The sequence below is a fragment of the Pinus tabuliformis genome, chromosome 4_2 (genome assembly GCF_031772625.1).
Source record: "Pinus tabuliformis cultivar Carrire ecotype Pingquan chromosome 4_2, CPIR1, whole genome shotgun sequence".
NCBI classification, from domain to species: domain Eukaryota; kingdom Viridiplantae; phylum Streptophyta; class Pinopsida; order Pinales; family Pinaceae; genus Pinus; species Pinus tabuliformis.
This window is the reverse complement of record NC_142304.1, coordinates 1,105,161,968-1,105,234,056: the sequence shown is the minus strand read 5'-3', so window position 1 is coordinate 1,105,234,056 and position 72,089 is coordinate 1,105,161,968.

Below are 72,089 nucleotides of genomic sequence, written 5' to 3'. Positions count from 1 at the left end.
ATCTTCTAAACATAAGTAGCTAATAATATGATTACATTCGTAAAATTTATTTTTCACACAAAAGCATCTTAGTCTAGATATCTATAGATCTTAAGATCTTACCTCGTGGTGCTTTGAAAAATCTTCATTCTGCTTCGTTGTAGGACATAATCGAATCTACTGCAAATTCGATAACGAACCTCCCAAAATGCTATCGATCGAAAAATCAACAGCTCTTGAGATCCTGTTGTTGGTGTTTTCGAGTCATAGTATTAATTGATGATTCCACTTTTTAGGTTCGTCTCCCTTAAAACATTCTTTCTTTTCTGTCAAGCTTGATACCCACTCGTATAGCTCGACATGAAACGAACCATAGAATATTTCGTACTGATCTTCAAAGATATAATTCTCCAACCACCTTTCTGTTGATAGACAAGGGTTTCTATTTTCTTTCTTTGCAAATTCTTGCTCCTTTTGTTCCACCCACTCTTGGATTTCTTTCTTCGATGAATGCCAAAACATATCCCTCAAACATATCCTCATCCCGACAACCGAACCATTTGTTGGCTTAGGTGGGTTGGACCCAAGTTCAAAGTGTACTGAGCACCAACAAAACCCTCAACCATTGACCCTCTCGGCAACGACCTGCAACTAAATCGCAGTCTCACCCGAAGTGATTATGGGAGGTTGCAGAACCAGGTTTCTGCAGTTGGAGGGATACTGTGTTATGACACCCTTGTATTTTCTTATGTTTTAACACTTGCTTATTACTTCGCATCTACAAAATACTTCGCACTTATACTTTACTTTACATAATTACATTCATCACTTAATGTATCATAAACGTTCATAAATTTCACAGTACTGAATTAAAGTGCAGATAATAAGCAAATAAACACATGTAGATGCAAATTTTACCATGGTTCATACCAATGTGGGACTATGTCCACAAGAACTGTTGCTTATAATATAGAATTTATACAACAAACAGTTCTTGACCTACACACTCAGCTGCAGACTTAGGCCTCTGCGCACCTAGTTGTAGACTTAACCCTCTGTGCACCCAGCTGCAGAGCCTTTTCCTTCGCCACAAAACCCCATCACAAAGAATCAAACCATAAACACATATTAGTTCTAATCATCACTGCCTTCCTTCTTTATTATTCATCCCTATATACTATTACATTGAGGGATTACATCACAACATTACCATGGACCACATAGCATGGTTTCCAAAATACAAGGGAATATGGTCCAAAAACCATTCATTTCTACAATATTTTATGCTTTTTATAAAAAGGAATGGGCTTCTTCGCGAAGCCCCCATACCACGCAGTCATTGTGTGTTTCGTTGCTCTGTTGTGTGGTCCACTTCACACTTTGTACTGCACGCTTTGTCCCCAAAATTCGGCTTCCTTGTCCACAATCTGGCCAAGTTGGGTTGCGCCCAACAAAGACTCTTGACACTCCTATGGTGATCTAGGAAACACTCCCTACCCTATCCTCCTAATTGAAGCAAATCTTTCCCCGTTGAAAGCATGATTATGACTAGGTATCTTATGTATAAGAAGAAGTTATACAATATGGATGCCAAGAGGTTTCCTAAAATTGCTTCTAACTCTAGTCAAAACCCCCACCCTCAACTCAAGCGAGGGTGGCATAAGGATGCCCAGACTTGGTTGGAACATTGGGGAACAAATGAGGAGATCATCTTGTAGAATCCAAATAATATTAAAAATATTATTAGTTCCAAATTTAAGGGGAAATTTTGGGGCAATAAAGAGTTAGAGGGGAAAAGGAAATTGTGATATTAAAGGAGGTGATCAATCTCAACCTTGAAAACCAAAATTATCTTTATGTCTTGACTAGTGTTAAGATGAAAATGAACATTGCTAAGATAATAACTAATTCTTATGAGCTTTGTAGTTAAATTGGGCATTTGTCAATTCCCAAAACGCCATGGAATGAAAGAGTTTGCCACCTTGCGATCCTAAAAGGGTTGAAGATGAAAAGCATTTTCTCTTGGATTCTCCATCTTATACTCACTTTCAATTTAGTTTTTAAAATATTTGTTACATTACCCACCTTCTTGACCTTTTAAGTCAACAAAACTATGGTAATCTAGGAACACTTCTCCCACTAATTTTTTAACATAGAAATAAAATATTAAAAAAAAAAAATCTGATTGATCTCTCATCTTCTTAAAGTCAAATAAACCATATAAATTTTAATAAACACTATCCATTATTAGTATTATCATTTAATATTAAATATATAATAAACTTATATTTTTATATTTTTATTTAATAAAATTAAAATTAAAATTAATTATATTGCAATAAATATAATTTTGAATTATAAAATTAAAACGTTTATAATTTTATCTACATCAAAACTCAATTGACCATCATCGAGTAATGTATAAGCCTTATTGACTCCTTGATAGGACCTTTCAATGGACTCTCAATTTTGTCCACTCACATATCCAACCATCATACATATCTAGTGGCATTTGATAATTTATCATATAAGGAGGATTAGTCATCATATATATCCAGTGGCATTTGATAACTCATCATATGTTAAACAATATCTTGAGTAGTTAGTAAACACCAAGTAGATCCCATCCACACATTCTTCTAATTAACAACTAACAAGAAGTTGTTTGGTTTTTTAAATTAATTTGTATAATTAAAGCATATGCAGATAGGATACCCTAAAAAGTGTTAAAGTGTAAAATAGGATACCATAATTAAAGTATTATTTAGGAAATATTTATGTAAGCATGCATAAAAATGAGGTTCAACTATCTTCACTCTAGGTTCATTTCTCCATTATTATAAAGGAGTCTATCAACTCAGTACACCGATATGGGTGGTTTTGCTTATAGGCTTTATAGGGTTTAAATTTTAAAATAAAATATATTGAATTTTGTTGGATGAATTTTTCCATTACTAATTTTTATGTATTTTTGTATGGCTGGCTATTGTTTAATATTGTAATTTTTTTCATTTAATGATTGGTTTTTTAAATGATATAATTTTTATAAATTTTTGTTATAATAAAAATTGACTTATTTAATTAATTATATTATTTTGTTTATGAGTTTTGGATAAATAATGATCAGATATTTTGTTGAGGTATTTTTTGATGTAAAGTTGCTGATTCAATTTTTCATTCTAATCAAAATAATATATTAGACATATTGAAGATAAAGTCCTATCAAATTTACCAAAAAATGTAATATATTAAACATATTAAAGATATACTCCTACCACCAAACTTGCAAAATAAACTATATTATTTTTCCTATATTTATATTTATATATATATATATATATATATATATATATATATATATATATATTATTTTAAATTATATAATTAAAAATATTTTATAAATGTCAAAATAAACTCTATAAATTTATAATTTCAAAAAGTTTTGTAACTCTAACTCACTTTACAATCCATTACATAAAATTACAATTCAATTCATTACATAAAAGTACTTCAACAAATCCAAAATCAATGTCCTTAGCATCTAACAAATCTTCACCATAAACAGACTTTAAAGCTATCCGAAAATCTTTCGGATCTAAGAATTTTTTTCATTAACTCTCAACCTATATAAAAACACTATGTCTTTATCATCTAACAAATCTTCACCATAAACTATCCGAAAATCTTTCAAATCTAAGAATTTTTTTCATTAACTCTCAACCTATATAAAAACACTATATGGTTAAACAATGTGAAAACTATTCACTTTTATCTTTTCACACATCTTTTCCAATTAATTTTATTCAAAATACAGTAAAGAAATACTTACATAATAAAAATCTGAATGGTATTCTTAAATATATTTATAATTATGTATTTTAAAATTAAAATTGTATTTACAATTTAATAAATAGAAAATTCTAATAATTAAATTAAATTAACTATATATAATTTAATTTTAAAATTTAATTTATCAAAATTATAATCTCATTATTTATTTTCCTTTTCCTCCTAAATATTAATTATTTAAAATCGCAAAAAACAAAAATAATAACATGAGACTCAAATATTTTCTAAATGGTTTATTTAAAATCGCAAAAAACAAAAATAATAACATGAGACTCAAATATTTTCTAAATGGTTTAGAATATATATATTTGGGCTAGTCAACCGTTATCAATATTTGAAATTTTTTTTATAAAATAAAGAAATCTAAATAATATTTTTATTTTAAATTGTGAAAAAAAAAATATGTTTAACCTGTTTGTGAAGTTAATTATTTTTAAGTTTAATGAAATTAAATAATAAAATTATTATTTTTAATTATTTAAAATATAATATTTGTGCATTTTTTTCTTGTTTAAAATTACAATTGTATTTCTTGCATTGGGTGTATAGAAATGTACATATAATATACCAAGCAATGATAAATAAGAACTAATGTAATTATATAAATTAAATAGTTGGTAAATGTTCATGAGCATTAATTCATAAAAAAATATCAAAACACTTATTTCATGATATATTTCATATTGTTAAAACTAAAAAATTCATTAAAACTAACTAAATTATAATTTTATTTTCACTTATTATTAATTATAAAAGTAATTAATATATGAGTTCAACATATATACATTTAAAAAACATGGAACAAGATTCTTAACCATGAAGATTTACCTCCATTTTATTATAAAGATTTTGAATGAGTGAATAAGATTTTACCTCCACTTTATCATAGAGATTTTGAACATGCAGATAAAATTTGTTATGACACGATAACCCAATATCATGACTTTTCAGTAAAAAATCCCAAAAAATCTAAAACCATAACTCACTTCATATTACACCAAAAAACATAACTCACTTTATATTACACTTGTTCAAATGACATCTTTTTAATTAATTAGTTTAATTAAAAGAGTAAGAAAAACATAATTATTTTTAAAGATAAATCACGGCCATTGATTTGTCTATACTATTATGAATATTTTATAGCAGTTAAATCTCTATCATCCACCTCATAATAATTGATAATTAAACTAAAATTTTAAAATCTTATTTGAAAATAAACATAGGTCAAAAAAAAAAAATTGTCAAATAAAGCACTATTATGAATATTTTATAGCAGTTATCATCCACCTCATAATAATTGATAATTAAATTAAAATTTTAAAAATCTTATTTGAAAATAAACATAGGCCGTGAGAAAATAATAGCTAAATAAAACACTATGGACTTATCTCACCGACCAAATTTAAATAATAAAAATATTACATAAGATTTCCTACCGAACATTACAAATAAACAAAGAATGGCTTATCTTGCACAGAGCGTATAGTAGTATACATAAATACAGCATAAAATGCAATAACAAATAAGAAATATTATCGGACCAGCCACGCTCAATTCCCCACTTTGCATTCTTCTCTTCCAGCAGCCATAAACCCTAGATGCTTTTATAAATCATAGCAGGGAGAAAATTGCAGACCCATGATGAATCCTGGAAACTGTGGCGATGAAAAAAATCTCATAAAACCTATGAAGCCTGAAACAACACGATCCCAAGGCAACAGAAAAGCAAAAAATAATCCTCTGGTGCTGCTAATCACAGGTACAACCATTACCAAACAAGCTGCACAGATTACTCTGATGAAACCTATGATCTCCATCTTTTTTTCTGTGCAGAAAATAATGCAGAAAGGCTTTCTGTGCTTCTGGGTTTATGAGAAAACAATGAAGTGTTATATATAAAAGATTTATCTCATGAAAACTACAAGGGATTTATTTGCATGAGAGGATGGTTTTACTCAGATGTCTTTAGTGGACAAAACAAAACGCGTTTGATAATGAAAAAGCCAATGACAGTGGGTACCTTGGGTAGGAAGCCAGAGGGGTCTCTTTCCCTTGATGGTATATTCTAGGCGTGCATTGGACTTCAGTGAGAGTTTTTGCCATCTGTACAAATTCCATGGTGTAAGTTATCTTTTTTGAAACTTCTTCACAAAGTGAAAAGGAATATGAGAGTACAATAGCGTTGCCTTTCTTGTCAACAGTCTCTCCCAGACAAAAGTCCACATACTTCAAAGATGATAGTCCCCTTTGATAGTCCCCACTCACCTTTAGTTTTGCATCTGTTTGGTCTCTAGTCCAAAAGGCTAAAAAGTAATGGAGCCCACTCAACTTTAGTTTTGAGTGTGTTTGTTAGGTTTAGTTTCTCTTGTTTAGATGAAGGCAAGAGGAGGAAGGGGGACCCTTTTCAGGTGTCATTAGGTGCCATTTGGGGAAATGGATTTGTGTCTCTTGCCCAGAGGTTGACAGTAACACTCAATCTTTGAAAACTTTAGGATTTCATTTGTAAGATGTAATAAGCATCTTATCTGATTTTATTTTTCTAAGAATGTGGATTGCTTCATGAATGAATATTGAGAATATGAGTATTATTTTGGAATGGAATCTTAATGATAATTTAAAATTAAAAATGGCCTACAAAATATGATATCTAAATTTATAATGATTTACACTCTAAAGTGAGTTTTTCAAAATACAAAGTTTTTAATATATAAATCATAAAGTTTTAAATCTAATTCAAAATATTGTATAGTATTTATTTCTTGTATAACATAATGTTACTTGTGTTATCTTGTTTAGAAGAAAATAATGCATAATGTCTCTAATTTAGAGTGTTAGTAAAATATAATATAATTGCCAATAACTTGCGTTCTAAAGTTAAAGTTAGTTTCTAGATTAACAAAGATTTTGATGCACGTTGACCATAATTTTTTTAATCTGATTCAAAAAGTTGTGTAACATTTCCATTCTCATTGCACACTATAATGCTATTTATATTATGTTATTTGGAAGGAAAGAATGCATAGTCTTTTATTTGGAGTGCTAGTAAAATATATCTATCCATGATACCAAAATTGTCAAGGACTTGCACTCTAATGTTAGTTTCTAAATTAACAAAGATTTTGATGCATGTTGACCATAATATCTTTAATCTAATTGAAAATATTGTATAATATCTCCAGTCTCATTTACCGTAATATTATTTATATTATGTTATTTAGAAGGAAATAATGTATGATGTCTCTTATTTGGAGTGTTAGTATAATATGTTTGTGCATGGTGTCTTTAATTTTGATTGTATTATGTCGCTTAGAATATATTTTGGCTAAATCCATGTGACCAAGTCAATGATAAAATAATGATCTATTTTAAGGTTTCAATTAAAAATAAATAGAGAACTTGGAGTATTTTCCATAGAGTATGGATATAGTGGCTCTCGCAATCTTCTTTCCAAGTTATTAGAGAGGAATTTTGAATTCATTACATTCTCATTTTTTCAGTCAATACTTCATAATAGGCTTCTACTTCGATTTGTAACATGTATGCTAATGGCTAGGGGATTAAAGAGGAGGCCAACTTTGTGTATCTTAAAGGTTCTTTCTCTCTAGAAATACCTTAATCTTGACCCCAAGGTCCACATCTTCTTAAGATCCTTATTAAGAGGTTACATATACAAATGTACTATGATGAGATAAACTCTATAGCAAGTTCAAAATAATAGTTTGAGTCGCATGAATCTAATATAATAGGAGGAAACCTCACATATAGATTGGGCTCATGCCTAGAAGAAAATTTTGTCTTTAGGTCTAGATGTTTGGCTCCATGTTAATTATGTTTTGACCATCAATCTATTAATGGGCGTAAAATTTTCTCATGGATGCTAAAACACTTGACATCATGCCCTAAAATAAACACAATGTATATTTTGCATAGAAAATATAATGGAAACTTTATGTTATTATTGACAAAGTTTGTTATAAACCTAATTTTTTTCTCCATCTAATTGTCATGAAAGGATTGAAATTTACACCAATCCATGCAAATATTTTTCTTATGAATAGAGGATGCTCATGAATTTATAGCTTATGAAAAATCACTAAGATTTTTTCTTTTAATTAATTTGTGTCTTTGTGTCTTTTGCCTAGAGTTTGAAAACTTTATGATTTCATTTGTACGATGTAATAAGTGTCGTATCATGTTTTATTTTCTTCTAATATTATGGATTTCTTCACAAATGATATTGAAAATTTGAGTACTAATGTGGAATGGGATCATAGCATCTCATAAATAATAATTCTAAGTTAAAGATGGCCCACAAGGTATCATACCAAAATTTCAAATGATTTACACTCTAAAGTGAGTTTTCAAATCAACAAATCTTTGATGTATATGAACCATAATTTCTTCATTCTAATTCAAAACACTGTGCAATATATCCAATCCCATGGATCATAATGCTACTTGTATTATGGAGTATGCATGATTCTCTAATTTGGAGTGTTAGTAAAATATGTCTATGCATGATATCAAAATTGTCAATGACTTGCATTCTAAAGTAGTTTCTAGATTAGCAAAACTTATGATGCACATTGCCCATAATGTCATTAATCTAATTCAAAATCTTGTGTAACATCCTCATTTCCATTGACCATAATTATATTTATATTATGTCATTTGGAAGGAAATAATGCATAATGTCTCTTATTTGGAGTGTTAGTAAAATATATGCGTTGATGATGTCTTTAGTGTTGATTGTATTATGTAACTTAGAATATATACTGGCTAAACACATCTCCATTTATCAATTATTAGAATGCCATGTGTGGTTTAGAAGGCAAAACAAGATTATAGTTAATGCACTATGAATTTTGATGTATGTATCATGGAACACATGTAGAAAACATAAGGTATTATTTGAATGAGTGCACCCGTTTCTTTTAGAGCAATGAATATGATCCATGTAATTAAGTTAATGATAAAATAATGACTTATCTCAAGGCTTCAATTAAAAATAAATAAAGAGCTTGGAGTCATTGACATAGAGTATGGATATAGTGACTCTCGCAGTCTTCTTTCCAAGTTATTAGAGAGGCCTTTTAGATTTACTACATTCTCATTTGTTAATGGCAATGTATTAATGAGGAGGCCAACTTTGTGTGTCCAAAAGATCTTTCATATCTAGAAGTACCTTACTTTTCACTCCTAGGGTCCACATCTTCTTAAGATACATATTAATAGGTCATCTCTGCAAATGAACTATGATGAAACAAACTCTATCACAAGCTCATAATAATAGTTTCGGACTTGTGAATATGATATAACAGGAGGAAACTTCACATATAGATTGGTCTCTTGCCTAGAAGGGAATTTTGTGTTTAGGTCTAAATGTTTGGCTCCATGTTAATCGCGTTTTGACCTTCGATATACTAGTTCCTAGAATTCTCTCACAAAAGATAAAACACTTCACATCATGCCCTAAAATAAAGACAATGTATGTACTTTGCATAGAAGATATAATAGAACCTTCTTGTTATTATTGACAAAGTTTTTTATAAACCATAAACTATTTCTCCATCTAATACTCATGAAAGGACTAAACTGTGGACCAATACATGCAAATATGTTTTTTTATAGATAGAAGATTCTCATGAATTTTATAGCTTATGAAAAACACAAAAAACTTTTTTTTCCTTTATGTCTTTTTCCTAGAGGTTGATGGTAACACTTAATTTTTGGAAACTTTAGGATTTCATTTGTATGATGTAATAGCTTGCATCATATTAGGTTTTCTTCTTTTCTAAGATTATGGATTGCTTTGGGAATGGATATTGAGAACATGAGTATCAATGTGGAATGGAATCTAAACACCTCATAAATAATGATTCAAAGTTAAAGATGGCCCACAAGGTATCATGCCAAAGTTTCTAATGATTTATGCTCTAAAGTAAGATTTCAAATCAACATAGATTTTGATGAATCATAATGTCCTCAATATAATTCAAAATATCATGTAATATATCCATTCACATGGTCCATAATGCTATGTGTATGTTGTATTCATAATGTCTCTAATTTGAAGTGTTAGTAAAATATGTCTATTCATAATACCAAAATTGTGAATGAATTGCATTTTAAAGTTAGTTTCTAGATTAGAAAAGTTTTTTATGCATATTGACCATTATGTCTTTAATATAATTCAAAATGTTGTGTAACATCTCCATTTCCATTAACCATAATTCTATCATTTTGAAGGAAATAATGCATAATGTCTCTTCTTTGGAATGTTAGTAAAATATGTTTGTGCATGGCGTCTTTGATGTTGATTTTATTATGTAACTTAGAATATATATTGGCTAAATACATCTCCTTTTATCAGTTGATATAATTCCATATGCGGTTTGGAAGGCTAAACAATATTATATTTAATGCATTATGAATTTTGATGTATGTACCATGGAACACATGTAGGAAGCATAAATAATGATTTGAGCGAGTGCAATGGTTTCTTTTAGCACAATGAATATGATCCATATGACTATGTTAATGATAAAATAATGAAATATCTCAAGGCGTCAATGAAAAATAAATAAAGAGCTTGGAGTCTTTGACATAGAGCATGGATACAATGGCTCTCAGAGTCATATTTCCAAGTTACTAGAGAGTCATTTTAGATCTAATACATTCTCATTTGTTAATGTCAACATTTCATAATAGGCTCTCACATTGGTTTGTAACATATATGCTAATGGATAGGATATTAATGAGGAGGCCAACTTTGTATGTCCAAAATACCTTTCCTATTGAGTAGTACCTTACTTTTCACTCCTATGGTCCACACGATCTTCTTAAGATCCATGTTAATAGGTTACGTATACAAATGAACTATGATGAAATAAACTCTACAACAAGCTCAATATAATAGTTTGGGTCTTCTTGGTGCCTTGTTTTGTCCCCAATTTTACACTTATCACCTCTATTTTTTCCCATTTTTGTCAAAGAAGGTACTCCTTCACCTACCTTTCCATCACCATCACTGTCCTAAACTTGCCAAGACCCTAACATAAGGTAATTGCATTACATTAGTCAGCTAAAGAGGGAAGGAATGCTTGTCAAACAGTCTTGTTTTGGTATTTTTGTACTGAACAGCCCAGCCCATGATCTGTACTCAACACCATGGAGGCTTAGTAGACTCCGTGCTTCTACAGGCTTGAACACCACAGCTAGAGATTTTGAACGAGCTTGAGTTCGATGTTTTCCACAATGAATATTTTCTACATCCTCATCAAAACAGGTCCATGCTAATATTGGGATTTGTTGGAATCCATTGTGCCAAGGAGAGTGAGGTTGTTCCAACAATCCGATCTCAAAGTCTAATTTAGTCAATTTGTTGAATTTGCCATGTATGGGTTTATTGTTGTTCTGAACGTGAATCAATGCCTATAAAGTCCATTATTGTAATGAATTAGTGGTTGAGAAGGTTGTTATTGCAAGTTATTGAGTTACCAAGTTATCGTTCAGACATTATTATTCATAATCGAAGACTCTGTTATGGCTATGCGTTGAGCTTGAATCATTTCAAGTATTAGTTTACGATAAGTTTTTGATTTGAACGTTTTAAGTTTTTCTTTCATGCAAGTAGTCTAAGCTTACCCAGGTATGGCAGGGCCCACCATCATCTGGGAATAGGCTTCATTGTTAGTTTGTATGAGTATCATTGTGTGTTAGTTCATTACAGTTTTTTTATCCAGTTTTGGTTTGAGTTCGTTAAATTTTCTTGTACAAATGCATGAGAAATTTCATTAATTTTGGATTGATCTTAATCGTGATAACCTTGCATTCATTGATAGACACCTCAATTGAGTGCGTAGATCCTTATGTGTCACAGAGACTGTGTGTAAATCCTTGACACAGAGTCATGCTCTATTCTTCATAAACGTTGAGTTGTATTTTGATATAAAACCATGCTTCGTTCTGTCATTTAAAAGCACATTCATTTATATTTATGATCAAAATACTTGTGATAAGTAAATCAATTGCATTTTGGAATTACTTCACACGATCTCTGTGTGTTTAAACCGATGTGTCTGTCTCTTTAATGAAGCTCATGATCAATGATAAATAGCGTGGGGTGCTTTGCGTATAACAGAGAGATTGATTTATGGTATGTGTTTTGAGTGTGTTTTCGAATGAATCTTAGTTAGTCACAATAAGAATTGCATTTCCCATTTTCACCATTAAGTTGTTTGATTTCTTTCAGACATTTTGATTCAACTTTCACAATGTGATTTATCATAAAACATTTCTTTACCTAGCGTTGATTGGAGTATTTAAATTATCATAGGATAATTTAATTTCATTCTCATATAATAGATTAGAGATTGATCTCCATTTTCTTTATTGTAGAATATAGGTTGATTTCAAGCATTGAATTATGTGACTTACATTTCCAGTGTGATTCAATCGTTTACCTTGCCGTGAGTTGTGTGAAGATAGTCATAGACTAGACTTCCATTTTAAATGAAATAGCCTAAGATTTGATAGCACTAGACTTAGATACTTATGTCGAGATCCCATTCTTGTAGCATTAGGTTCTATAGTCATTCAGAGTACAGTTTAGAAGGTGTTTCATTTTCAAATAAAGCCACTTTGGTTTGAGTAGATTGAAGATAGTAGAATAGGATTTGATTTTAGAATTATAGTCTAGTTTCATTGTGATGTTTTATCACAAGTAAAATAGGTGCTCGATTTATTTCAATAGCTAGAAGTTTGAATCCTCATTTAAGATTTGTAGTTGGAGTGAATTTCATTTAGCTTTCAGTTTCAGTAAGTTTGTCCTTTGATTCCAGAGAATTAGAATAAAAGTAGAGTGGATTGAGTTAATTAGAATTCTTTCAGATTGTTTATGAAAGAGATGAGTACTTAATTAGTAGTGTTTCTTTTCCATCATTTTGTACTTAATGATAAAAGTAAAATCACATACTCTAAATTTAATCTTGAACCAAAGATGCAGTACGACTTGTGCTTACAAGTCTTGGTTGACAATTAATAGTAAGAGATTTAATCACTAATTAAAACTCCCAACAAGTCTTATGAATATAATATAATAGGATAAAACCTCACAAATAGATTAGGCTCATGCCTATGAGGGAATTTTGTGTTTAGGTCTAAATGTGTTAATAACATTTTGACCATCGATCCTAGTTCCTATAATTCTCTCACAAATGCTAAAATACTCGACATGATGCCCTAAAAGAAACATATGTATATTTTGCATAATTAATATAATAGAAGCTTCTTGTTATTATGCACAAAGTTCGTTATAAACTATAAAATATTTCTCCATGTAATTGTCATGAAAAGACTAAAATGTGCACCAATCTATCCAAGCATGTTTCTTATGAATTAGAGGATGCTCATGAGTTTGAAAGTTTATGAAAAATCACAAAGCATGTCTTTTTAATTTTCAATATTTGGCTTAGTCATATGATAAACACATTTTAGTAATATTAATACATTTGGTCCATGTAATTAGGTTTCCTTTGTACATCTCCGATCAAAAAAATAATGGTTTCTAATCATGTAGTTAGATAAATATGCATTATTTCTCCATCATTCCAAATATGTTAATTAGATGCCTCAAGTTGATTAAGTTATTCTCAATCCCCATGCTTTGATCAAGAAGTGTTGAGATTTGCAATTTAATGATTTGGGTTTGGGTTAGTAGTAGTTGGTTGGGGTTGATTTAGAACAAATGGTGATCCATGCCAGGCACATTATGGTTATTTAATTGCATTAAAAAAATAATTGAAGGTTGAAATTAAAAATAAAAAACCTCCCTCCCATTAAATATCATAAGATAAGTAAATGTTGCATCACTGTTAACTCGGCCATTGACTCTAGTGAATTAAAAGTTCACTAAGCACATACCATGAAGTTTTGTTAGGATTAAGACATTATCTTCTTAAGGAAAGAAACATGGAAAATTTTATGAATGTTTGAAGAAGGAAACTTTAACTCACAAGCCACTTCTCCAATCATGTGAATGATTTTGGCTCTTTCTAATCACTTAATGTTTGAGAGTGGATTCCTTATAAGTTTGAATTTGTAGATAGACCTAAACCTTTACATCAAAATGTCTTTCAGTAGAATGTTAATCTACTCATTGCTTTATCATATTTTTATGTATTTGAAGGTTTTCGTGAAGTATTTGTTGTGTCTCCTAACTCTTCTCAAAATGTGAGTACATTGCTTGTAATTTGAAATGGCCCTACAAGTAAGTGTGGCACTAGAGTCAGTTAGTCATAAAGGGCTTGGAATTGAGACATCTTAATGGTTATGTGATAAGTTGTATTATACCATTATTATAATAGATGAATCCACTTGACCCATTAAGATAAGTTATCTACATCATAACATAAAATGTAACCCTCAAAACATTTAATTCAATATCCCAGTTTCACCATGTATTTATGGATAATGAGTAGAAATAATTACCAAAATTATACATAACTAACTTAAATAACTCTTTATATTATAAAAACATTTTCCACTCATGCTAAAATTTGTATATTTTGATTTCCATAGAAATGTGCATATTATTGAGTATATTTATCACCATAAAAATATCATCTCACATCCTCCCTTTCTAGTAAGCTCATCATTAACTTTATCAATATTTTATTTTTGGTATTTGATTTTGGTATTTGATCCAAGATGGGTAAAGGTTAAAGCAACCATGAAATATTAAAAATTTGTCATTTATTTCTCTAATGCATCTAGGGTTTTCCCATAAATTTTTAAATATACTTCTTCATTCTTTAAATAAAGAACTCTTTAATATATCTTGAAAACCATAGATTCCACACTATAAATGGGTTATAAATTATTAATATTCAAAGTAAAATTCAAACATCCAGCATCTTAAACATGCCTGAGAGGCTAACAAGAAGAAATCATCACCGAAGTATTTACGCACAAGTATCATCCGTAACTCTATGTTATGAAGAAGGTTATATAATATGTATTTTTATTAAATAAAAACTATTTATTTAATTATTTAAGTTTTATTCATCTTAAGTTTTTCTAAACCTTCATCATTTTTATTTTATATAAAGAAATTAAAATAAAATTTAAAAAATAATTAATAATTAAAATAAGTTAGGAAATGAATAAGACGAAAATGAAAATATAAGGGTAAAATTTCATCAAATTTGAAAATATATCTGATTCATCAAATTTGTAACATAGTAGTATCATATTTGAAATTAAAATATTGTTGATTATGAGATTAATTTCAATAAAAAACTTGTAGTGTAATATTTTTTTTAAATGGTTAAGAATTTAAATAAAATATATTCATGTTTTATATACATAAATTTCTATGATTTGATTTTTTCATTGTAAATGTAGTTATTAGAATATTTTTGAATGGAATTAATGTATTCTCATATAAGTGTCATTTTATATACATTTAAATATTGATGTAGAAATATATAAACATGTTCATTTAATTATATTCACATCAAAATGAGTATATATTTATTTGGAGTTTGCTTCACAAGTAAAGGTGAAGAAAACGAAGTTTTTATGTATATGATTTCCAAGATCACTCTTATAACTTTATTTAATCTAATCCAAATTACCTATATAAGCTACCACTTTATGATGAAACCAACGTGTATAAAATATCATTAGTCTTCTTGCAATATTGCTCATATGATCAATATTTGATCATTAGGGTTTGTTGGTTTATTTATCAATGCACACTCAAGTTTGAAGAGCAATAGGGTCTTGCTAGTTTGTTCCATTCAATTTATTTGAAGAGCAATAACGTCTTACGATTTTGTTCCATTCCATTCCATCCTTCTCTTATGGATCCTAATAGTTGAATGGGTAAAATTACTACTTTTTGAGACAAGTTTTCGGCAATAATCACATCAAAATTCATTTGTCAATACGTTTCGAGCAATCCAGTGTGGTTCATTGTCCTGACGATGAACCACACTGGATGGTTTGAAACGCATTGAAAAATGAATTTTGATGTGATTATCACCAAAAACTTGTCTCCAAAACTTGATATAGATCACAGAATCCTAAATTCATTAAAATTACTAGTGGCAATGCTCTCACTATAGAAATGGCCTATATCATTATGATTGTTGGCATAAGAAATGCACCTAACTAGGATCAAATGCAAGGCATTCAATCACATTTGCAATTGGAAAGCACTCATTATCTATAGAGATATCAATTTGAGAAGTTGTTATGAATAGATTTCTACCATATTCTTATTATGAAAAATTGTCTCCTTTTGATCTTTGTGTCAATCCTTCACAGCTCCTAGACATCAATATTAATTGTGGCTTATAGGAACAAAAGACCAAAATAATTGCATACATACTTTTGAATGTCAAAAGCATAAGTACACTCATTAGATCTATGAGATCCACTAATGAAATTCTAGCTTTCCTCCTTAACACCTATTTTATAGGAAACAACTAGAATAGCATCATCAAAAACGAAATAATTGTGGTTGTACAAATCACAAGTACCCCATGGAATTACTTTAGATTGATTACTCAACCCAAAGACATTGCTTACATAGATACAAATCTGTAACAACCATAGGTTGATTTTCCATGTCAATAAAATAAGACCAAGGTCATGGGACACTATTCCAAGCTTAATGGAAGGAAAAACACTAGAGTGGGCATGATTTGTGGTTAATTAATGGCTATGGAAATTGGCAAAGGAAAAAAGGAAATAAATGGCATTTAATTTGAGAAATAAAGGACAATAGAAGAAAAGGAATATGAAGGGACACAAATATGCATGCAAGGGAAATTAGAGAGAAATTAAAGGGAAAATGAAGAAAAAAGAAAAATGAAAGAAAGAGACTAGACATCAATGGTAAAAAGGCATCAGAGAAACGGTTCATATCTTTTGTCAGTTTTAGCTTTAGATAAATTTCAGAAATAAAGCTCTAAGAGAAGAGAGATACATCACTTGAACAAGCAAGCAAGGAAAGTAAGGGAGAAAAAGGAAAGGATTGGAAAAGAAGCTACATCAGGAAGACATTGCAAGTAACAGGTTGCCTGTGTGATTTCATTGTTGAGATTTGGATGCATGGTACATGCATTTGGTTATTTGGTTACTTTGTTGTCATTGGCATGGGATTTTCCTGGATTAATAGTGGTTTTTAGCCTTTCCTTGCCATTTCCTGCATAGTTATGGTGTTATGGGTTCCTTGTTTTATTTGAGCTTTAGATGGCTAGTAGAAGTTGGATCTTGGTGACGTGGTCTCCAAAAATCCCCAAGTGTCAAGGGTGGAGATCGGCTTTCTCTTGGAAATCTTAACGAATGGGTGGAGACAGGAAAACTCCTCTAGGCATGGTGAAGAAAGTTGGATACATCCAAGCTTTTTTGGTGTTAGTGATTTCTATACCGGTTTAGGTGAAATTATTGTAGTTGAGGGTTGAGGTGGTTTGACCTCTGGCACCCCTAGTTGGTTCTGTTTTGATTTATCCCATGATATCCCACATTCATGCTTGGAATATGGCACGAGGGTGATTGGATGAAAGAGAGATTTGATTCAGCCCAATCTATGGTCAGGTGGTATGTGGAATTCCCTAACTTGGTTGACATTTGCATATGTTAATATAAGTTATTTTATTATTGTGATCAATGAGCACATGTATTGGTTATTATGTTGATTTTATGACTGGTATGTCATGGATTCATTCTAGTTATAGATCTGGTTAAATGATATGCTCTTGGTATGGATCTGATTCAAGATTTGATAAGTTACTTAATAATTATGTGAATGCATGGGCTAAGTAGTGTTGTTGCAGCTAGTTTGAGAGGGCATTGAGCCTTCTTGATGGTTCTTTGATGAAGTTAAGAATACATTGGACAGTTATGCAATCATGACCTGTATATTTTCATGTTTAGCATATGTTTGAAAAATGTTTATCACATGCCTAGCATGTTTGGGCAAGATTTAAACCTAAATATTAGTTATGCATACTTGTGTTTATTTTAGACTTGATTTTGGAAAGTTCTGGGCAATGGCCTATATGTTGTCCTTAAAAAGTGGCACTGATTTTGTAACTGTAAAATCTTAACTAAGAAATTTCTATTGTAGCCGCATGGAGGAAGTCATGTGCGTGCAACTGGAGCCTTCTAGTCGCATGGAGGACTTGGCATGCATGCAGTTGGGGTGTAAGGTCTATGAAAAACAAAGTTCCATCTCAAGGCAAGTTCATGAACATATTTTGTCTGGTATCTAGGTGATGTGATGATCCTGGGAGGCGTCAACATGTTTTTGGTTAGTAGACCCCACTTCCATCACTAGAACTTGGACGTTGGGTCATGTCATTGTAACTCTTAGCTCATGTTTACCCTAGAGAGCTTGTAAAATCAGGTGATTGTGGGATGGGGTGGCTACAGGGAGGTATCAGAGTGAGGTTGCAGCATTGGACCTCAGGGTAAAAGTAGATTTTTATGCATGCATGTTGGTTATTTATTGTTATGGTTATGATATGCATGTTTAAGTCAGTATGATTGTGATGTTGTATTGTGCTAATATGGATTATCATGTGCATATGCAATGGCCTCCTTTGAGATACCTTGAGTTATGTTTTTTTATTATGTTTTAAATAGCTAACAATGGCATATTGCGAAAATAGAAAGCCAAGATATGAAGAGAATAATAGTTGAGTATAGTTCATATAATTCTCCATAGAGGCCTAAAGAGACATTGATAGGATGGGAAAGATCATTTGAACAGTTGGGATAGGGTTATTCTCCTGGTTTGGCACACACATTGAGAAGTTTGAAGGCAGAAATTATGAGTTGGAAGGAAAACAATGAGCAATTGATTGAGGCATGGGAAAGGATTGCCAAATCTCAAGAAAAGCAAGTTGAGGTTAATGTAGTGATTCTTCAGAACCTTTCAAATTTGCAGAAGTAGGGAGAGCTGGGGATTATTCATAGAAAAGAAAATAGACTAATCGTGCAGGTGGAAGAAGGTCTCGGAAAGAGTACACGTTGGATAGGGAGGATACAGTGAGAGGTGGCAGATCGTTAGATACACATGAAAATATGGCTACCACTCATGGATTTTACTCAACAATTGGAATTCCTTATCAAATTCATGATATGTCTTCAGAGAAGAAATCCTTTCTAGATGACCAAGTTGTCTCTCAACAGAGTCATCACTTTTAGTGGACTCAAGAAACATGACATCTCTAGAAAGTATGAATTTCTTATTTTCCTCATCATAAATATGATAGGCCTTGGTGGTATTTGAATACCCCAATAAAATTCATTTACGACTCCTTGCATAAGGTTTATTTCTCTGTTGTTTTGGAATCAAGGCATTGCAGGTACTGGAACCAAACACCCTGAGATGCCATATGAAGGGGGTGTGGCCATACCACATTTTGTAAGGAGTCTTGTTTCAAAGAGCATGTGATGGACATATTTTCTTTAAACTACTTCAACCCATAACATAAATTTTACATTCTTAAAGAACATCATGGAGTGGATCATATTCAACGATGTTCTATTCATTCTCTCAACCACACCATTTTGTTGAGGATTGTATGGAATTGTTGTTTAATGTTGTATCCCGTGTTGTTGACGGTAAGATTCAAAGTCATTATTAGTGTATTATTTTCCATTATCAGTACGAATGGCACCAATATTAGTTTGTGCTTCATTTTCAATCCATACATGAATTTTTTTAAATGTTTCAATTACTTTAGACTTGTATTTCAACAAACATACCCAACACATTCTGGTATAATCATCAATAAATGTCATGATGTATTTATTTCCATTTGCAAAAGGTACAAGCATAGGACCACACAAATCTAAATGAATCAAACCAAGTTTTCTGTATGCTCTAGAAATGGATTCTTGGAATGGTTGTTTGTTATGCTTTCCAAGAGCAGAACATTGCTTTAGTTTTCTAGGAATAGTTGGAAGACCAGAAACATCATTCTTTCTCATCAAACAGATACTATCATAATTAATATGTCCAAATCTACCATGCCATAGAATACTTGAAAGTGTTTTACCTTCATTATGTTGATTGAGATGGGTAGAATGATGTGTAGAATATGTGGATGTCCCCTTTAGCTTCAGCAACCTATCTTCTTAATCTCCAACCATCACAAACTTGTTGTTGGAAGTCCTACTTATCTCAAACTTTCAATTAAAAATATGAATGGAGTGTCCTTGTTTGCGAATGTGCACAAGGGATAGTAGGTTCCTTCCCAATTAAGGAAGATAGAGAACATCATGTAGGACAAAATCTTAATTTTTGAGCAGCTTGAGCCTTATTGTACCAATCCCTAAAGGCTTGAGACTAGATATGTCAGCAAAGTATACCATGCCATTTATTTTTTCATCGAACTACTCAAATGCTTCTCTCTAAAATGTCATGTGGCAAGTGGCACCTATGTCAAGCAGCCATGTGTCTCTCCAAGAAGCAGATGCAATGTTAAACACATCCTCATGCAATCCAATATTATAGTGAGTTGTGATAATGAAATGAGTTGATTCTGGTGCATTACCTTTTGCTTGTTCTAAAGATTTTTCCTTTTCTTCTTGTTCTTTGATCCTCTCCCATGGAATTCTACATGTTTTGGCTTCATGTACATTTCTCCCATAATGGACACAATGAAAATCATATCTCTCTATCTAATTTTGTCTACCCCCCCTTTATCTGAAGTTATTTCTCCCACGTCCTCTTTTTTTGTTATCTCCTTTGGCAGAATTATTCTTTCTTTTTTTGGAAACACATATAGTCTCTTAAATGGACTATGAAACTTGCTTCTTCTTCCAAAGGATTTTTGGCTTTCTGCAACCACCTCAACTAAGGAATCAAATGTCATGTTTTCCATATGACCACTTGGTTGCAAAGATTCAAGGTAGTGAGAAAACATATGATAGAGGGCTTTTATCAAGGATATGAGAGGAAGATCTATCCTAACTTCGGTGGCATCTATGTCATGCATGATAGCTTTGATTTTTGAGGCCAGTGCCATGAGGTCTTCATATTTTAGTTTAAGAATAAAAATGTTTACAAGTAGTTGTATGAGTTCTAATTATGAATGAGAATCATAGAGATATTTCAGTTTTTTAAACTTGCACCATATGAATGAATGACTAAAACAATGTGTTTGCTTACCTCCACACTTATTGTAGCATTAATGAGGGAAAATTTGTTCTTGTCCTTTCTCTTCAAATGGCATGGTCTCTGCCAAATGTAGGCTTGGATGTTCCTTCCCCCTTCAGCTTCACCTCTTATCCAAACTCGTCGTTAGCCTTTTCTATGGATTTTCCTTCACAAACTTTGTCCAGTAGGTCAATAAAATTGAGTGTGCTCTTTATCTTTATGAGCCATTGTGTGTAGTTTTCCTTGTCGGCTAAAACTATTCCAACCATGGAATTTAGTGAATTCTTTTTTCATACAATAATGCTTGAACAGCTTCAATAAAACCCTCATCCTATTTAAGAAACCCTCATGTCATTGCACAACAAATGGATATGTTTAGGGACTTTCACTTTAAAGAGATGACTATGGAAGGGCATCAGCTAAAATGTTGAAGTTGCATGCTCACAAAGCATTGGAAATGATATGGTAAAGGAGTTTTAAGGCTACAGAGAGGGCATCTCCAAAATTTCACAATCATTAGATTCTCAAAAGGTTTGCAATCAGAATATCAATTAGTTTTAATAAGAACACTCACGAGAGGAGAGAATAACAAAGTGAGAATATGAATTGGGTTGCAGCCATGAACTCTACCAAAGCATGACCAAATTGGTAACGTTTAGTGACGAGGACCAAATGAAAATCATCAAACACAATCTGTGTAGCACTAGTTGATCCATTTTTTAGAGTACGTTGCTCCTTCAGGCATCTAGTGTAAAAGTTGGAGCCCTAGTTGGCAATATGAATTCATAGGAAAGGCAGGTGTTAGTGTCTATGAGTCACCAGTGATCAAATGTATTATTTCCATGTGGTTGATATGGCCATTAGGTCAAATTGTTATATTTAAATAAAATTTGATCATTGTTCAGTGTCCAAGTCATTACTACTCCCTCCATATTCAAGGTCATAAAATGCCATCATGGTCTTGTCATCATTCCTTGGAATAGGTCATCAAAGAGTGTCTTGGTCATCATTTTGGTCATCATATCATTATCATGCATACTATTAATGTTTAAAGGTCCAAATAATGGTTTTAGATATCCATTTGGTGTCATTATTAGGTCATCTCATCAAAACCATTTAGGAGTCATGTCACCACCATATTCACCATCTAGGCCTCAAGAGGTTGGCTCATCAAGTAGGCTATTAGTGAAAAAGACTTACAGCAGAGGAAAAAGACTAGTGTTTTCTCCTAAGAGAGCTAGCATGCCTAGACATAGAACTAAGGCTCAAGCTAAACAACCTAGGATGACTATCAGTGAGGAAAGAGTCCAGCCCAGCACTGTGATACCAAAGATGTCAAGTGGAGGAAATGATGCACCAGAGCATAACGAAGAGCATGGACCTATTGAGTTTGACATGGCTAACCTAGCCCAGCATGAGGAAAACAAATCAACTTAAGGGATAATTAGAGAGAATGAGGAAGAAATCAGATAACTTAAAGATGACTTGGCCAAAGCAAACTTCATGATGTCATTTTTGCAGCAGGAGAATAGGCAGCTCAAGGCAAATTTGTTGTTGCAAAGTAAGCCTAAAGGAGATAATGCTTCATCTAGAAAAGACAAGGAGTTTTGGATTGGGCCAATCAATGAGCACTTGGAGAAACTCTTGACGAAGGCAAAAAAAGCTACAAACCTTCAGACACACATGGCTAGACATTACTACACTAGGAATTGGATTTTCAAAATCAGGGTTAGGAAAATGAAAAGGAAGCTAAAGAAAACCCTAATTAAGCTAAAGAAGAGAGATAACTTAGATTTTCTTATTGATGCATCTCTAGTTGTCTAGGCCATTAGTGAGAGATTCTAAGAATAAAGTTTCAGTAAATTTTAAGAAATTTTGGTCAATTTTGAATTTGGGTCAATTCTAGCAATTTCAGTTGTGGGTGTTGCGCTTTTCCTCAGGGAATCCAAATGACAAGTGGCTTACTTGGTTTGATGGCTATTGACCCCTGCAACACAGATATGTATTTTGTTTGCCATGTTAGCTCTTAGTTTTGGAGGAAAACTCAAAAAACATGTTGTTTTTCACACTTCTGCCACTATTCTCAGGCAGGCACTACGCTTCTGGGAGTACTTTTGGGAGAATGAAGTTTAAGGTGGCTTGGAGGTGACTTTTTTCTGGTTTAAAGGTTCTAAGATCTACTAGACATCTAGGGATATCTACACCAACCCTCAGATCAACTTGAAGATGCATAAAAATGATCCAAAATGGCTTCACAACAAGTACGTTGTGCTTATGTGAAAGAGGCAGAATTTCGAGTTTTTTAGTCAAAGTCAACTTTTGATGATGTAATTTAACCTCCAAGGTGTTTTTATGATGTAATTGAATGTAATAATTATATTTAAAGTTAAATCCATGTAAATTTCATAGTAATTAATTCTTGTAAAGTCAAATTAGTCAGTTTAATCTAAACAGGGAGTTGGTTTCTAACCTCCCTGGTTTTAGGTATGGTTAGAGATTTTGATGTAGACAGTTCCTATGATGATGGATTCAACCCCTGAGAGTGGTAAAGTAGTTTTTCATTTATATGTAGCTAGTTTCAAGTCAAATTAGTGGTTGGACATTTGAGAGTGAGAGGCTTGGAGCTAGTGTACACTTTACAGGAATAATACAGACAGTTGCAGCTATTATCTTGGGATTCTTGTGGTATGCTTTTGTGACAGTGTTTTTCCTCTGTTTTATCATCAAATTGAATATATATTTCTCCTTATTAACATATCTATTCTTTCTTGTGATCATATCATAGGTGTTTAACAGAATTGATAAGTCTTATGCTTGGTTCTGATGAGATTTTCATGTTATGTGTTCTTCCTTCTGATAAACGAATTAATAAGTTTATGCTCCTTTTGATCCTTCCCTATTCCAACCCTATACCACAATGACAACTCCAATATGTCATTGGCCATACCTACCTTGCCCCATTGTATCTCTACAACTAATATTTACAAACCCTGACCTAGTTCTCAGACCTATGAACCTGGTCCAGCAAACCCTAAATTCTAACCCTATTGAGTTGAATATCTAGCCTAAGATCTATTTTTCTTCCCAGTAATTTTATTGGTTGTGAGATTCTTAAGAGATCCCTCTCTGAGTTGGTAGGGCTAGCTACAAATCCAAATTTGGTTTGAGATTACCCCCGCCAGTCTCCTTTGTTAGCCTTGGGACACTTAGGAGTGCTAACAACAGGAAAAGGTGGTAACTAGCATGAGCAGTGGTAATTCACGTGCCAGTATAGGCAGTAATAATTCACATTGGGTGGCCAACATGTTTGGATTCAATGGTAAATAAAAGAGAAAACGTTAGTGGTAAATATCAATGATCTCTATGCCAAAAAAGAGAGAGATATACTCAAAAAACTCAAGCTTCCAGTTGTAAAATATGCATCAAACCCTATGAATTTAATCTTTGTTAGTTGCTTCTACAAACATCCCATCTTGCAACAAAGTATTCTAGAGAGATTTTTTTTCAATTTTTTATTCAGAGAGCACGAGTAGAGCTCCAATTCTTCAAATATTGGAAGTGGGGAAGGAAAGGAGTTGTCTCAAAACAACTCAAGCAATAGTCGAGGCGAGAACGATGGAAAATCAAGGAAAGATGTAAACAGATAGCAACGAGAATAAAAGTTGTGGACACGTATGCAGGAGGAAAACAGAAGCGTGTTTGGGAATAGGAGCACTCAACTCTGATACCATGTCAAACTGAGGATTTCTCAAAAAATCCAATGCGTTATTCATGAATGAGAGGTATAAATTTATTACAAAGGAGAAACAGTTCAACTACATGGGATGTTGTTTTGCCCAATGAAATTTTAGTTTCATATTTAATTTACAATTCACCCCTTAAAGGATAACTTCCCCACACCATTCACTCATCATATTGTCAACAAGTGTGCCAAAAGTGACATATTCTTCTTTATGGATGGATTTTTGGGATATAATCAAATAGAAATTCATCCTAAAGGCCAACATAAGATGGATTTTATATGTCCTTCAGGAACCTTTACATACCATAAAATTCCTTTTGCCTTTAGAGACACATTCCAATAGGCTAGGTCTTATGCTTTTCATGACATCAAACACATATTGGAGGCTTATAAGGGTATCATGGTCAATTCATTAAAGGTTGAGGCAATTGTGCAGTTTTCTCCTTTGTGTAGTATTCATCAACTTCAAAGCCTTCAAGGAAAATATAAGTTCTTATGGCGATTCATTCTAAATTCGCAGAGATAACAAAGGGATTCATGCATTTGCGGAATCAAGGATTTCCATTTGTATGGGATGAGTATGCCTAGAGATTATTTTATTCTTAAAAATAGGCATTGATAGATAATTCGCTGCTTAGTCCATTCGACTAGAGCATTGATTTCCCTTTATGTATTGTAGTGGTAGAATCTACCATTCGTATTTTCTAGTTCAGAGGGTGAATAACTTAAGGAGCATGTCAAATATTACTTATGGAATGGCTTCATATGTCTTGAACTCAATCATTTTCATCTAGAGAATTTAGGGCTAGTTGCAATTGGTGTTGTTTAGACACTTCGACATTACATTCTGGAGGGAAAAAAATAAATAAATAATTGTAATTGTCAATGTTAATCCATTTCAGTGTGTCCTAACTAAGCGAGTGGTTGAGAAAAAAATTAATAAATGGATGATGATATTACAAGAGTTCGATCTCAAATCTATATTGGTAAAATTGAAAAAAAAAAGTGGTATTCCCAAAACTAATCTTGAAATTACCTTGAGAAAATGAGAAAAAAAATTGGTGAGCATTAATTTCCTAATGAGCACATGTTCCTTATTCCTCAAATGATCATTGGTATTGGGATATCCTCATTTATCTTGAGACTCTAAAGTTTCCTCAGCCCTTCTCACAAGACAATCAACATTGCATCTAACATTTGGCAAAGAATAACATTATTGTCAATGATACTCCAATATCGTCGAGGAAATTATTCAGTAGTGCATCATTTTTTACCTCATGAGGAGAAGGAAAAATCCTTGAAATACTACCACAACAGAGCCTATGGTGGTCATCTTTTTGGGTTGGCAACAACCCAAAAAATATTGTGTTGGCTACTTTTGGACGTCAATATTTAAGGATTGCATTGAAGTGTTTAAGAAGAGACATCCTTGCCAAATGTTACGAGAAGAATGTGTGCACATTCACTATCATTTTTTTCACCAAGTAGGGGTGGACTTTACTATGTGTCACCCAGCTTTGGCTAGGGGGCATAAGTATTTCACTGTGGTTATTAACTACTTTACCAAGTGGATTGAAGCCATACCAATGTTTTTAAATGACATTGAAACAATGGTACTTTTCATTTCTAATTATGACATAGCATGATTCAGTGTTCTAAGAGAGATTTTTGTTGGTTGTGGTGGTCACTTTGAGGACAAGATGATGTTAAAATTGGTTTCCAAGTTGGAGTTTAAATAGGAACGTTCATCTCCTTATCATCCCCGGGCTGCTAGACAAGTAAAGGTTATTAACAAATCCTTATAAATCATTTTGCAAAGAACGACTAATGAGAGAAAATGCAAATAGCACATTACGTTGCATCCTGCACTTTGGGCGCTACTAAGTTTACCCCTTTCTAGCTTATTCACGGCCGGAATCAATACTCGTGATTCACTTTGAAATACCATCTCTAAAGTTAGTAGTTAGCTTCTTCTAGACACATCAAAATTAGAAGAGTGCCTTATTCAACTAGAGAATATTAATGAGTAGTTTAGGGATGTCGTTATGGTGAATGGGCACATAAGGGGCATCTCAAGAGTCAACATGATAAATCTATCCAATCCAAGATCTTCTCTAAGGAACACCTTATTTTGGTAAATCGCCAAGCTAAGGATACTTTGGGGCTAGTAAGTTTAACTCTATGTGGTATGGACCTTACATAGTGAGGCATTTACTTAAGAAGGGAGCTTATGAACTGATTTATTATGATGAAAGTGTGCTTCTGGAGCTCAAAAATGGGCTCTATCTCAAGAAGTATTACTCTTGAGCTTCTACTTGAGCATTTGATTTATTTTTATATGATGTATGTAATGTAATTTGGATTACTTTTGAGTTTTGGTGAGTTTACTTATCATGCTTTCAAAATTATTGACAGATGTAAATGGATGATTTAGTATATATATAGGGTTTTTCAATGGGTCTATTCATCGCACTCATATCCTAAATTCCATGACTTGTCTGATTTATTCTCCAATTGGTTAGTTGATCATTTTTTTTGGCACTTGCATCAGTGTAGTAACTAACAACATTGTTGAATATTGTGCCATTATTGAGTTGCTTTGGGAATCCATTTACCATGGCATTTGATCTCTAATAGTTCATCTAGACTCGTAGTTGGTAGTATCTCAACTTAATAAAAACTATTGTGTGTGTGATCCTACCTTATACAGGTGGTTTATTTGGGTAAGGTTACTTGAATGATCACTTGATTACATTACTTATGTTCATGTTCCAAAATCAAGAAATCAAATTGTAGATGCTCTAGCTAATTATATTTTAAACTGGTAGATATATGATTCATCACATTAAAGCATGGTAAAAAAAAAAAATCACATCATAACCATTGTGTAAATTCATCAATATATATATATATATAGAGAGAGAGAGAGAGAGGGAGAGAGAGAGAGAGAGAGAGAGATAATCTTACATAAAGGTCTTCAAAAATATCACCATTACAAAATGTGGACAAATGTCCTACAAAATAAGGGCTTTTATCCCAGTGATCATATATCTAAAATCTGATCAGTACAATGTCAACATAGTAGATAGGCATGAGGCCCCTAGCCCTAATAATTGTCATGGTAGAAGATGATGGCATTTTCTACCCATCGAAATAAATGTACCCATGCCCATGGTACCCCAACCACATAATGATGGATACCATCAAGGAGATCTTTGGTCTAAACCATGGGTACCTATCTAGTTAACCCCTCTAAGTTCATTTAGACTAACCAAAGTACTCTCTCTATATCTCCATCGGTCTACTTATCACCTCTGTCGCGACGCCTCTATCATGGGAAGCCACTAGTGTAATATTTTTACAAAACACATATCTTGTTAAGTAATTTTAATCAAAACAAAAATATTTTCTAATTGAATTTGTTAAATAATTTTAAAATAACTTAAAATTAACATAAAAGTAAAAATGTATTACCAATGTCACCCCAAGTCGCATCCTGGGGAAGGGATATCTCTTCATCTCCTTGGAAGTTAAGGCCTATGTAGGGATAGTTGTCTATGGCGACAATATGCTACTCCCACTAGTGGAAGAACTCATAATCAAATGTTGTGAGTGTAACTTTACCTCCTCCCACCTTACCCATAAGATCATCCAATGTTGTCATTTGGTGTTTCCTCAAATGAAAGATGTGAATATCAACTCATGGTTCAAGTGTTGGAATCCTCTAAAAGAAGGACAAAAAGATGCTCCTATAGTTGAAATTATTCATTTAGCCATGTTTGCAATATATGAGTTGAATTTTGATGTTAGTCAACAAGGTAGTACACCAAGCATAGATTTTTAGGCGAATACACTCCACTACAAGGAACTTTTTGGATTTTGATACCTAATGCAACGAAGTTGAGCATGATACTCATGTTATAATAAAAAGGATAATCTTGAGAGTAAGGCTCTCAATGTTTCTCATTAGTATCTATGTAGCCACGTTTCGGGTATCGTCAATGCAATATTTGTCAATGCAGTCCTTTATAGTGAAGCCTCCACCACTTTTCTCTTAAAATTCACTACCTCTCCCCTCCTAGAGAAGCCAGTGAAAAAATAAATATCTTCCACTTTGATATGCAGTGGCATCTCAGCAATTAGGACTCTAGTAAATAACATGTTAGGTACGTGTAATATTCTTCGAATGACTACCTTTACACAATATGTTGCATCAGCTACAATGGGGTGGGGGGGGTCATAGGGGGAAAACACCCCCTAGTTCAAGGGGGTTACAAGTGAGGAAATGACCCACCCTTCTTAGGAGGTTTGCAAGGGGGGAATTCCCCCATGCATGGTGGTTCAAGAGAAGCACCCACAAAAAATAAAAAAATAAGTGGTTTTTATTGTGTTCATTTTTTGGGGGTTTTTAGAACATGAATTTCACCTTTAGAATTTTTGTGGCGCATAGTAGCTTAACCTGTAGAAATTCCTTGTAGATTCAAACTACTAATTGTAATTTACTAAAACAAAAGACTTGAATCTACTCTACTCATCAGCAGAAATAATTAAATGATCGCAAAATCATGAAGCATACAAGAGAAATAATTCAATCAACACATTACACAATCATTTTCTGGGGAAAGTCGTAGCTAAAAGAACCTGCTATCTATATATTGCATTAGTCAGAAAATACGAGAAGACTACAATGCTTTGCTTAAGCCCGAGCAACCTTTGCATTATCTCTATCTATCTCACAGCTTCCTCGAAAAGACTAGGCCAATACTTAACCAATTTCTCGCTTTCCCAAGTCCCTATTTCATTGCTCTATTTCCTTGGGAATTAGCCCCCTATTAATTAGGGAAATTCCTCAATATGAATTATGCAATCCTCATAGGCCTTCCTCTGACTGCATGCACCACCTATACAATTCGGATGATTATATAAATGATAGTACACTGCCCTTGAACTCCAATCTCAACTGGGTAACTCTCATATCTGACATGCATGATTTATTTATGAGTGAATCATCAATTAATTGGTTGAACACATGAAGCAGCACCCCATTGTTAGACCTCCTACTAGTTCCTTCAACAGTTGGAACTAGTTTAAATGATTTTAACTCACTTAAACTGAATTAATGAATTACAACTCAAAATAAACTCAACTAGGGATCCTATAATGTAGGAGACACTATATATGACTCAAGTTACACCCTCAACTCGAATAAATTGAGCCAACTAATTCAAATTAACTTGGTTAACTTGTACAAGTTGTCTTGTGATGTGGAATTACGATTTTATTCCTAATTTAATGCAAGGACAAAACTAACTTAGGATTTTCTTGTTGCATTTTCAACACTCCCTCTCAACAAGAAAGGGATTATCAAATACCCCAATCTTGCCTCTATGGAACTCTAATTTGCCTCTTGAAATTTCCTTAGTCAAGATGTTTTCATCATGCTCCTCTGTAGGAATGTACTCCAGCAATATGATTCTCATCTACACATAATCTCGTAGATGGTGATAATGAATGTCAATATGCTTGGACTGATCATGAAAAAATGGATTCTCAGAGAGTTTGATACAACTTTGATTGTCACAGTAAATCGTTGTAGGATCCATCTGCTGAACAAATAAACCAACAAGGATATTCCTCATCCCGATAGCCTCACAAGTTGCTTGACTAGCAGCCATGTACTTTCCTTCTGCTGAATTTATTGCAATTGATCTCTGCTTCTTGCTATACTAAAAAATTGTTGTTGACCCAATACTAAAAATTCCCACTAATGTGCTCTTCCTGTCAAATGGACTCTTTGCCCAATCTACATCTATGAAGCCTTGTATCTTCACTCCCTCTGCCTTTCTGTACCTGATCTGAGTCTGAGTGTGACAAAGGACCCTTCCAAGACCTTTTACTTTGGTGATGTGTTAAATTTCATTTTTAAAAGAGCATAAATGAATACATGTGCATGTTGTAAAGAAGAAGGAACATGACAATCATCAACACATGTAAACATAAGTTGTTGATAATGGAGTTCATCCAGGAGGGACTACATCTCTGGGCCCTGGTGTCAAGATGGTGTAGGTCGCTGCATTAAGTGTTGTCAATAGTGATGATGTACATAAGAGGTGATGTCACTATCATAAAATAAAAATGCCCTCACGCAGGAGTGGCTCCAAGAGATGTTCCGCTATAGGAACTCTCATTCAAAAAAGGACTCCTATCAGTATGACCTAAACTCATGCATGCATGATGATAATGAGCATCCCGCCAACATTGCATAAAAGGGATCTCAATGGAAACATACATGGCAACACATGAGTATCGCATCAACATAACAACAAAGGGATCTCAAACAAAACATGACGAATCATTACAACAAGTACATCCCACAAATGATTCCACATCACATCAAGCAGAAATCATGGAAACAAGTAAGAAACAAGATCCCACATCAAACATCAAACAGGGATCTGTGCAACATAATGCATCTCATAGCAAAAAGAAGTACATGAACACACTACATATACCTCACATCCTGGGACCATTTGTAGAAAAGAATGTCAAACTGCTGAAGTTGTTCATACCATCGATCTCACGGCGTCGAGTCGCATGGAAATGACTACTCGCACATGAATGCTAACACCTGCACTCCACTTTGAAAAGTGGCCAAAAATGAGATGAGCAAATGGAAAATTTGAATGCACGATCAGATTTTTGGTGTTGAATAGTGCAAAATCGACTGTCAAATTTCTGAATTCTGACAAAGTGGAAATCTGGGGCTTAAGGAAGTTTTTAGATTCCCCCTAAATTCCTCAAAGATTCCCTCCTCCGGGTCCTCTAAAAATCTGCTGCTCAGATCAGGAAACTAACTGCGCCATCAAGTTCGTGTCGCTGAGAGGTGTAAGATCGACATAAAATTTGTCCCATTTGGACACTCCAAAAATTTCACCCTCCGAAGAATTTCACCCAATCATGGTCCCCCCTACCTTTTCTCTGGGCTCATGGTTCCACTTGTAAAGTAAAAACTCAGTCTCGAAAATCATGTCCGTACCTCCCCGATGCACCATGTAAATGAGGGTCTTTAAATGCGTTTCGTGGACAGAGTTTTTCAAAAAGCCCATTTGGGCGGATTGGTATGAATGTCTGAGTTACAAGGAGGAGGTCAAGTGGTCAAAACCCGACCCCTCCATTTAAAACATAGCTAGTTTTTTAAAAACCCACATGCATTTCTTTTTGTGGGGGTCGGGTCTGCCTTGGGCGGCCCACCCCTTAATTCCCGCAGCACCTTGTATTAAATGGTTGGTGCATTAAATATTTGGAGGCATATTGTTTTAAGTGGTCCGTTTGTTACATGGGGCCGCCTGGCAGGGGCTAGCCCACATGGGTCAGGTGGGTTCAATCCCCGTCGGCCCTGCATTAATCACATGGCATATGGTTAGGGGTTTGGGTCCACCAAAGGTGGCCCGCCAACCCCATATATAGTCATATATTGTTATGTGCGGTGTGGGAAGGTTTGGCGGGGTGATGGCCACCGACCCAATTTAATAGTAAATTTTGTTTGTTGCGGTTGGGCCGGTGGGGGTCATGGCCCATTGGCTTTTTAATAAATAAAAAAATTTGTAATGTAGTTTGGGGTGGCGAGGGTGGTGGCGCGCCACCTCATTTATAATTTTTTTATTATTGTTATAAACATATTTTTAAAATTTGTCTAATATAGGGGATATTAGACAAATTAATGATCCAACAAATTTGCCTACTTTTGGGAGCTAGGTTTCATGCCTCGGGGTCGGTCAAATTATAGGACACTTAAACCTGGCCCCGAGTCCAACTTTGACCAGAACTTTGACTAGTTCGTTCTCCCTCATACAAGCTCGGATTAACGAACCGTCCACACTGTCGTGATCAAGATGACGAGATCTAGGCTCTTATCTTGGTTCGAATGCATTCTAATCATTTTGATTTTTGAGCTTCCATAAGCCCTCTTTGTCCTCTATGTGTCCCTAGAGCCACTTGGATCAATCCTCCCCACTGAGGAGATTTTGGTCCTCCAAAAGCATGAAAAAATAACCTGCAAGTTCTTTGTACCTTGTCTGCATCACAAGCGTCCTGAAAGGCCTCGCTTCCATCTCCTTCACCTTTATTCTTCGGAGTCTTAAGCGATGAGCCGACACCTGCAACCTATAGTACATTGTTTTTCAAATTACATGCTTGAATTTCATGACCAACTAATTACCCAAGCATCCCACACTTGCCACGAGTTTATAACACATACTCGGTGGTCAAGTTTACATTAGGATGGAAACCATACCCCAGCTACGAAAACAAGGCCAACATATCATTGTTGCTTCAACAAGTGATGGAAAACACATCATCACTGCAACACATGATTTACAAAAATAAGGCCAAACACTATTGTTTCCTTGAAAAGTGATGGAAACACGACATCACTTTCATAGTTTATCATGCAACTCAAAATAAGACCAGACATCATTGTTGCTTAACAAGTGATGGAAAACACGTCATCACTTTTACATTTTAAAATGCAACAAATGATTTACAAAAGCACGACCATGACAAGCTAACATATCTAGAAACCATTTTTCACTTATCAAGGTGAATGGGTTGCCTCCTTGTGGTGGTTTTTCTTGTCGAACAATTGTTTCATCTGGTTCATGCACCAACTCTTTGTCTTTAAGGTGTTGCTCTGGATAGAGCCTCCAACATGTGGCTCTTTGATGGCCCCTTCTGTCGCAATGACTACAATAGGTCTTCTTCCTCCAGATCTGCTTAACATGTTTCTTTACCTGTTGTTGAGAGGGTCTTTCATACCTCCTCCTTTTGTGTGCTACTATTATTTTCCAACACTTATAAAATGCATGGTTATGCAATCCACAAAAGGTACATGTTTTTCGATTCCATGATTTACATTCATCTTTAACAACATGATTATAATCGAAATGAACATTCAAATATTGAAACTGGTTATACCTCTCCTTATTGTCTCTGGTGTAAGTATGACGATGAGAGCTTGCCTCAGCTCTTTCCCTTCCATGGGATGATGGGGGTGTGTTCCCATCATTCTCTTTCCTCGACAATTTTGATGATGTCTCGGAAGAATCTGACACCTTCTAGCATTCTCCTTTGGTGTATCCCCAGCCTACAAATTGAGGTCTCTACACAACCTCCAATGGTTGAGTCATGCCTTGGTTATTAAGACCAAGTTCTTCTTCCTCCTTATGCCGCATCCTGGTAAGGAGCCTCATGTTTGTCCCTGTAATTGGGATCTCCACATCTCCAACAAAAATCATACTGTGTGAAGACGAAACTAAAAGGAAATCAACATCTTTTACCTCCTCTGTCGATTTGGAAAGAACAGATGAGGGCCTCTCATCATCTGTTGTTGTTGGTTCACTAATTTTCGCACTGCATTCCCCAACTTCCTTTCTGACATACCCAAGTCCTGCCTAACGGGGTAATTCTTTTACTTTGATGGGGTTGACAATTCCTTGGCCATTAACACCAAGCCTTTTCCTCTGTCTCTTTCTGTAGAGTTTCATACATTATTTCCACCCTTTTGGAAATTTTGAGCATAGTCTCGTACATTGATTTTTCATCCTCTACCGCTGCATGTTCCATTGTTCATAGTTGCAATTCACATCCGCACAAAGACCGCTCTGATACCACTTGATCCAGGTCTAGGTGTGACAAAGGACCCTTCCAAGTCCTTTTACTTTGGTGATGTGTTAAATTGCATTTTTAAAATAATATAAATGAATATGTGTGCATGTTGTAAAGAAGAAGGAACATGAAAATCATCAACACATGTAAACATAAGTCGTTGATAATGGAGTTCGTCCAGGAGGGACTACGTCTTCGGGCCCGCGTGTCAAGATGGTGTAGGTCACTGCATTAAGTGTTGTCAATATTGATGATGTACATAAGAGTTGATGTCGCTATCATACAAGGAAAATGCCCTCACGCAGGAGATGTTCCACTACAAGAACTCTCATTCAAAAAAGGACTCCTATGAGTATGACCTAAACTCATGCATGATGATAATGAGCATTCTTCCAACGTGGCATAAAAGGGATCTCAATGCAAACATACATGGCGACACATGAGTATCCCATCAACATAACAACAAAGGGATCTCAAAAAAAACATGATGAATCATGACAACGAATACATCCCACAAATGATTCCACATCACATCAAGCAGGAATCATGGAAACAAGTAAGAAACAAGATCCCACATTAAACATCAAACGGGGATCTATGTAGCACAATGCATCTCATAGCAAAAATAAGTACATGAACAAATTGCATATGTTGAAAAGTGTGCAACAAGAAATGCTTGTTGAGAATACAACAAGATGATGGAGCTTAGTGAAAAGAGTCGCCTTCACTAAGTGGGCCCGCAGGCTATTTTTGGCGCAAGTCTATTTTTAGACTATGTCTATTTTTAGACATATGGATCATGTCTATGTTTATGGATGATTGATCAAGTTGGGAAAAATAGATGGACTTCTATTTTTGATGAAAGTGTGAGTGATCACAGTGTGAGTGATCAAAGTCTATTTTTAGACTGGCTGTCAAAAATAGAAAAGTCAAATATTATTATCTCACAATAATATTTGGACTATAAACTTGATCTTATTCTCTTGGAGCACTTTAGTTTGAGCTACAGAGGTGGCACATGCAGCTGTCAGAAGGAAATACGCTTTTCTTATGAGTCAGTTGAGTTGTTGCATGCATGACTTCAGTTAGAACTCAAGTGAGTTGAGTTTAGTGGACTGGAGGTACATTTGATGGAGTTGTGTTCAGTTTGACTTAGTTAAACTAGTTGTAGTTAGTCTAACTGCAGATAGACTAATGATGAGTTGTTAAACTAATTATTAACTCATAATACAACTAAAGAATACATCAGTTAACTCAGTTGCATGTCAGTGCATGTTCAGTTCAACAGGGACAAGTGGTAGAGAATCAGATTGCTATCAGTTGTGACTATAGTTGTGCATCAGATCTTGCACAATCAAGGGATTGAGTATGCCAATGAGTTTGCTCACGTATTTGGCCCACATTTTAGCCTTTGCTCACGTCCACAAAGAGTGAGTGACTATTTTGCAGGTGAAAATCGAGTTTGGTGAACCATTCTCATCAGTTCTTGAGCAGGTATTGAGCTGGAGAGGCAGGCAAGCAGTGGAATAGATTTGGAGATCAGATCTGAGCTGTATTGTGTGTAACAGGTGGAGCTTGTACTGGATTGCTTGTGATAAGCATTGTACTTTGTAATGTTACATGATTCAATCAATATAATATACAGATAGTGTGGGGTTTTTAGCGAGATGCTTTCCCCGGGATACATACTGTGTTTATGAGTTTGATTGATGCTTCTATGTGTGCCTGTGAATGTTTCTGCTTCTGTAAATTGATGATCAAAGTAAAGGAGATTATGTATTATACATGTTCCGCTTATAATTGTATGATCAGGATAATCTCTGTGAATATGTGTTAAATTATTCAAAATTTCTACATGGTATCAGAGCTAGATGATTTGTAGAAAAAGTTTCTACATGGTATCAGAGCTGCTTGATTTGTAGAAGAGATTTTTACAGGATATCAAGCGAGGATTGATCACCAGATCTACTATTCAAGAAGTGTTTACATTCTATTTCTTTTAGGCAGAGTCTATAATCGGGCCAGGTAGCCTCTGGATTCATCCTTCCTTTGGAAGGTGAGATATCCGGTGAATGCCCATACAGTCGATCTTTGTACAAGAAATATTGTGTTCTCATGAATTCTAGATCAGAAGCGGTTGAGTTTTGAGCTGGTGGAATTCGAATTTAATTCCAAAGCAAGAGATAAAAATCAGAAACATTCAGTGTGAGAATGGAGACAGTATGCCCCAGTATCTCACGAAGTTCACCCAATGCCGAGATGAGCTGGCAAGTGTGGGGGTGACTGTCGAATGAGGATGGTGAGTCTAGCACTCCTTGACCTTCCTAAGAGTTGGCATAGCTACCAGGACTCGGTGAATGGAAGGGAGAAACTGCCAAATTGGGAATGACTATGGTCGGATTTGATGCAGGAGGAGATTAGAGGGAGCACCAGAGGCGGTTCTTCATGTTATAGACAATTTTGTGCCTTACAGCAACAAGCATGAATTGTCAATAATCCAAAGGATCCAAAGTTCCCTAAACATGATGTTCCTACCCTTAGAGGAACAAGGTCAGCAAACCAACAGCTCTCAGATCAGTTCTCCACCTGAAAACACTCAAAAACAAGCAATCCTGAAATCAAAGCAGGTGCTCCACTAGGTTTCTGCGCTGAAACTCAATTGCTCCATGGTGTACCTGCGTTGCAAAGCAAGTGGGACAAAGGCCACCTACGCTGAGCGAGAAGGGACAAGTGGCACAGTGAGTCATTGCTTTGGAATCTTCCAAAAATGACACTTGGATCAGGTATTTCGCCTTGTGATGAGTCAGAGGATCTGTTTCTCCAAGTGGAAGCAAAGTTCTCCAAGTGGACTCAAGAACTGAAGATCAACTAAAGATTAACTGAAGAGAGAGAGGACACAAGGCAGCTACACATCAGTTGCAAGCTGACTCATCCTTTCTCAATTCATCTATATATTGAGCTCTCTCCTATGAGCTCAAGGAGGCTGGAATTTTGTGCAAAGTAATGATATGCTGTTGGTTTCATTATTGAGTTATTGGGTGATTGTTTGAGAGAGGTGAAGAAGAGCAATTCTTTCTGCTGGGAGGTGTTGCTGGGTTGGAGCCTTCAATGGTTGTAATACTCTCAGAACCTTTATTTCTTCATTAATAAAAGCTATTGAGGTTCTTCTATGTGCTCTTGTTTCAATAATATATTGTGATGATTGCATGTTTGGTTTACACTAATCCATGAACCAGTTATGATTGCATGCCTCTTGTAGTCTCCTTCTTTGTTATTTTGCAGGATCTCATTGTAGCTGGGCGAGCAGAAGAACAAAGAGCTAGGAGCAAGCGGCCAAAGAGAAGAGTTTGGATTCGACATTAAGCGCAAGGCAACGGTTAGTGCATTTCTCCATTCTCTTTTGCTTTCATAAAGAAGTAAACCTTAAGTAGTTTGTTTTACAGTTGTTGCTAAGGAACTGTCACCCTTAGAGTGGGATAGGGTCATCCGAGTAGGATACTTTTCCCTACAACACTTCATCCATGCAGGATGAGGAGAACTGTGCCTTAGCGAGTAAGGCGAAGAAGGGAAAGAAGAAGGTTTCTCTTTCCAAATCTAGTTCTTCCAATGATGAGAAGAAGGTTGACAAGTCGAAGGTGTGATGCTTTCGTTGTCATGAGATTGGTTCACGGGTCAGGAACCTGTATGCTCTTGAGGTTCAAGATGCATGCAAAGCCTTGAGCAGTGAGGCAACTGATGGAGACTTGGTGGTTGAGAGGGAGCGTATATTACCGCTCAACATGCAGAGCGAGAAGAAGTCTCAAGCGATTGTGGAGGAGCCACGATTGGTGCAGCAGCTTCAGGAGATTGTGGAGGAGCCACAACAGGGGAAGTTGAGAGGAGATCGAGTAGAGACATCTACTCATCCAGAGACCTCCAGTAGGGGGAAACTTCAAGCCAGGTGGGCTGAGGGATCGCATGCATCCATACCTCTAGGTAGGAGGTGGGGTGATGTGGATTGATCATCCCAAGGAGGAGGGGCAAGATCCTTGAGGTACCCAACCTCTTGGATGAGACCTTGCTACGGGAGCCCCGATGTGTAGTAGCAGGAACTGACTGATTGGGTAGAGATAGATGCGGATGGAGCGGCAAAGAGAGCGACAGTGCAGGGAATCCCAGGGCAGCGCATAGCTAGCAGGCTGTAGCAATGCGAGAGGCACAAGTGTTTTGCACAGTGCTAGGTGGCACAGAGAGGTGTGCAATGGTGCGAGATGCATGGAGATGTTGCAGTAGCGCAGATGTCAGAGAGGGAGCACTTGTCAGCAGCAGGTAGAGCTTCAGCATCAGAGGGTGTTTCTATCCCAACGGGGAGGTCAGTTGGGAGGTGCAGTGCGGATGCAATGCTGGGAGATAGAACCAGCAGCAGCACAGATGCAGTTAGAGATCAAAGTGACAGAGGCTAGAGCAGTCAGATACTGAAGAGCACAGAGATGCATAGTTTAAGTCGACAGAGGCAATAGCAGTCAGAGACTTTGATGACAGAGCAAGTGGACCGGCCAGATGTGTTGCATGGAGAACATTCCAGAGTTACAGGATCGGGTTTGAGAGGAAGCCTTTCATGTTGAGAGGGAGTGTTGAAAAGTGTGCAACAAGAAATGCTTGTTGAGAATACAACAAGATGATGGAGCTTAGTGAAAAGAGTCGCCTTCATTAAGTGGGCCCGCAGGCTATTTTTGGTGCAAGTCTATTTTTAGACTATGTCTATTTTTAGACATATGGATCATGTCTATGTTTATGGATGATTGATCAAGTTGGGAAAAATAGATGGACTTCTATTTTTGATGAAAGTGTGAGTGATCACAGTGTGAGTGATCAAAGTCTATTTTTAGACTGGCTGTCAAAAATAGAAAAGTCAAATATTATTATCTCACAATAATATTTGGACTATAAACTTGATCTTATTCTCTTGGAGCACTTCAGTTTGAGCTACAGAGGTGGCACATGCAGCTGTCAGAAGGAAATACGCTTTTCTTATGAGTCAGTTGAGTTGTTGCATGCATGACTTCAGTTAGAACTCAAGTGAGTTGAGTTTAGTGGACTGGAGGTACAGTTGATGGAGTTGTGTTCAGTTTGACTTAGTTAAACTAGTTGTAGTTAGTCTAACTGCAGATAGACTAATGATGAGTTGTTAAACTAATTATTAACTCATAATACAACTAAAGAATACATCAGTTAACTCAGTTGCATGTCAGTGCATGTTCAGTTCAACAGGGACAAGTGGTAGAGAATCAGATTGCTATTAGTTGTGACTATAGTTGTGCATCAGATCTTGCACAATCAAGGGATTGAGTATGCCAATGAGTTTGCTCACGTATTTGGCCCACATTTTAGCCTTTTCTCACGTCCACAAAGAGTGAGTGACTATTTTGCAGGTGAAAATCGAGTTTGGTGAGCCATTCTCATCAGTTCTTGAGCAGGTATTGAGCTGGAGAGGCAGGCAAGCAGTGGAATAGATTTGGAGATCAGATCTGAGCTGTATTGTGTGTAACAGGTGGAGCTTGTACTGGATTGCTTGTGATAAGCATTGTACTTTGTAATGTTACATGATTCAATCAATATAATATACAGATAGTGTGGGGTTTTTAGCGAGATGCTTTCCCCGGGATACATACTGTGTTTATGAGTTTGATTGATGCTTCTATGTGTGCCTGTGAATGTTTCTGCTTCTGTAAATTGATGATCAAAGTACAGGAAATTATGTATTATACATGTTCCGCTTATAATTGTATGATCAGGATAATCTCTGTGAATATGTGTTAAATTATTCAAAATTTCTACAGCATATACCTCACATCTTGGGACCATTTGAAGAAAAGGATGTCAAACTGCTGAAGTTGTTCGTATCATCGATATCATGGCGTCGAGTCGCATGGAAATGACTGCTCGCACATGAATGTTGAAACCTGCACTCCACTTTGAAAAGTGGCCAAAAAATTAAATGAGCAAATGGCAAATCTAAATGCACCATCAAATTTGTGGCATCAAATAGTGCAAAATCGACTATCAAATTTCTGAATTCTGACAAAGTGGAAATCTGGGGCTTAAGGAATCTTTTAGATTCCCCCTAGATTCTTTAAAGACTCCCTCCTCCGGGTCCTCTGAAAATCTTTTGCTCAGACCAGGAAACTGACTGTGCCATCAGGTTCATGTCGCTAAGAGGTGTAAGGTCGACATAAAATTTGTCCCATTTGGACATTGCAAAGATTTCACCCTTTGGAGAATTTTGCCCAATCATTGTTCCCCCGACCTTTTCTTTGGGCTCATGGTTCCACTTGCAAAATACAAACTCAGTCTTGAAAATTGTGCCCATACCTCCCCAGTGCACTATGTAAATGGGGGTCTTTAAATTATTTTCGTGGGCGAAGATTTTCAAAAAGCCTGTTTGGGTGGATTGGTATGAATGTTAGAGTTACAAGGAGGAGGTCGAGTGGTCAAACCCTGACCCCTCCATTTAAAACATAGTTAGTTTTTTAAAAACCCACATGCATTTCTTTTTGTGGGGGTTGGGTCTGCCTTGGGGGCCCTCCCCTTAATTCCCGCAGCACCTTGTATTAAATGGTTGGCGCAATAAATATTTGGAGGCGTATTGTTTTAAGTGGCACGTTTGTTACATGGGGCCGCCCAGTGGGGGTCGGCCCACGTGGGTCAAGCGGGTTCAATCCCCGTTGGCCCCACATTAATCACATGGCATACAGTTAGGGGTTTGCGGGTGTGGGCCGGGTCCACCAGAGGTGGCCCACCCACACCATATATAATCATATATTGTTATGTGTGGCGTGGGAGGGTTCGGCAAGGTGATGGCCGCCGACCCAATTTAATATTAAATTTTCTTTGCTGCGGTTGGGCCGGCGGGGTTCATGACCCATCAGCCCTTTAATAAATTTTGTTTTTTTGTAATGTAGTTTGGGGTGGTGGCCCGCCACCTCATTTATAAAAAAAAAATTATTTATTGTTATAAACATATTTTTAGAATTTGTCTAATATAGGGGATATTAAACAAATTGACAATCCAACAAATTTTCCCGCTTTTGGGAGCTAGGTTTCATGCCTCGGGGCCGGTCAAATTATAGGACACTTAAACCTGGCCCCCAGTCCAACTTTGACTAGAACTTTGACTGGCTTGTTCTCCCTCATACGATCTCGGATTGATGAATTGTTCGCATCGTCGCAATCAAGACGATGAGATCTACGCTCAGGTCCTAGTTTGAATGCATTCTGGTCATTTTGATTTTCTAGCTTCCATAAGCCCTCTTTTTCATGTGTGTGTCCCTGGAGCCACCTAGATCAGTACCAAAGACCAAACTGAGTGGTGCCTCTGAGGTATCTCAACACATGTTTGGTTGCCTTCCAATAGAGTTTGGTTGGCTTAACCATTTCTTGACTAAGTTGGTTAGCTGCAAAACTTATGTTCAGTCGTGTGTTGACCAAATACATAAGTGAACCTGCAAGTTTCATGTAAATAGTAGCCTCCACTAGTTAACCTGAAGTAGCATCTTCCTTCCTCCAATTCCCTGCTAGAGGAGTCTCCATGGGTTTGTTGCTCTCTGTGTGGAACTTATTCAGTATCTTGTTAGCATACTTGCCCTGAGAGACAAACAGTTCCTCATCTCCTTGCCATACTTCCATACCAAGGAAATAATGCATGAGCCCCAGGTCCTTCATCTCGAATTCTCTTGCAAGATCATCTTTGCAAGATTTTACTAGCTTCTCATCAACTGTTCGAATTAAATCATTGACATATAATACTATAATCAATAATTTAACTTTAACCACAATATGGTAAAGCTTTGCATCTGCTTCACTTTCGGTGAAGCCCAACTTGGTGAAATAGTTGTTAATCTTGGTGTACCAAGCACGGGGTGCTTGTTTCAATCCATACAGCACTAGCTTGAGTTTTCACACACGTGACTCTCTATTGAAGGCCTCAAATAATTATGTCTGCTCAATGTACACCTCTTCCTCAATCACTCCATTGAGGAATGGTGTCTTCACATCCATATGATTTATCTTCCATCCCAACTACGCTGAAAGTGCTAGAATAGATCTAATTGAATAGTACCATACTACTAGAGAAAAGGTATCTTCATAATCAATTCCCTCCACCGAGAGAACCCTCTGGCCACAAATCTAGTCTTGTGTTTCTCGACACTCCCACTTGATGCTTACTTTACCTTTTAAATCCATGTGGAACTCACCACTGACTTGTCTACTAGTCTTGGGACCACTTCCCAAACATTGTTTCTAATAATGGAGTCATATCCTCTACCATGGCATCAATTGATTCTAGTTGTTGCACTGCCTCCCCGAATGAGGATGGCTCTATCTCTACACTCTCACTCATCAGAGCCATGTAGAATTATTTCTTTTCGTTCATATGGAATGAGGTTCCACTATCTAGATACCACACACTACCCATCACCGATGTCACCATGCAAGAAATGAGGGTGAAATCCAACTTGAATTATGAAGTAAGAGCTTCACCTGCCACTTATCCTGAGGGCTTCTTGTTAGCCTTTTTGTGTGGACACCTTGTTCTCAACTCATGATAGTGAAAACATTTAATCTTTGATAAGTCCTTCTTCTTGTCGCCCTGACTAGAATATCCTTTGGATTGGAATTTCTTTCATTTCCTTTCTTCACCTTTCCAGCTAAGGCACAGTTCTCATCATCATCATCATGCTTGGATGAGGTTCCATCTTTGGTGTTCTGCCTTATCTCTTCATGCACCAAGTCGGACCATAAATGCTGCCAATTTGGTAGATGATCCCTCCCATTTACTGAATTCGAGTAATTGCACCAACTCTTGGGAAGGCCTAGAAGTGCTAGGTTGACCAGATCATCTTCAGCAACTATAATACCAACACTCCCAAGCTCATCCCAAAATTGGGTGAACCTACTCAAGTATTGTGGTATTGTGTCACCCTTCTCCATCTTGATCTTATGAATCTTGTCCTTCAGTGTCAGCTTCCTTTGGTCACTGTTGTTCTGAAACAAGTCAACCAAGGCTTGCCACATTGCATATGTTGTATCCTTCCTGTGGAGGTTCGAGACAATATGATCTTGAACTCCTTCTAGTATGATCCTTCTCACCTTTGTAACACATTTCCTTCACTCTACCAGATCTTAAGAATCAGTCACTAGAGGCTTAGGAATATATTTATCTATGAATTCCTTTACCTCGTTGTCTTCCAACACTGCCTCCATCATGTCCTTCCAAGCAATATAGTTCAAACTACCCTTGAAGGTATCTTTGAGTCTCAATTTGTAGAAAGGCATCCTACTAGATCTTAAGAATGATATTGCAAATTTGATTTCACCTACAAAAGACAAACTCGTATTCTCCTCTTCTAGAGTGATTTTTGCTCTGATACCATGTAGAAATTTCTTGTAGATTCAAACTACTAATTGTAATTTACTAAAAACAATCGTGAAATCACGAAGCATATAAGAGAAAGAATTCAATCAACACATTACACAATGATTTCCTAGGAAAGCCACAGTTAAAAATCCTTGCTATCTATATATTGCATTAGTCAAAAAATATGAGAAGATTATAATGCTTTTCTGGAGCCCGAGCAACCTCTGCACTATCTCTATCTATCTCACAACTTCCTAGACAAGACTGGCCAATACTTAACCAATTTCTTGCTTGCCCAAGTCCCTATTTCCTTGTGATTTTTCCTTGCGAATTAGCCCCCTATTAATTAGGGAAATTCCTCAATATGAATTATGCAATCCTAATAGGCCTTCCTCTGACTGCATGCACCACCTATACAATTCAGATGATTATACAACTGATAGTACACTGCCCTTGAACTCCAATCTCAACCGGGTAACTCTTAGATATGACCTGCATGAGTTATTTATGAGTGAATCATCAGTTACTTGGTTGAACACATGAAGCAGCACCCCACTATTAGACCTCCTACTAGTTCCTCCAACAATTGGAACCATTTTACCTGATTTTAAGTCAATTAAACTATATTAATTAATTACAACTCAAAATAAACTCAACCACGGCTCTTATAATGTAGGAGACACTCTACATGACTCAAGTTAGACCCTCAACTTGAATTAACTGAGCCCACTAAGTCATATTAAATTAGTTGACTCGTACAAGTTGTCTTGTGATGTGGAATTACAATTTTATTCCTAATTTAATTCAAGGACAAAATTAAATTAGGATTTTCTTGTTCCATTTTCAACATAACCCATCATTTTGTAATTTCCAAGGTAAAATATTTGTGTTAATGTGTGTGTTTTCCACTGCATCTTTTCCCATCTTATTAAAAATTTGTTTGCATCAATTAATTGTACAGGGTTAAAACATACATTTGGCATCAAAGTAGTTTTGGCTTCAAGTGGGGACTTTTATGCCTAAGAGTTTTTTCTCATGGTGGTGATAGGTCGTGTTAGAATGGGACACACTGGGTCGATCCTTGTGGTGAAAGGAAATGGCAATTAGTTCAAAGATAGAGACTTAGAAATACATTAGGTAGAATTTTGAACTATGGAAACTCAAAATGGAAGATATGTTGGTGGACAAAAATTAGTGGATCAGTTTTTATCTAGGTATTGCACCAACAGGGATGTCAATAGAAGAATGGAAAAATTTGGGTCGACAAACAAAGAGTATAATATGATTGTGTCTCTCAAATTTAGTATTATTGAATGTTTCAAGAGAAGCTATAGTGATTCCGTTGTGGAAAAATTTAGGGACAATGTATTAGTCTAAGTACTTGGTGAACAAATTATTCCTATGAAAAAAGGTTGTATAACTTGAGGATGAAGGACAAAGAAAGAGCATTTAAACACCTTCCATATTATGGTAAGTTAGCTATTATTTTTTGACATTAATATTCCAAGTGAAGATAATTTTATCAACTTGTTGTGTGCTCTATCGGACTCGAGGGATAGTTTCGTTGTTGCCATAAGTAGTAATGCAACTAGTTTAAGTTTTTCTAATATAGTCTCATCCTTGTTATCAAAGGAGATAAGATAGAAAAATATGGAAATTCAAAACACATATACCTTATATATAAGGCGGAGCTCCTAGAATAGAAATAAAAATAAGTTCTCAAGTGGGAGATCTAAATCTAGAGGAAAATATAGATCTCCAAGAAAAGTCATAAAGGTATGTTGCAAACACACAAAAAAGGGCATTACAAGAAAGACTGTAAATCAAAAATTGCTAAGAAAGGGAAGGGATTTGATGATTCTCCTTCTACAAAAGGAAAAACCTTCTCAAATGAAAGAGGTGATGTGTATTTCGATTCTTCAAGTACACATGTAGATCATGTGGCATGGTTAGTCGAATCACAACCATCCTTTCATATGAATCCTCACAAGGAGTGGTTTTCCAAGTATGAAAGATATGATGGTGGTAATGTTTTCTTAGGAGATTACTCAATAGCTAGAATCAAAGAATGGGGAAATTCAAGTTGAAGCTCATGGGTGGAAGGATTAAAACACTCCATAGTGTTCTACACATCCCAGGATTAGCTAGAAATTTGATTTGTGTGAGCAATATCAGCAATGCAGGTGTAAAAACAATGTTTGAAAATCATACCTACAGGATGGTTTGATGAGAAATGGTATTGTTAAGGGAGTTCAAATTGGAACTTTGTATAACCTATTGGGAAGCACTTTCAATGATGGGTGTAACAATTCCATTTTTCCTGAGGTTGGAGCATAATAAAGAAAAACTCCTACAACCTCTAGAGAAAATATTATGTTGTGGTACCAAAGACTAGGGAACATCAGAGAGAAGGGACTTTGAGTACTACATTGTAATGGTATGGTAGATCTTATGTCTAATTTCTCTCTAAATTTTGAATTTTTCAAACATTGTTTATATGGGAAGCAAAATTGGGTAAGATTCTCCCTTGGTGCTATGAGGCCAAAGGGAATATTATAGTTGGTGTACAGTGATGTGTTTAAACCTATGTAAGTTCCATCACTAGGTAAATGTGTGTAATATGTCATCCTTTATAGATGAATTCTTAAGGAATACATGGATTTATTTCCTCAAAATAAATATGAAGTTTTTGAAAAATTCAAAGATTTTAAGGCTCTTATGGAAAATCAAATAGAGAAAATGATTAAGGTGTTGAGGACAGATAATGTGGAGAATTCTATGGGAATGAATTCAAAAAAATTTGTAAGAAGTGCATCATATAAAAGTAGAGGAGTAATCCATACACACCTTGGTACAATGGAGTTGCAAAAAGGATTAACATGATGTTAGCTGAGAAAGCAAGGAACATGCTCAATGGTGTCAATTTAGGACAAGAAGAGGCAATGTATATTGAGTGTTACCTAGTAAATAAACCACCCACCTTAGCATTAGATGAAAAGACTCCAAATGAGGTATGGACTGGTAAGAAACCATTTTTAAAAAATATTAGGGTATTTGGTTGAATTGAAGGGATGATGAATCAGACTCTGTAGAAGAACATGAATTAGAAGAAGAAAAACCACATACTTTGATATTGAGGAGATCGATATAAGATTAAGGGAAGCAAGGAAAGTATTCTCCACCTTATTTCCATTACAAATTTTCTTTGTTTATTACTAATGATGATCCTAGAATTGTTAAGGAGGAAGTGGATTTAAAGAATGTAAAACTTTGGAAAAAAACCATGGTTGAGGAAATGATAGTGTTAAACAAAAATGAGGCTCGGGATCTACTGGAGTCACAAATTGGAATAATGCTCGTTGGCAGAAAATGGATATTTAAGAAGAAGTTGAACGTAAAAGGCAGAGTAGAGAAGTACAATGCTCAATTAGTAGCAAAAGTTATTTTGATGTAAAGGGAATTGAATTTGGTGAGATTTTTCTCCTATTGCCAAGTTAACTTTTATTGTATTTCTTTTATCTATTACTATTGCCTTTTATTTTGAAGCAGAATAAATGGATGTGGAGATATCATTCCTACATGGGGATTGATGACCCGCAGTGTTGCAGCATGGTGCAATTCTAAGAGGCTTACCTTTAATTATCAATTTAGGGTTCGTACAACTTACGAGGGGTCAAAATTATATGTGTGGTAGGCACTTCTTCTTCCTCCTCTAATCCTTATACAAGTGAGAGGTATTGGGGTCAATGCTAGATGAACATAAATCTAGTTAAGTTTTCGAACTAACTATGCTACAAGAAAGTGAAATTGCAGAGGTAACTTGTAGAAATGAAATGGCGCACACCTATGTTGATTACGAGAAATGGAAAGCACACTTTGCTTGGAAACTTGGAAGGTAAACCTAAAACCTATTTTGCAAAAGATAAAAACAACACTGAGAAAGCATATGACATAAGCATCTAAAGGCAAATTCATGAGATTTATATGCTTCTAAACTCCACCATCAACATCCAAACATGTTATAATACCTTAAGGAGACTAAACCAATATTTTATTGTTAAACAAGGCAAGGAAAACATATTGTTTTTAGATTGCTATACATTCCTTGTTTTACTACCAGAAGAGACCAGTAAGCCAACAAAATAGTTGAAATGTGAATTTGAGGTGAGGAAGGGGGCTATGAATGATGGGAAATGACATTATTCTACTATTAAAGGCATGGAACAATTAAATATAAGCTCCATCGTCACAAAACCAAGCTCTATATATCCTTTGTAACCAAAATCTCAACTGCATAGTAAACCACAAATTGCAAAATTTGTAACAGCAAATGAAATGAAATAGAAAAAGGATTAAAGATGTAATGATAAGTGATGTGAATGATCTTAAGGCTGACAAATTGTATAAATGACCTGAAAATAAGCCTTTAGCTCATAAAAATAACTACTTAACCATGCATAATTCTATCAAATTGTAATTTCCATAAATGCAAATTCAGAAGCTAAATAAGGCAAATGGAAAGCATTAAAATAACATCAAGAGAAGTACAAGAGGGATCTAAGTCTCCTGGGGTGGGCCTAGAGCAAGGATGCTTAGAGAAATTGAAGAAGAACCAAGATAAGAATTGAAATGTGGAACTATTTCCATCAATAAAAAAATATATCTTACATTGCATGAGTAGTGAAGAAGAAAAATACGGTGGCCCCAAGCAAACTAATGTGCAGGTGGAAGAGGACACAAAAGGAAGAAAAATAATCAAGATTTAGAAATAACAACTTGTATACATGGAATTGTTTTGAAGGCTGAAGAGGAATCCTCTACTCGGGGGAAGGTGATAAAAAGGAAAGAACCTATTAACACCACCCCACATAAGCTAAAATCTCTTAATACATCTATACTAAGAAAGGAGATAGAGTTTGAGGAATCTTCATAAACAAGTCCTGGGATATCTAGTCCTTTTGTAATAGCATGAAGAGAGAATCAAATTATGAAGTAAGGTTACGGGGATACATACTTAAATGATTAGGGATTGACTCTGGATGAATTGTTGTTTGGTCATCATACTTTGGACTTTGGCAGTGTAGTGAAACAACTTGCTGATACAAAAGATAACAAGGATTTGTTAGGATCATCAGAGCCATCTGAACAACCTGAGAAGATTGAAAAACCTGACTATCCTGAACAATTTTCATCACCAAAGGAAGGACAAACTCCTTTATCAGGAACACTGCCTGTAATAGTTGCTCTGAATTTTCAAAAAAAAACCCATGGCAGGAAGTTCAATTAGCACTTTTGATTTTCCCATTGGGAATCTTCAAGGGCAGGCTCTGATGAAGAACATACCCTTATCTACACTCCCTACTTTTCAAGGTATGGTCTCAGAAGACCCTAACACATTCCTTTTTGAGTTTGATGTCCTTTGTAGAAGTTATGACTACACCACTGAGGAACAAAAATTGAAGCTTTTTCCAACTACATTAAAAGGGGCAGCATTGAAATGGTTCATGGGACTCGGTGGGGGTCTATTGGTACCTGGGATGCAATGAAGAAAGTTTTTCTAGAAAAATACCAGGATTATTGTCATTCTAGGGACTTGAAGGATGAGATATTTGGAATTACTCAAACACCAAAAGAGAATTTGGAGGAATATGTTGAACACCTTCAGTACAATTTGCAAAGGTCTCAACATAGTAATTTGGATAAGGAGATAGCCAAAACAATATTGATTAAGGGAATGAACAACAAAATTATATTCTTGGCTACCTATTATTTTTAAAGTTCTTGAGTTATTTTCTTCCCATAAGTCTTTTGTATGGATTGGACAACTCTTGATAATTTAAGGTTAAAAAATCATTTCAAACCATCTTTAGGGGCATTTTCTCTAACAACCCTAATAAAAGACAATTATTTGCCACATTTGATTTTTGAACTTGATTGTTTTTTAGTCAATGACATTTATGATTTCCATCCCCCATAAGGACTCTTTTGACCATTCTCATCTAAAAAATCCAAACCCCTTACCACCTTCAATGGGGAATCAAGTGTTATTTTTCTTGTTGATTTGAGATTATACTTTGAGGTTTCCACAGAAGTTGGATCTTTACGAGCCTTCATAGTTTCTAGTTCCATAGCCAAGTTTGCAAGGGACATAATTAGAGAGGTCATATGTAATTGGGTCTCATCTATCCTTCGAATATAAATGAGAGGTTTGGGGTTAGGTTTTTTTATTCTAGAGAGACTGGGAAGAAAATCATTCAAGGGTTCAAAACCTTTTTTTTCTACATCTAATCACCAAGTTTCAAAAAAAAAATCTTAGATGATTTTGTTTTGAACAAAGAAGGAGACTTAAAGGAATTACCTAGTTGAAGTGAATATTTCTTCATGTCGCTAACAACTTCCCTAGTCTTACTCTTATTCTAACGTGTTGTTGATCTCTAAGACTACTCAAAGTTTTGGAGGTAACATTACAAGGAAAGATCCTTAGAGAAGTGGTACTCCTATTTAATAAATATGATACAATAAATAAACAAAGGAAATAAATGCATGAGATAAGACTAGGCCTACTCAAATATAAATATTCACAATAATAACATTCATAGATGTTAGACTAGGAGTAATTCCATGACTTTCATGTTTATTGCATTAGCCATATCATTAATTTATACATGAGTGGAGAGACTCCTAGGATTCCAATTCTAATGTCTCTTGGTTTTCTCATGCATAACTAACAATATTTACAATAATCCTTTTGGATTAGGTGTCAACATTCCCCCCCTTAATCTGAAGGGATGTTGTTGAGTCCAAGCATCATTCTGAATATTTCAAACTTTTCTCTTCCAAGCGCTTTGGCAAATATGTATGCAATCTATTAGAGTCGGTCTGGTCAGCCCTCCGTCAGAGATCAAAACTCTTTGTGCATTTCAATTTTAGGTGTCCCGCTCCATTTACGCAGCTGCATTTCACTAGGGACATGCCATGATCTGACGGAGAAAGTCATGCTAATCATTTTCCCTCACGTCTGGCCCTTGTTGGCTCAGGTATTTGTCCATAATCACTGAAGCTCATGACAGTCAAGGTCTGGTCCTTTACAGGACAAAGTCATTTTTTATGATTGGGTCTAGGAAATCATCAATTTGGTCTTTGAAAACATGTCTAGAATAAGACCTGCATGCCAGAGGGAGACCTTATACAGCTATGGTTCAGAAAGCTTCATCATCACCTGAAGAGACTTCGACTCTTCTTCAAAACTCTGTTTTGAAGAAAAGTCAAACAAGGTCAATTATGACAAAATTTTCCAAAAAATCGCCAGTTGATTTTTCAGATGCAGTCATGGTTTCTATGGCCAAATTCCCAGTCACACATTCCCCACAAATAAATGCCGAAAATCCTGTCATGAGAGCCAAAATTTCAAAGAAAAAATGAAAATCGGGGTGTTTTAAAGTCAATGAAAAGAGTGCAAAACGCAAACATTAGAAAGTGGGTTTTCAAGGAAGAAAAAATCAAACCCATCTCTCCCAAGCCTATATATACTTGTTGTGGCCCAAAGCAAAGCCATTTGTGCTCTTGCAAGCTTGGGAGAGACATTGCTAAGGTAAGAGAGCGAAGTTTGAGGAATTTGAGTGAGTGAGAGCCGGTTTCAAGGAGCGTGGCGCATACACCAGGGAGCGCGGCGCACACAGAGGGCGTGGCGCACTGACAACCAGCCCGCAGTGGAAAAATTGCAAAGACGTGACACACACCCAGTGCACGGCGCACTGGGCTTGGCGCGCGATGCACACAGCGAGGGGCATAAAAATTTGCCAAAACTACTTCAAATCTCAGTGGAGGCTAGCAAACAAGAGGTAGGCCCAGTTTAAACCTCTTCTCCATCAATTTTGTCTATGCTTTGGGGTTTGTAATATGTTTAATGGTACCCAAAAGCACAATGGCCATCCGTGGAAAAAATCAACAAGGAGAGCGATAAATGGGGTTGCAAGTTTGCGATGATGCTACCAAGGTTCTGCTCCCCTCCCCATGTATCCTCACTCCTCATCGTTCCCACCTCCATTCCATCATGTTTCCTAAGGAAACCACCCTAAAACCGCCACTAAAACCCTCCCCCTTGTTTTTCAAGCAAATTTGGGTGAATTTACAGTGTGCGGCGCACACACGAGGTGGCGTGGCGCACTCAGGGCGCGTGGTACACTGGGAGCTTGGCCATAGTGTAAATATAACATTGGCGGGGTGCATACCCAACGCACGATGCACTGGACAAAGCGCGCGGAGCACAGACATATAAGCCCAAACATTTACTAAATTGCCCAAATTTTTTGTGAATAACCCTCAAAATTGGAGAGGTAGCCCAACTACCTTCACAATTGGCATTTAACTTGAAGAGGAATGTGATTTCGATGACCATGAATCAAATGCAAAAAAAAAATTTAAAGTAAAACAAAGATGACACAAAGAAGGTCAAGAAGCTAGGGTTTTGCTACAGTGACATTATTGCTAAAGTATGCTCCTACCCTACCTCTATCAACTAATTCCCCTGTAGCAGTTTCCACTAATAATCACCCTAGCTCCACTGTAATCATATCGATTTGTTCCCTTTATTCCTATGGTCAAAATATCCAAACCCTACCCCATCAACACCATACCCAAAACGCTCCCAAATCCCTAATAAATTTCTCCTTTTAAACCCCTATTCCCCTTTTCATCATTCCCCTCCTAACACTCCCTGTTTTATTGTCCCCTTGGTGACAGATTTTCAAAGCATCTACCAGTTCCATTGGATTCAGAGGGCAGCATAAAACTCAGAGTACAAGCAGCAGTAATGGCATCAGAAGTTTCATCATATTATGAGGGGGAGACCCACAGCGACACATCTTCAGGAGAGAGGGTCCATAGAAGACATCACCGGAGCGGCAGACATCTTAGAGATGAGCCAAACACCCTCACTGAGCTGCAAGCATGACCACTTGCCATGTCTTGTTTCCAGCACTTGGCATGTTATGAATTTTGTCAAAGGGTGGCGAATGTCAAAGTCCATCATGAGTTGGCCTGCCTTTTTGCACTTCATCTACAGGGAGGTTGATCTATCTTGGCTGGGGTCACTTTCACCTTGAGACCCGAGACCATATCAGCGGCAACAGGAATACCAAACATTGGGGAATAGTGGCATAAGAAAAAGAAGGTGGAGAGGCATCATTATGAGCCTTACATCAAGAACAGCTGTTTGAGCCAGCTCACCAGAGTTTTTCCATTCAGATTTTTGAGGGATGAGTATGCCCCACTCATGAAATTGATCATGAAGTATTTTAGTTGTGAGGGAAGGTTTTCCCGCCTCTATGCCTATCACATCCAGTTGCTCATGCACTTCACCAGGGTGCGGATGATGAGCCTCCCATTTTTCATCTGCGGGAACATAGAGAGGATGAAGAATTTCATGCACCACAAGACCCCTCGACAGCAGCTAAATAGTGTCTATCATTTTGCTCTCATCCGGATTTTGATGGACCACCAGTTGGGATTGCAGGGTATTGCTTAGGAGGACTTCATCTCCTGTGATTTCTTCAGCGCTCCACCGGTGGTATCAGAGGCAGAGCATGAGGTGGGAGGTCCTTCACATCAGTTTGAGTGCCATGAGACTGCCACCATGCCAGTATACATCACATACCAGAAGGGCAGTAGACAGTTGTTCGCAGCAGCAAAGCGAGTGTTATCTCCACCCGGGGTGGAAGGGGCCTCGCTTCTGACATCAACACCATAGGAGCAGGGTAAGGGCAAGGAGCCAGTGCAGGAGGAAGGGCCATCAGGTGAGCAAGAGACCGAGTTTGTTCTCCTCCAGGATGATGAGACAGATGCAGAACCTACAAATGTTGAGCTGGGAGAGATCATTCAGGAGTAGAAACCAGTGATTGAGAACTTATCCCTGGACTTGGAAAGGGCCAAGTGGAACGTGCAATATCTGGAGCAGAGGAACAAGCAACTTGAGGATCGGCTAGCTGAGATAGAGTTGCAAATGATCAAGGAAAACTGGCAACACATCCTGGCAGCACAAGGCAGACCGATGGAGCAAAGAGATGAGGACCGGGAATATGTGTTAGAGAAAGTGAACATTCACTTGGAGCAGCAGTTGGATAAGGCTAACAGGGAGAAAGAAATGTTGAGGCGCATGAATCACCACTACATGGCCCGAAACATGAGCTCCAAAGCAAGAATCAGGAGCCTAAAGGCAAGATTGAGCAAAGCGACAAAGGAGGCAAAGGAGAAAGATCGGCTTCGAATCTTGGCTGAGGCTTACTTGGCACAGCATAGCACTTCATAGAGAACTTCCAGCCCAAATTTCAAAGAATTTGGGCAAATTTTGGTCACATGGTGATTTTTTGGACAAAAAACAGGAAATTTCTCCCTGTGCGCCGCGCCACTGGCGCAACACTAAAATTCTAGGGCTCCAATAGAGGAACAGCTTGCATATTTGGATTCAGCATCGAAAATTATGACTACTGGTGTCTGGGAAAGAAATTTTGACAAGATCTGGGTCTCCTAAAGGTCAAAAAACACCCAAAAATGGCCTCTCTGCCACTTTTTTGACACACAGAAAGCAGTCTTGGGAGAATGAATATTTGGAGGGGCAAATGAGCACCAAATTTGGAAATTCCAGTGGGGTTAGAAAGTAGACAGGACAGGATTTCCAACAAGCCCACTTGGGCACATTTTGGACACTACAAGTGCCCCAAAATAGGCTCCAAAGTGGCGCGACACACAGAGAATTTGGCGTGGCGCACAGAGGAAAAAACTGCCAATTTGCTCCCGTTTCGCGAAATTTCGGGTCGCGACTTCTCCAAGTGGGCCCGGTCATCTACACTTCAGTTTTTTGGCACCAAAGGCAGCATTTAAAGAGTTTTCTCTCCAAATGGGCATCTATCCAATTGGAAAAGGAATGCAAATGGTCACCCCAGCCAAATGTCATGCATGAGAGTGTTGCACCTGTAGCTGATGGTTGGCTCTCCATTTCCATTTCGTAATGATTTGAGTAACTTCCCAACCCCTGGGCATTCTATCTCTTCCTCGCGCATTCTATATATTGTATGCAATTTATTTGCAAAGGGTTGGCTGGTTTGTAACTTCTGGGAGACTGTGGGAAAGAAACTCTGTTTCTACACTGTGTATTTTTGACAAAGAATTAATGAAAGGCAGCGGCTCTGTTTCATGAGATTCTTGTGGTTGTGAGTGTAGAAAATGTGTTCTTATGTTCCATATGTATCTTGTTATGTTTCATAATTCAATTCACGTTTCATTTCAGTGAAATTTTCTAAGTGAGATTAGGTAGAATTCAATTTATATTGCTTTGCCTAGGGAAAAGTTCATGTGCAATGCTATTCTTTTGTTGAAAAGGATTCATGCGACTATGCCCTTTTCACTTTCTTCAGCAATCTTTCCATTCCGCGTTACCTTAAACCGAAATTGCTGCTCTTTCTGCCTACCTTGCCTCACGGAATAATATGTGCCTTCATATTCAATTCTCTGTTCTTTGCTGAGCGCCAGTCCCATATACATCCCAGAAGCTCGTTCATTCAAAAAATTGTTTTCAAAATCCCTTTTCACCTACTAGCCTAAGGTAAATATTGCATAGTAAGTCATCTCAGACCATTTTTGCTTATCCATTTACTGAGCGTGACTCGAAGAGAGCCCTCTCCTGCTCTGGTAGTGCTAGCTACCAGACTGAGCGTGGTTTGTGGTTACCCTAATTTTTGCCTTCCTTCAGCCTGAGGTAGATTTAGGTGCTAACATAGTGGCAACTCCACTAGGGAAAAGTTTACTTGTAGATTTTCTTGCCCCAGTTCATATCTCAAGTTCCAATCTGATTGTTGATGGTGGACGACGATCAGACACTGGAAAGGCTGAAAGCATTCACCTGGCAACTCCATTCACTGAAGAATCCAGCAATCAGTGCTTCATGGTGACTCCACTGCAGAGAGATCAGTAGCTTCGAGATTTTCAAGATGGAGTGGATTACAATCAGATACGCTCCCATGTGCCGAGATCACATTGCAGGCTTTCCAAATAAGATTCCGAAATTAGATTGGTCAAGGAATTTGCCTACGTTTAAAGATGATGGTAAGAAGGACGCTGCTTTACATCTACTTCGATTTCACATGCATATTCGCAAGTTGAAGGTTGACTTTCCTAAAGATTGCTTAATGAAGATATTCATGGCCACTCTAGAAGGTGAAGCCCAATCTTGGTATGAAAGTTTTCTGCCTGCTTGTATTTACTGTTTAAAGGATTTTCATGCCCTGTTCACTGAAAGATATAAAGACTCTTATCCATCATTAAATCTAGTTCATGACGGTTGTAAGCATGCTTATGGTTTTATTGAAAGTCTTGAAAATTATTATGAGGATGATAATTTCATGGATGATGAGATTATGGAAGCCTTGTATGAAAATCCGTTTCAGCAGCACACAGAACTCTTGGAGGAAACCTTACAGCAAGATCAAAATCAGCAGGCTGAAGATTTCCATATGGCTGGAAATGAGGAAAGAAGAAGTTTTATTTCAGATCTAGTCGAAATAAAAGATGATATGCAAGAAAATGATGTTCCAATCTCAGATAATGGGGATGATAAATCAGATCGAGAGACAGATTGTGATGAGGAAAAAGAGAGTTGCATGGTTGAGGCTGCCTCAAATGGAAAAAACAGAGTTACAAACCTAACTGACCTTATCTCACCAGAACTAGATCTTCATGAGGAGGTAGCTCATTCAGTTCATGAACAGCAAGATGAGAATTTGGTTCAAGTTAGTGAAAAAGTTTCCTTGGATGAATCATTGGTAGAAGATATAAAGGATTGTGTTGGGTTTCAAGAATCATCTAAAGTTTCTTTTCTCTTCAGTGATGAATGTAATGAGGAACATGATAATCTGGCTGTCATATCATATGAAGATGACCTACAGTATATTCATACCACAGAAAATCAGATCATTTAGGATTCCCTTTCAGATTCTTCTTCATATGTCTCATGTTTTGAAATGTTCTTTGAAACCGAGAGTTTCTCATCTACTTGTTCCGAATTTTTTAAGGACCAAGAACATACTCTTATTTGTGAAAAGAGATCAGCATCCCAAGAAATAGACACCTTGTTTCTTCAGCAGGAGGAGAATCTTCATGTTTTTCAGGATCTAATGGCAGATTTGTTGCAGTCAGCAGTGAAGGTGATTATTTCAGTATTCAGTGATGAAGGAGATCATGTTCAACTGTGTTTTTGGAGGCCCAATTACCAATATCTGTTGTTGACCAGAAGATCTGATCCGGAGAATCAATCAAGGAGGCATCCACTTGATTGGTTACATTGGAAGACACGTTACACATGATTGTACATATTGCATTAGTACGCAGGTGGCTGTCATCATGATTTGAAACCCTCGAATCTTGATGGACTGCTACCATTGAATAAGTTTTGTCAGTGCTTGTTTTAGTTAAGTCAGTCATGAGTCAGTTCCTTTTACATTGAGTCGGTTTTTTTAGTCATTGTAAGTACAAATTTGAGTCAGTCCGAGTCAAGTTTCAGCCAATAAATGAGTCAAGAGTTGCGTGTCGTTTTTCAAAATGATGACTCCATAGCCCAATGGACGAAGGCACTGTCTAGCTCTTCCAGAGATCTGTTGTTCATGGCACCTCCAAGGAGCTACCATCCCCCATTGGAGCCAATGTTAGAGTCGGTCTGGTCAACCCTTCGTCAGAGATCAAAACTCTTTGTGAATTTCAATTTGGTTCAAGTAAGTGAAAAAGTTTCCTTGGATGAATCATTGGTAGAAGATATAAAAGATTGTGTTGGGTTTCAAGAATCATCTAAAGTTTCTTTTCTCTTGAGTGATGAATGTAATGAGGAACATGATAATCTGGCTGTCATATCATATGAAGATGACCTACAGTATATTCAGACCACAGAAAATCAGATCATTTAGGATTCCCTTTCAGATTCTTCTTCATATGTCTCATGTTTTGAAATGTTCTTTGAAACCGAGAGTTTCTCATCTACTTGTTCCAAATTTTTTAAGGACCAAGAACATACTCTTATTTGTGAAAAGAGATCAGCATCCCAAGAAATAGACACCTTGTTTCTTCAGCAGGAGGAGAATCTTCATGTTTTTCAGGATCTAATGGCAGATTTGTTGCAGTCAGCAGTGAAGGTGATTATTGCAGTATTCAGTGATGAAGGAGATCATGGTCAACTGTGTTTTTGGAGGCCCAATTACCAATATCTGTTGTTGACCAGAAGATCTGATCCGGAGAATCAATCAAGGAGGCATCCACTTGATTGGTTACATTGGAAGACACGTTACACATGATTGTACATATTGCATTAGTACGCAGGTGGCTGTCATCATGATTTGAAACCCTCGAATCTTGATGGACTGCTACCATTGAATAAGTTTTGTCAGTGCTTGTTTTAGTTAAGTTAGTCATGAGTCAGTTCCTTTTACATTGAGTCAGTTTTTTCAGTCATTGTAAGTACAAATTTGAGTCAGTCCGAGTCAAGTTTCAGCCAATAAATGAGTCAAGAGTTGCGTGTCGTTTTTCAAAATGATGACTCCATAGCCCAATGGACGAAGGCACTGTCTAGCTCTTCCAGAGATCTGTTGTTCATGGCACCTCCAAGGAGCTACCATCCCCCATTGGAGCCAATGTTAGAGTCGGTCTGGTCAACCCTTCGTCAGAGATCAAAACTCTTTGTGAATTTCAATTTTAGGTGTCCCGCTCCATTTACACAGCTGCATTTCGCTATGGACATGCCATGATCTGACAGAGAAATTCATGCTAATCATTTTCCCTCACGTCTGGCCCCTGCTGGCTCAGGTCTTTGTTCATAATCACCGTAGCTCATGACAGTCAAGGTCTGGTCCTTTACAGGACAAAGTCATTTTCTATGATTGGGTCTAGGAAATCATCAATTTGGTCTTTGAAAACATGTCCAGAACAAGCCTTGCAGGCCAGAGGGAGACCTTATACAGCTATGGTTCAGAAAGCTTCATCATCACCTAAAGAGACTTCGACTCTTCTTCAAAACTTTGTTTTGAATAAAAGTCAAACAAGGTCAATTATGACAAAATTTTCCAAAAAATCGCCAGTTGATTTTTCAGATGCAGTCATGGTTTCTATGGCCAAATTCCCAGTCACACATTCCCCACAAAGAAATGCCGAAAATCCCGTCATGAGAGCCAAAATTTCAAAGAAAAAATGAAAATCAGGGTGTTTTAAAGTCAATGAAAAAAGTGCAAAACACAAACATTAGAAAGTGGGTTTTCAAGGAAGAAAAAATCAAACCCATCTCTCCCAAGCCTATATATACTTGTTGTCGCCCAAATCAAAGCCATTTGTGCTCTTGCAAGCTTGGGAGAGACATTGCTAAGGTAAGAAAGCGAAGTTTGAGGAATTTGAGTGAGTGAGAGCCGATTTCAAGGAGCGCGGCGCATACACCATGGAGCACGGCGCATACACCACGGAGCACGGCGCACACAGAGGGCACGGCGCACTGACAACCAGCCTGCAGTGGAAAATTTCAAAGGCGCGACGCACACCCAGCGCGCGGCGCACTGGGCTTGGCGCGCGACGCACACAACTAGGGGCATAAAAATTTTCCAAAACTACTTCAAATCTCGGTGGAGGCTAGCAAACAAGAGGTAGGCCCAGTTGAAACCTCTTCTCCGTCAATTTTGTCTATGCGTTGGGGTTTATAAGATGTTTAATGGTACCCAAAAGCACAATGGCCATCCGTGGAAAAAATCACCAAGGAAAGCGATAAATGGGGTTGCAAGTTTGTGATGATGCCACCAAGGTTCTGCTCCCCTCCCCTTGTCCCCTCACTCCTCATCGTTCCCACCTCCATTCCATCATGTTTCCTAAGGAAACCACCCTAAATCCGCCACTAAAACCCTCCCCCTTGTTTTTCAAGCAAATTTGGGTGAATTTACAGTGCGCAACGCACACACGAGGTGGCACGGTGCACTGGGAGCCCGGCCACAGTGTAAATATAACACTGGCGTGGCGCATACCCGGCGCGCAGCGCACAGACATATAAGCCCAAAAATTTACTAAATTTCCCAAAAAATTTGTGAATGACCCTCAAAATTGGAGAGGTAGCCCAACTACCTTCACCATTGGCATTTAACTTGAAGAGGAATGTGATTTCAATGACCATGAATCAAATGCAAAAAAAAAAAAAAAAAGTAAAACAAAGATGACAGAAAGAAGGTCAAGAAGCTAGGGTTTTGCTACAGTGACATTATTACTAAAGTATGCTCCTACCCTACCTCTATCAACTAATTCCCCTGTAGCAGTTTCCCCTAGTAATCACCCTAGCTCCACTGTAATCATATCCATTTGTTCCCTTTATTCCTATGGTCAAAATATCCAAACCCTACCCCATTAACACCATACCCAAAACGCTCCCAAATCCCTGATAAATTTCTCCTTTTAAACCCCTATTCCCCTTTTCATCATTCCCCTCCTAACACTCCCTGTTTTATTGTCCCCTTAGTGACAGATTTTCAGAGCATCTACCAGTTCCATTGGATTCAGAGGGCAGCATAAAACTGAGAGTACAAGCAGCAGTAATGGCATTAGAAGTTTCATCAGATTATGAGGGGGAGACCCACAGTGACACATATTCAGGAGAGAGGGCCCATAGAAGACATCACCAGAGCGGCAGACATCTTAGAGATGAGTCAAACACCCTCACTGAGCTGCAGCCATGCCCACTTGCAGCAGTAATGTCATCAGAAGTTTCATCAAATTATGAGGGGGAGACCCACAGTGACACATCTTCAGGAGAGAGGGCCCATAGAAGACATCACTGGAGCGGTAGACATCTTAGAGATGAGCCAAACACCCTCACTGAGTTGCAGGCATGCCCACTTACCATGTCTTGTTTCTAGCACTTGGCATGTTATGAATTTTGTCAAAGGGTGGCGAATGTCAGAGTCCATCATGAGTTGGCCCGCCTTTTTTCACTTCATCTACAGGGAGGTTGATCTATCTTGGCTGGGGTCACTTTCACCTTGAGACCCGAGACCATATCAGCGGCAATAGGAATACCAAACATTGGGGAATAGTGGCATAATAAAAAGAAGGTGGAGAGGCATCATTATGAGCCTTACATCAAGAACAGTTGTTTGAGCCAGCTCACCAGAGTTTTTCCATTCAGATTTTTGAGGGATGAGTATGCCCCGCTCATGAAATTGATCATGAAGTATTTCAGTTGTGAGGGAAGGTTTTCCCGCCTCTATGCCTATCACATCCGGTTGCTCATGCACTTCACTAGGGTGCGGATGATGAGCCTCCCATTTTTCATCTGCGGGAACATAGAGAGGATGAAGAATTTCATGCACCGCAAGACCCCTCGACAGCAGCTCAAGAGTGTCTATCATTTTGCTCTCATCCGAATTTTGGTGGACCATCAGTTGGGATTGCAGGGTATTGCTTGGAGGACTTCATCTCCTGTGATTTCTTCAGCGCTCCACCGGTAGTATCAGAGGCAGAGCATGAGGTGGGAGGTCCTTCACATCAGTTTGAGTGCCATGAGACTGCCACCATGCCAGTATACATCACATACCAGAAGGGCAGTAGATCGTTGTTCGCAGCAGCAAAGCGAGTGTTATCTCCACCTGGGGTGGAAGGGGCCTCGCTTCCGACATCAGAACCACATGAGCAGGGTAAGGGCAAGGAGCCAGTGCAGGAGTAAGGGCCATCAGGTGAGCAAGAGACCGAGTTTGTTCTCCTCCAGGATGATGAGACAGATGCAGAACCTACAAATGCTGAGCTGGGAGAGATCATTCAGGAGTAGCAATCAATGATTGAGAACTTATCCCTGGACTTGGAAAGGGCCAAGTGGAACGTGCAGTATCTGGAGCAGAGGAACAAGCAACTTGAGGATCGGCTAGCTGAGATAGAGTTGCAAATGATCAAGGAAAACCGACAACACATCCTGGCAGCACAAGGCAGACCGATGGAGCAAAGAGACGAGGACCGGGAATATGTGTTAGAGAAAGTGAACGTTCACGTGGAGCAGCGGTTGGATAAGGCTAACAGGGAGAAAGAAATGTTGAGGTGCATGACTCACCACTACATGGCCCGAAACATGAGCTCCAAAGCAAGAATCAGGAGCCTAAAGGCAAGATTGATCAAAGCGACAAAGGAGGCAAAGGAGGCAAAGGAGCAAGATCAGCTTCGAATCTTGGCTGAGGCTTCCTTGGCACAGCATAGCACTTCATAGAGAACTTCCAGCCCAAATTTCAAAGAATTTGGGCAAATTTTGGTCACATGGTGATTTTTTGGACAAAAAACATGAAATTCCTCCCTGTGCGTCGCGCCACTGGCGCAACGCTAAAATTCTAGGGCTCCAATCGAGGAACGGCTTGCATATTTGGATTCAGCATCGAAAATTATGACTACTGGTGTCCGGGAAAGAAATTTTGACAAGATTTGGGTCTCCTAAAGGTCAAAAAAACACCCAAAAATGGCCTCTCTGCCACTTTTTTGAAACACAGAAAGTAGTCTTGAGAGAATGAAGATTTTGAGGGGAAAATGAGCACTAAATTTGGAAATTCTAGTGGGGTTAGAAAGTAGACAAGACAGGCTTTCCAACAAGCCCACTTGGGCACATTTTGGACACCTGCAAGTGCCCCAAAATAGGCTCCAAAGTGGCGCGACGCACAGAGAATTTGGCACGGCACACAGAGGAAAAAACTGCCAATTTGCTCCCGTTTCGCGAAATTTCGGGTCGCGACTTCTCCAAGTGGGCCTGGTCATCTACACTTCGGTTTTTTGGCACCAAAGGCAGAATTTAAAGAGTTTTCTCTCCAGATGGGCATCTATCCAAGTGGCAAAGGAATGCAAAGGGTCACCCCAGCCAAATGTCATGCTTGAGAGCGCTGCACCTGTAGCTGATGGTTGGCTCTCCATCTCCATTTCGTAATGATTTGAGTAACTTCCCAACCCCTGGGCGTTCTATCTCTTCCTCACACATTCTATATATTGTATGCAAGTTATTTGCAAAGGGTTGGCTGGCTTGTAACTTCTGGGAGACTGTGGGAAAGAAACTCTGTTTCTGCACTGTGTATTTTTGACAGAGAATTAATGAAAGGCAGCGGCTCTATTTCATGAGATTATTGTGGTTGTGAGTGTAGCAAATGTGTTCTTATGTTCCATATGTATCTTGTTATGTTTCATAATTCAATTCATGTTTCATTTCAGTGAAATTTTCTAAGTGAGATTAGGTAGAATTCAATTTATATTGCTCTGCCTGTGGGAAAAGTTCATATGCAGTGTTATTCTTCTGTTGAAAAGGATTCATGCGACTATGCCCTTTTCACTTTCTTCAACAATATTTCCATTCCGCGTTACCTTAAACCGAAATTGCTGCTCTTTCTGCCTACCTTGCCTCATGGAATAATCTTTGCCTTCATATTCAATTCTCTGTTCTTTACTGAGCGCCAGTCCCATATACATCCCAGAAGCTCGGTCATTCAAAAAATTGTTTTCAAAATCCCTTTTCACTTACTAACCTAAGGTAAATATTGCATAGTAAGTCATCTCAAACCATTTTTGCTTATCCATTTACTGAGAGTGACTTGGAGAGAGCCCTCTCCTGCTCTGGTAGGGCTAGCTACCAGACTGAGCGTGGTTTGTTGTTACCCTAATTTTTGCCTTCCTTCAGCCTGAGGCAGATTTAGGTGCTAACACAATCTACTAATTTTTGGAACAATGGCATAAGTGGATTGTCTTGGCCTCAACATGATGTTGAATCAGATGGTATTTTGTATTGATGTGCTTCATTCGATCATGGAATTTTGGTTTCTTTGCCAGCTTTATTGCATAAGTATTATCAATCAAAAGAAGAGTTGAATGCACTTGTTTCTCCTGCAAATATTCCAGAATTTTCATGAGCCACACAAATTCTTTTGTTGCTTCAACTACTGCCACATATTCTACCTCAGGTGTGGAATCTGGTAGAACTGGTTGTTTTCATGACCTCCAGGAGTAGGATCTTGATCCAAGACTCATAACATAACCTGAAGTAGATACCCCAATTTCTTTATCTCCATCGAAGTCTAAATCAGAGTATACAATCAAGCTGAAGTCACCCACCTGTGTATACTTGAGTCCAAAGTCTTGAGTTCCCTTCAATTAATTTAGAACTCTTTTTGTAGCAGACCAATGACCCTCACAAGGCTTTTGCATAAACCCAGAGAGGATTCCAACAACAAATAAATTGTCTGGTCTGGTATTAATCAAGTAGTTGAAACTTCCTACAAGTTGTCTATACTTCGTTGCATCCTCAAATTCTTTTCCTTCAGTGGATGTGAGCGTTAAGTTCTGTTCCATTGGAGTAGACAAAGGCTTGCACTTAGCCATGCCAAACATGTTCAACAGATCTCCAATGTACTTCTTCTGAGAGAGGAATATAAACTTTGGATGTTGAGCTACTTTAATACCAAGATAGTAGTGAACATAGCCCAAATCTGTCATTTCAAAACCTTTCCTGAATTCCTTCTTTATGGATGCAATGTAGCTTTCATTGTTCCCTATCATCAGAAGATCATCTACATACACCACAAGATATACAATTGTTTTGCCAATTTTTTTGGCAAACAAAGTTGCATCATCAAGATCATAATGTTTGAAGTTGAGTTTCAGAATATGCTCAGTTAACTTCTTGTACAAGGCTCTCGGTGCTTGCTTGAGGTCATACAAGGATTTTACAAGTTTGCATACTTTATGTTCCTGACCCTTCACAATAGATCCTTTTGGTTGGGACATAAAAACATTCTCTTTCATATCTCCATTCAAGAAAGCAGTTTTTATGTCCATTTGATGGACTTTCCAACCGTTCTGAGTTGCCAAGGAAAAGAGTGTCCGAATGGTAGAACATTTTGTTGTGGGGGAAAAGTCTCCTCATAATCGACCACTTCCTTCTATGCAAAACCTTTTGCTCCAAGCCTGGTTTTGTGCTTTTCAAGTGAGCCATCTTCTTTGTACCTGTTTTTGAAGACCCACTTGCAGCCAATTGGTTTGGTTCCCAATGGAGGATCAACCAGCTTCCAAGTGTCATTCTTTATCAAAGAATCATATTATTTCTGCATCCCTTCCTTCCATTCATCAAGAGACGCAACGTCTTTGAAGGAATTTGGTTCAAAATCTGTAGACAAATTCAGTTCACAATCATAATAAACATCCATATAAACCAGTGAATCAAGATTGTCTACATCACCTCCATTTTGTCTGGTTGAGCTTCTTGTTCCTGTATTTCCGAACTCATGATGATGAACACTTTCAAGTGTCTTTGTCAGTCATTTTGGAGGACCTTTCTGAGATGGTCCAGGCTGCTCAGTTGACTGATTTGGCGTTGAATCAAGATTTAGTCTCCTAATTATGTTAATCACATCACTCAAAGTGTCATCAGTGGTTGGAGCTTCATATGGGGGAGAGAGTGCTTTTGAAGAAGATTCCACATATTGATCCAGTATAGGAATCCCCCTTTCAAGATGTGGAATCTCATTATCAAACTCTTGAAAAGAATTTGCATGTCTGAATATATCCAAGTGATCAAGTTGTCACTCAACAACATTGTCAGTCTTGGAAGATTCAAGAAAGATTGCATCTCTAGATATTATAAACTTTTTATTCACTTCATCATAGAGATGGTATGCTTTGGAGGTATTTGAGTACCCCAAGAAGATACACTTGCAACTCCTTGCACCAAGTTTGTTTCTTTGTTCCTTAGTTATTGTTATGAAACCAGCTCACAAAAGATAGAAAAGATAGATCAACACCTTAGAAATCAGCCTCTTCGAGGGGGAAACCTCCTTTACATTACACAAATGAACAATTTTTGGATGATACAAATGACAAGACCTCTTTTCTATATATAGGAGTCTAAGGGGTCATCATATAATCAGATCTGACATAACAATAATAATGTAAGGGCACAATAATAACAATGGTGGGCTTCTATGGGGCATAATAATAACAATATGGGGACTACATGGGCACAACAACATAATGAGGGGGTTTAACTAATAACAGTAAGGGGTTACACTAGTAGTATAGGGACAAAACATGCCCCTCTCCTTCAAAAAGTGTTGTCCTCAACACTTGAGTAGTTCTGGATGCTTCTGTATAAAATTCTTGTCCTCCCATGTGGAATCTTTAGCGGGTAAGTTCTTCCACTTGATGAGATACTCTAAAATTAATCAATTTCGTAGTTTTCGGGTTCTTATTTCTGTGACTGCTCAATGTTCCAATATGATTTTTCCTTCCTCGTCAAATTCTGGCAATATTGTTTGAACTGGGATCTTCTCATTATGTAAGGTCGCCATTTCTTAAGTGCATGTAGTCTTGCCAACATTTCCTTCTCATAAATAACTTTGTGTAAATACTTTCCTTTGATTGGATGACTTTCGAAAGCAATGGGTTTTTCTTCTTGCATTAAAACATCACCAATTCCATCTCTTGATGCATCATATTCCACAATAGAGGTTTTTGTGAAGTTTGGCGTAGCTAAGACTAGTGCTTTGCACATTGCCTCTTTAAGATGTTCAAAGGCCTTCGTTGCTTTTCAAGTCCATGAAAATGCATCTTTCTTCAATAATGTTGTTTACAGAATGTCTTCAGTCTTCATTCTTATTTGATGATATCCTAAATGAAGATCAAACTTGGTGAAGTAAATTAATCCATGCAATTCATCCAATAATTCATTAATGACAGGAATGGGAAATGTATCTTTAATAGTGAGTTTGTTGAGCTCTCTATAATACGGACACATTCGCCATGACCCATCCTTCTTGTGCATCAATACTACTGGAGCAAAGAAAGAACTTTGACTAGATTGAATTATACTAGCCTCTAGCATTTCTGCAACCATACGTTCAATTTCACTCTTTTGGGCATATGGATATCTGTAAGGCCTGATGTTTGGAGGAACACTTCCTAGAATCAAAAGAATAGAATGACCATGATCACAAATAGGTGGGAGGCCTTTGGGAGTCTCAAATACCTTGGAATTATAGTCCAAGACTTTTTGAAGATCTGGAGAAATAGATGATTTCGATGTGGGAACCTCTAACGAACATAATTGTGCAATTACGCCTCGTTTTTCTTTCTTTAGAAGCTTTGTCATTCTGTTAGAGATGATTATCTTTCCCGGTTTCCTTGTGATACCCCTTAATTCAACTTCCTTCCTTTCGAAAAAAAATTCATGAAAAGTTCTTGAAAATTAAAAGCTATTGTACCCAAGGATTGTAGAAATTGGACTCCGAGTACAACATCAGCACCACCCATTGGAATGGAAAGAATTGGGATATTCAATACATGTTCTCCCATGGATAGCTTGATATTATGGCACTTTCCAGAGAAATTTATGGTTCATCCACTTGCAACCATTACTTGACACTCTCGTGTTGGATATAGCAAGCAATTCAATTCCTTGGCTATCTTACAATGAATAAAATTATGGGTACTGCCCGAATCAATCAACACTATTACCTTTTTCTTCTTGATATTTCTTTCTATCTTGATAGTTTGAGGAGTGGTAATTTAGGCCAATGCATTACAATATATGGTTGGATTCATTTCTTCTTTCTCGATGTGATATTTCAATTCTTGAACGTTTTTTTTCTTGATATGTCCTTCTATCTTGAGAGTTTGAGGAGTGGTAATTCCTGCCAATGATTTACAAGATATAGTCGGATTCATTTCTTCTTTCTCTGGGTTTGGCTCCTAGTGTATATCCTCTTATTTTGACGTTTCTTGATCATTTTCTTCCTCCTCTTCACAATCTATGTAAAATAATTTCTTCTCAGCACACTTATGACCTTTAGTGTATTTTCTATCACAAATGTAAAAAAGCCATTTTTCTCTTTTTTCTTCCAATTGTTGTGGTGTAAACCTTGTAGGTTGTGGAAGGCTAGGAGAAAAAACACTTCCATATTTATAGTTGTGAGTGGTGGGATTCCTTGTTTCCATAATTCCGCTTTAAATTTTTATTGCCAACCTGAATGTCTTCTCCAATGAATCAGGTTCCCAAAGACGAACCCCGTGTTGAATGTTATCCTTTAAAGTCTCTATGAAGACATCAATCATTTGCTTCTCTAGAATATCATTTACCCTTATATTCACTTTTTGAAAGTCCTCAATGTGCTCTACCATTTAACCCTTTTGTTTGAGATTTATCAATTGGCTAAAGAAGGTGTTTCTCTTTATATCCTCATAATGTGCTATCATTTCCTCCATGAAAATTGACCACGTGACAAGTGGTTTACGAGAACAAAGCCCTCCATACCATAAAAATTGATTTGGTTCTAAATATAAATATGCAATATGTACCTTTTGTAACACTTGCACCTCATGTAGGTCAAAATATTCTCCATCTATAGTATCCAATTTACCGGATCCTTGCCATCAAACTTCCTCATATAGCCTTTTCTTGATTTTAGGAGCTCGATCTTGAAACGACTGTAACTCTGTAATTTCAGATCTCCCGATTCTAAAATTACAATATGCGGTAGCCCTCTACGTCCTCTTTCCAATTCCACCAGTCTGATAGAAATTGGATTCTCCAAGAAATATTTATGCACAATCTCCCAAGATGACCTTAGTAGATACCTTTTCAGAAGAGCGAACTTGTATGAAGTTCCATGTGTCATTGTTTTGACCTTTGGATCTGAAAAAGATACACAAAAAACTATAGTTTGTCTTATTTCTGCAACTTCTTATGAAATTTCAATATGATGTTCAGAGAGAAACTTATGACGATTTTCCCCAAGTCACCTGTTTGGGATATAATTTGGGAGCCTGCAGAAACCTTAAATATTGTGGAATGTAGCTTAGAAAATATAGCGAAAAAAGATCTGAAATTCTGGCCCGAGCTTCCCCATGATTTCGGCTCAAATGGGTTTTAATTTCAGACTCTGAACCTTCGTAGAAAACAAATTATAGTGAAAATTCCACATTGACCTGTTTGAGATTGAATATGGGAGCTTAAAAAAACCCTAACTTCCTCAAATCATATATCTGAAACTATAACGAGACAAGGTTTGCAATTCGGATCCGAGGTTCCAAACGATTTCATCTCAAATGGTTTTTTTTATCTTCTGAAACGTCGCAGAAAAAAAATTATAACAAAAATGCCACAAAGGCCTGTTTGGAGTAGCGAAACCCTAGAATCCAAAGCTCTGATACCAAATGTTATGAAACCAGCTCACAAAAGATAGAAAAGATAGATCAACACCTTAGAAATCAGCATCTTCGAGGGAGAAACCTCCTTTACATTACACAAATGAAATAAATTTTGATGATACAAATGACAAGACTTCCTTTCTATAGATAAGAGTATAAGGGGTCATAATATAATTAGAGCCGACATAACAATAATAATGTAAGGGCACAATAATAACAATAGTGGGCTTCTATGGGGCACAATAATAAAAATATGGGGACTACATGGGCATAACAGTATAATGAGGGGATTTCACTAATAACAATAAGGGGTTACACTAGTAGAATAGGGACCTAATAGTTATCAATGCATAACAGGTGGAACCAAAAACCCTAAGATGCCTCACCGAAGGAGTGTGGCCATACCAAATTTCATAGGGAGTCTTTCTTTTAATAGCATTAGATAGACACCTATTCTTTTTATAAACAACACATAGAACTACGTCATCCCAAAACATCAATTTAACATTCTTGAAAAACGTCATGGAACATACCATATTTAAGATTGTCATGTTCATTCTTTCAGCTACTCTGTTCTGTTAGGATTATAAGGCACAGTTGTTTGATGTTTGATTCCATGTTAGCGAAGATAGTTTTCAAATTCATTTGAAGTGTATTATTTTCCATTATTAATGTGAATAGAGCCAATATGAGATTGTGCATCATTTTCAATCCATGCATGAAAGTTCTTAAATGTTTCAAATGCCTAAGATTTGTTCTTCAATAAATAAACCCAACACATTCTGGTGTAGTCATCAATAAATGTCATCGTATATTTATTACCATTTACAGAAAGAACAGGAATTGGGCCACATATATCTAAATGAATGAGTTCAATTTTTCTATGTGCTCTAGAATGAGAATCATGAAAAGTTTGTTTGTTGTGCTTTCCTAAGGTGCAAGCATCATATTGCTTAAGTTTCCTACGAATTGTAGGCAAACCAATAACACTACTTTTCTTCAACAAACAAAGGTTGTCATAGTTCAAGCATCCAAATATAGCATGCCATAAAAGAATTGATGGAAATGTGCCTTCATCATAGTGAGAACTGTATGAGAAGTTATGAGCATGAGTAGAGGTCCCTTGCAGCTTCAAAAGTATTTCTTATTTTATCCCCATCATGACAAGTGAGTGGTCTTATTCTTTTCTAACCTTGACCTTACCACCAACTATATGAATGGAGTGTCCTTTATGGAAGATGTGTACCAAAGACAACAAGTTTCTCCTCAGCTCTAGGAGGTATAGAACATCATGTAGAAGAAAGTTTGGAAGACCAGGTAGTTTGAGCCTGATCGTGCTAAGCCCTGATGGCTCGAGTTTTGACTTATCTGCAAAGTATAGGGCTCCATCAACATTGTCAGTGATTTCTTCAAAGAAATCTCTCTTGAAATTCATGTGGAAAGTTGCTCATGAATCAAGCAACCAATCATATTTCCATGAAGCAAGTGAAGCATTGAATAAGTCTTTAGTTACTCCAATGTTGTAATGTGCCACAACAGAATGGGTGGATTCAGGAGCTTTAGCTTTCCCTTTGTCAAGTGTTTTACCTTTTCCTTCATTTCTTTCTTTCTCAATCTGGTCCCAAGGCAACTTACAAGTGGAAGCATCATGTCCATCTCTATTGCATCGTATGCAATGAAGATCATACTTTTCTCCTTGGAACTATTTTCCCCCCCTGACTCTAAAATTCCTCCTTCCTCTTCCTCTTCGGCCACCTCTTCCTCTAGAATAATCCTGTGCATGATTATTCTCCTTTTGTGTAAGGCACACAACTTCTAAAGTAGACTGAGGAGTTGTCTTCTTCCCAAAAGCCTTCTCTATTTCAACAAACTTATTTTCAAGGGAGTCAAAGATAATGTCTTTAAGGTTACCACTTTCTTGTTATGACTCAAGATAATTTTAATAGGTAGGATATAGTGCTTGACATAAGCTATGAGAGGAATACCAATTTCAACACCAGTGGTTTTTATGTCATGCATAATGTATCTTACATCTGACGCTAAGGCAAGAGGGTCATCATTTTCTAAATCCAGACTAAACATTTTAATCATGAATTGAACAACTTCAAATTCAAAGTGTGAGTCATACAATTCCTTCAATTTATTTTAGGCTTCAAAATCATTTGAAAATGGATAAATATGGTGACTCACCTCTTCATTTATTGACGTTGTAATCAAGGCATAGGCCTTGTTGTTCTTGTTTTTGCAAATGGCAAGCTCCTTATCTGAAGTGGCTTTTCTGGTGCATTGTCTCCTTCTCCTTCACAAATTCCTTTCCACAACTCATTAAAAATTAATGTGTGCTTTATCTTCCTCGACCACTCATGATAGTTCTCTTTGCGAGAGAGAACTACTCCCGCAATGGAAATTAGTGAATGCATCATCAAAGGTCATGAATACTTGCGGCAAAAAAAACAGATGTCTCTGTAATAAACTGATTGATATTCAACTATGTTTTCAAGAGAATCTTCAAATAATGATACAGGCTCTATAGTATGAACCAACACATACATATATATGAGCTATGTATGAAACAACACGGTCTTCAAATAATCTTTGACCTTTTCAAATATGTATATATAAGCCAATGCTCTGATATATATGAATCAATATATTAACCAAGCTCGCATGTCATACATCAAAATATGCAAGGTTCAAGAGAATATCACCAACCGCTCAATCAACAGATTTTTTTAATGCTCAACACCATAATTCATTCAACATTATACCATTCAGCGTTTTCAACATAAAACAATGCATAAATAGTCCTAACATAAGACACAGTCATGGCCTTCATAGAGAGTGTATACAATTTAACGCATAATGAGTTTGACAACAAGTGAGGGCACACAGGCTTTAATGAGGAGCGCACATATATAAATTGTTTAATACATAGCTCGCACCATAATAGATTCACGACTTTCAAAAAAAACTTCAACATTGGACTAACATGGCGAAATTGAACAGTTTGTATTCCTTGTGCAGATAATAGACATAAGTATGTTGGGTCAATTGCA